This window comes from Macaca nemestrina, chromosome 15, assembly GCF_043159975.1.
Source record: "Macaca nemestrina isolate mMacNem1 chromosome 15, mMacNem.hap1, whole genome shotgun sequence".
NCBI classification, from domain to species: Eukaryota; Metazoa; Chordata; class Mammalia; order Primates; family Cercopithecidae; genus Macaca; species Macaca nemestrina.
The window spans coordinates 64939590-65011678 of record NC_092139.1 but is presented as its reverse complement, the minus strand read 5'-3'; the positions used below and the strand labels follow the sequence as shown (position 1 = coordinate 65011678).

Sequence of the window (72089 nt, the reverse complement as noted above, 5' to 3'; positions counted from 1 at the left end):
GTATATCATCAATGTCTTCTATAAATCCATGATTTTTTTATTTCCTCTTGTTTTTATTTCTATCAGCCACAATATATATTAGTAAGTTAGTCTGTATCTCTAACCTATTATCATATTCTGTTTTCCTTTTCTCCAAATAAATCATTAGTAAGTATATTTTTGCTTACTATTAAAAATGTTGGCCAGGCTCAGTGGCTCATGCCTATAATCCCAGCACTTAGGGAGGCCGAGGAGGACAGATCATGAGGTCAGGAGTTCGAGTCGAGACCAGCCTGACCAACATGGTGAAACACCGTCTCTACTAAAAATACAAAAATTAGCCGGGCATGGTGGCACCTGCCTGTAATCCCAGCTACTCAGGAGGCTGAGGCAGGAGAATCACTTGAACCCAGGAGGTAGTGGTTGCAGTGAGGCGAGATTGTGCCACTGCACTCCAGTCTGGGTGACAGAGCAAGACTTCATCTCAAAAAAATAAACAAACAAACAAAAAAGTAAATAGTTTATCAGTTGTCCATTTTTACAATATTTCCCACTCTATATGTTACCAGTATAAGACATGTTTACAAGGATTTTAGAGAATCTTTTTATTTTAATTGTCAATTTGAGGTATTATTTATTGGCTTTTTTTTCAAGTGGTTATGGATTTTGTATTTGCCCATGTTTAATGAGCCTTACAACACTGGTATCAGAGAACATGAATTATTTAATTTTTCTTTTTATTTTTTACATTGACACCTAAAACATGTTTTTCTCATTTATAACATTATCAATATATATTCTTTTCATTTACTTTATTAATTTTATTACTGATAACTTTACAAATTCTTATTTATACATATTTTATAATATATATACAAACCTTTTCAGTTTTCCCAAAGTAAATATATATTGAATATATATTAACTATTACACCATTTTCTATTATTAAATAAATATTTTGGAAACAACTGAATAGTAAACACATTTTCATTCTAAATTATATATCTCAGTGTTACAAATAAACTAAATCAGGGCATTCTTAGATAGACATAAAGAACAGTACAGTGTTTACTACTATAGCAAACAAGGAGATATTTAAAAACAACAGGCCGGGCACGGTGCTCAAGCCTGTAATCCCAGCACTTTGGGAGGCCGAGACGGGCGGATCACGAGGTCCGGAGATCGAGACCATCCTGGCTGACACGGTGAAACCCCGTCTCTACTAAAAAATACAAAAAACTAGCCAGGCGTGGTGGCGGGCGCCTGTAGTCCCAGCTACTTGGGAGGCTGAGGCAGGAGAATGGCGTGAACCCGGGAGGCGGAGCTTGCAGTGAGCTGAGATCCGGCCACTGCACTCCAGCCTGGGTGGCAGAGCGACACTCCGTCTAAAAAAAAAAAAAAAAAAAAAAAATTTACATTAATTATAATATCAAAATATTTTTTAAAAGTATTTGCTTTAAGCAACAACTGTTGAAGATAAAACACAGTTTGTTACATATGTTATCAGGATGTTGTTGGACCATCTAATAATTGCTGCATTAATTTAAGAGTAGTCATTTTAGTTTTTAACCTTATAAATTGTATTCTTAATTCAAAATTTAGGTAAATATGTTTTCATGGAAATTACCTAGAAATTTTATGACAGATTATTTTCAAAATAGCATGGAATTGTTCTTCATTAAATGTATAAACTTTACATGTGTAATTGAAATTAGACCAGAGTTCAGTAAAAATCAGTGACAAATTATTAAAACATCAAGAATATTATTTTTAAAATTTCACTTTAAGATGAAATTAAACTACTGCCATAATTTTTAGGAATTAGTTTTTTATTTATTGTTTCTATAAGCATAGATTTGTTGGACATCAATTTGTAACATGAATACATTAAATGTTTCTTTCCACCTCTGCAAATTAAAGAGAAAATAATATAGATAAATTATGCCAATAAAGTTAAATTAATATGCTAGTTGAATTTTAAAGAATATAAGAAGGTGATTAAAATGTAAAATGAGATATATTATGTTAACATAAAAAATATAAGTGCAATGCATGAATACTATAGAATATTGATATACCAAAGTAAACACTAAGAAAGAGAGCTAAATTATTGATAACACTATAAAGTTATATTGGGCTCAAATATACAATGGAAAAATAATACTGTAATCAGTTATTGTGGAATTAAATGTCAGTGAAAACCATTAGATTGTAGCTTAATTTTTCTAGGTCATAATTCAAAACACAACCATTTTTCATATTAAGCCTACATAAATAACACTGTAGTTATTGGTCTGAAAATTATACTGTGTTACTAAATAGGTTTGATATTAAATTACCTACATAGAATGACCGCACAAAACTAATCTACCACAAAAACTCAAGTTGCTATGATTCAGAGAAACTGAAAGGAAAAAGGTACTTTTAAAGTCCTTTTTGGCTCATTTTACAAACAAAGGAATAAAAAATCCACAAAAATATTTGATTAACATATATTGTAACTTGTTTGTAAAGATAACCTGATTTCTGCTTTTGTCCCTATTCTGGAAAAAAAAAAAAAAGACAAGATTTACTTATTATGCTGGTGCTCTCCAGTGAGGCCTCTTTTGTAAAAGTTTTACAACTTTTGGTCCTGATTTCCTCCCCTCAAAAAAGAAAGCAATGGGGCTAAACCTCCATTGCATGGAAATCCACACAAGAATGGCTAATCTAGTGAAAGTACCAGCCTGTGGCTCAGTATCTACCCTCTAATAATATTATTTAATTATTACTCCTATGTGAACAAGGCTAGTCCTTAATTTTTCTTCCACAAGAAAGCCTCAATGGAGAACATTAGCATAGGATGCAGCCATTCAGAGAAAGCAGACCATACAGTCTCTACGGATACAGAGAGATTACAAAGGTGTCCTGTTTGTGCTGTTATAACAAAATATCTGAGACCGGATAATTTATAAAAAGCAGAAATTAGTTTTCTTACAGTTCTGGAGGCTGCAAAGGTCAAAGTCAAGGCACTGGCATGTTTGATTGTCTGGTCAGAGCTGCTGTCTGATCCCAAGATGCTTGGTTGGTGCGTTCTTTGTAGGGAAAGGGTACTGTGTCCCCACAAAGCAGAGATAGAAGGACAAGAAAGCTGAGTGCAGAGTGAAGCCTCTTTCATAAGAACCTTCCCATTCACAAGGGTGAAGTGCCAAAGACTGAATTAAAAAATAAGGAGCATATTGAAGTTCAATTTAAAAATTATTTAAAAACATAGTGTTAAGTGTGAGTAAACATGCCTATTCCTGTACCAATAATAGAAAACCTAAGGCTTCATGCTTACAGAAATTCATGAGATGAGGCCATGATCCTAGATAAGAAAGATGAAGCTTAAAAATAAATGCCACCAAAAGGCCAAACGTATGTTTACAACTACCACAGAGAGAGTACAATGGGGTATTTTTTGTTTGTTTCTTTGTTTGTGTGTGTGTGTGTGTGTGTGTGTGTATGTATGTATGTATTTTCTTACTGTCTAGTTCCTTGCTTTAAAAGTTTGGGTAGGGACAAGAGGGGAAAAAAAAGAAAAAAAGAAAGAAACTCAACTAAACGTTTGTGGCAAAACCCTATGTTTAAGCAAACTTAGCAATTTACACTCACATTATATCTTTGATTCAGCAGCTTCAACCTAGAATATGTGTATGAACTGATAATATCTCTGGTTCACCTAGTAGAACTGAAACAAAAATAAACGTAGAATATAGAGACAATGTCTCGTATCATTTCAAAAATTCATTTTTTTTTTTTTTAGGATCCATTGCTAGAGAATTACTGTGTTTCTTTTGAAGATGTCATAACATTTTGCTTTTTCATAGTTCTAGTATTATTACACTGATTTCTTCACACCTGAAGAAGCAGTCACTTCTTATTTTTCAATTTACTTTTATTGGGGCAGGACTTTTTTTTTCAGGCTGTGAATAGGACGTACGTTGATGGAGGTCATTTGGCTTCGCCTCTGGGGTGCTTCAGTGGCGAATATTCAGTGTGGTTTTCTTGATGATAAATAGCCTTAGGGCCACGGCATTCTCAAATGCCAGTTGTAGTAGTCGAGTACTGGGCAGGTGAGTGGGCTCACAGCTTCCTGTGTAGCTGGGATGATGTGGGTGATGATAGTAGCAGGGAGCAGAGGTAGTAAGAAGCTTGTCTTTTTCCCAGGCACTGTGCACTTCTGTCAACAGATGTGATGGACTGTGCAGGCTGACTTCCAGGCCTGTAGGTAGCACTTGCAGGTGACAGCCAACTGCAGCAGTGACAGTGAGTTTATGCTTGACCTTTGTTAACCAGGTGGGGTACTTGGGTGTCCCAGGTGATAGGTTGACCCATGGAATACTCAGTGGTTCAGAGGTCCTATGCTCAGCCTGTGAAGTGTAGGGCAAGGGTGGGAATCAATGAAGCTGGCAGGGCTAAGCCAGACAAGCTTGCACTTGGAACCTGCGATAACAGAAGCAAGTGCCAACCCAGAGGGGTGTGAGGCTCCACAGGCAAGTGAGCAAGAGTTGGACCCATTTGACTCTCACACTCTGGAGCAAGTGAAGCTCCCTTCCACAGCACAACCGCAAAATTCATGTCAAACCTCACTCAGTTAGCACGGATAATAGTGCTCTAAAGATAAATAAATCATCCCAAGTCAGAACACAGGAAAAGCTTATCCTCAGTAAATAAGACTGCCAACACAATCAACAGCCAAATTATTCACAGTAACACATTTCAAATTAAAGTAGTTTAGACAGGTTAAAAAATAAATATATATGCATACATAAAAATCCATTATGGGGGCCACATTATAAACAAAAGCATTGAAACATTTAGAAATAAGAAAAATAGAACTTTAATAACATAATTTTATATCCGTATATATTTATGTTGAGTAGATTAGCCATTGAGATTAAAATGAAATGGCTATATAAAGTAGAAAGTTAGGTTAATCTATAAATAATTAGTAAAAAGAAAGATATGAAGAAGTCATTCATAATAAAGCACCAAGTGATTAAACAGCTGCAATATATAAAACAGAGGTAATTCAAAATAGAATCCAAAATGATACAGGTCAACATATTTCAGATTTCCCAGAAAATGATACTGCTTTGGGAACACAATATTCAAACGAACAACGACCATTTTCTGGAATTGCAAATGGGCAGAAATGCTCAATTCAGGGAGCATAAGAAAGATAATTCACTCAGAGATTTTACAGCACCCCAGCAAATGCAAATTAGTACATCTGTAGATAAAACATAACTAAAATGTAGATTTCTCAGCCTCTGTTTCAGTCATGGGTGTTTATGTGATTAGATTTCAGTTTAATTCGACGTAAGCATATCTGATGTGGTCACTTTTCAGAGTATCTGGAAATTAAAGAAAAGCTGCTTGCTCATGAGTTCTTCTTTGCTCCCTTTCTATGGTCTGCAGTGTGTTTGCAGCAGTGAGTACCTTTCACCTTGAATGCAGAAATTAGAGTAAAAATGAGATCAATGTCCTAGGGGATAACACAGCAACAAGAAAATAGGGACCAAGGTCCCTCCATAACCAAATAGAACCGAGCTTTCCTATTAGCCTGGGCCAGCATGGAAACAGATTACCACACATAAGCCAAAACTGTGAGATCTTTTTGTAATAACATCTTGGTATTTACTATCATGCAGATATTTAGGTACTCATATTGTTTCATCATTTGAGGAGAAAACAATAGCAATAGGGAGAGAAAGAGAGAGAGGGTAATGAGTGGGTAAAGTCATAGGAGAGGGGAGAGACAAAAGTTTAGACTTTGTAAAATTGTCTCATGAAATTGTTTTATTTATAATAAAAAATAAAGTGAGAGAATATCAGCTTAGGGAATCCAAATACATTGCAGCTATGTGAAATTTATAAGTTACTCCCAGAAAACTTAAAGACTAAAAACATTAAAATTAAAGGTTGGAAAAATACACAACCAACAAGCAAAATTACTACTAGCCAAAAAAAAAATTGTGAAAATGATATGAACAAAAATTGGCTGAAACAAGCAAACCTAAATGGCTAGCAAACATAAAAAGTGTCAAATTTGCTAGTAGTTATTGGGAAATAAAATTGACATATATGTATATGTGTGTGTATTATATATATATGCATAAATGTATATATTCATAGATGTGTATATCAACTTTTAATAATTAAACTAGTAGAAATCTTAAGAAGAGAAAGCCTTGGCAAATAAACATTTATAGTACATATTGTTACAAACATTATAGAAAGAAATCTGCCAGTGTCTATTTAAATAAAAGTCTATAAACATACTAACCCAGCAACTCCACTATTAAAGCTCATCTGTGTAGAAATATCCATATAGCAAAATAATAAATGTGTCTTGTTAAAAAACAGGATTCAGATACATAAGTTGCTAGGGCTGCCATAACAAAGTATCACAGACTGAGTGGCTTAAAGAATGGTCTTTTAGCCGATAGCGGTGTCTCATGCGTGTAATCCCAGCACTTTGGGAGGCCAAGGTGGGCAGATCATGAGGTCAGGAGATCAAGACCATGCTGGCCAACATGTTGAAATTCCATCTCTACTAAAAATACAGAAAAATTAGCTGGGCGTGGTGGCGTGTGCCTGTAGTCCTAGCTACTCGGGGAGGCTGAGGCAGAAGAATTTCCTGAACCTGGGAGGCAGGGCTGCAGTGAGCCGAGATCACGCCACTGCACTCCAGCCGAGTGACAGTGCAAGACAACGTCTCAAAATAAAATAATAAATAATTTAAAAATGAATATAAAGTAAAAAAGAATGGCCTTTTATTTTCTCACAGTTTAGGAGGCTACAAGATCAAGATGTCAGCAGAGCTGGTTTCTTTTTGAGACTTCTGTCCTTGGCTGGTAGATGGCTCTCATTTTATGTGGTCTGCCCTGTGTACACAACTGTGTCCTAATCTTTCCTTTGTATCAGGACACCAGTCATTAAATTAGAACTCACTCGAATGACTTCATTTAACTTAATTACTCTTTGAAAAGCTCTTTCTCCAACTACAGTCACATCTTGAGGTAGTGAGGGTAAGAACTCCAACACATAAACTTTGAGGGGACATAATTTAATGCATAACAATATAGCTGGCTATTCTACTGTATTTTTAGTAATAAAAATGCAGAAAAATTCTGAATTACCATTAATAGAGAAATCGTGTAATATTGTAAGTCATCTATAATATAATAATTATACAAATTTAAAATATGATTTTATTAATTTATATTAATGTGTATGGATATTCATAATATGGTATGCTATGGTTTGGTTATTTTTGCCCTCCAAATCTTATGTTGGAATGGAATATCCAGTTTTGGAGGTGGCTTGATGGGAGGTGATTGGATCATGGGGCAGTTTCTCATGGTTTAACACCATCCGCCTTGGTGTTGTCAGGGAGAAAGTGAGTTCTTGTGAGATGTGGTGGTTTGAAATTGTGTGGCACCTCCTCCCTCTCTTCCTTGTTCCGACTCTCACTATGTGACGTGCTGGCTTTCCCATTTCCCTCTCCCATCATTAGAGGACTTTTCCAGAAGTAGATGCTGACACTGTGCTTCCTGTTTAGCCTGCAGAGCTTTGAGCCAATTAAGCCTCTTTTTCTTCTTTTTTAATAAATTGGCCAGTCTCAAGTTTTTCTTTACAGCAATTCAAAATTGGCCTAATGTATCTGGTCAGGAGTAGAATGTAATGATGCTATTTTCCTAGAAGGGGACATTTTTCCATTTTGCTTGCTAGAACTTAATTTGATTATTTCTTTTCTTTTTTTTTTTTTTTTTTTGCTATTGAGTTGAGTTCCTTTTATACTTTGGGTATTACCTCCTTCTTAGATGCATATTTTGCAAATGCTTTTCTAGAAGGGGAATCTGTGGATTGTCTATTATGTCAATTGAACTTTTTGATGTACAGAAGCTTCTCAGTTTGATGCAATCTCCTTTATCCTTTTTTTTTTTAAATTTGGTTGCCTGTGGTTTTGGGGACATAGTGAAAGAAAAAAGTCATTACTTGGTCTAGTGTCATAAAGCTTTTTTCCCTATGTTTTCATCCAGCAGTTTTAGTGTTTCAGGTTCTACATTTAAGTTTTTATTCCTGTTTGACTTAATTTTTGTGTATAGAGTAAGATAAGAGTACACTTTTAATCCTCTGCATGTAGACATTCAGTTTTTCCAACACCATTTATTGAAGAGACTATGTTTTTCCTATTGTGTGCTCTTGCCTTTGTTTGAGGAAAATTAGTTGATCTTAAATGCATGGATTTATTTCTGGGTTGTCTATCCTGTTCTGTTGGCTGATATGTCGGTTTTTATGCCAGTATCATGCTATTTTGATTACTATAGTTTTGTAACATATTTTAAAATCATTTATTGTAATGCCTCTAGCTTTGCTTTTTAAAGAGTTAAAATTATCACAGGATTTAGTTATTGAAGATCAAAGAACTGTGATGAAATTGACAATGGCATATAGTTATACTGTGGTATAAATGTATCAAACTTAAGGCATGAAGAAACAAAGCATAGTGCATGTTGTCTCGGAAATAAGGTCCTGTAGTGGGAGGAAAGAAAATGAAAACAACATCCAAGGCAAGATTGAACTACTCACGGTCAGTATCTTATTGAAAATTCACCAATTAGGTAAATGTTTATATATCAACTATTACATCATGAGTGAGGACAAAGTAGAAGCCAGGATTCTCAGGCAGTGAGATTCTGCCAAAAAGTAAGGTAACATCAGGAATAGAAAAGAGGTAATCACTTTCATCAACATTTACTTATGAAAGATCATGAATCAAGAGTCATTTATGAGATTTATGTACATGTGAACATATCTGCATTATTGAAGAATAGCACATTTTAAAATATAGTAATATCAAATATTTGAATACTCAATTGAATGCATTCTTCTTGATTTTAGATATATATTCTATATTTTGGATCAATATTTTCTGTCACTTTAGGTATAGTTATAGAAAGCCACACTCTTTGGAAATATAGAGCAATCAATATTATTCTATGCTAACAAAACAGTTATGAAAAAGCTTAAGGATGTTTTGAAATGATAATAAACTAAAAAGTAATGCTACAAGAAAATAAAAGCATCGCGTATTGGGCAAAATCATTGATTTTCACTAGTTTTTTTCAGGTTCTTTTATCTACTACAATTCAGGGTAGTATAATTTTAATACTTAATAAATCATCTATATTAATGTCAAGAAAATAAAGTTAAGCAACCATGTTAAATTTTTTCTGCATTTTTTTTTAATTTGTAAGATTTTATTTTTCAATACACCAACCACTTTCTGTTGATTCCAGTAGTGGTAACTTGAGGCAAATTATTATATTAGCAGACTAACAAAATAGTTATATTGAAGTTCCAAGACACATGCTTTTTTTTTTTCTTAATGTGCTACTAGCTAAATCTATGAATTTTGAAAACGTACAGAATATCCTTGTTTAGACGATGTTTGATGAATTATTAATTTATCCTCCTTCTTCTTTTTGTATGTACATATCAATTTGAAAATGCCAATTCTCAATATCTCAGGATTCCTGTAAATTAGAACTCAGCATGTGAGAAGTAAGGAAAGGTCTCTTGGAAACCTTTGAGAACATTATGTTTTCCTTGATAAAAGTGGTTGGCAAAGCTTCTTTCCTGATATTGCCTAGACTTTAAAGACTGAAGTGATGACAGACATCTTGTTACAATGAGAAAAATGCTAAGAATGTTTCAGAGAAAATGGCTTTGCTCTAGTTATTTTATTATGTGACACAAATGAATTTCCTTTAAATTTGCTTTTCGGCCATCTGTTGGGATTTTCCATTACTTATAATCAAAGCCATTTCTGATTTACATATAAAGCTTCATTTTTCATTTGAAGCACATATAGGAAGTACAATAAAAGAGAAGAAAGATTTTTAAGATTTAGCGTAATATAAATTATGGTATATGGGTTTTATTGTCTCAGTTATTCATATTAAACTGATTTTCATAAATTTCTAAAAAAAGTGTTTATAACAAAACAAACCATTGCATATTTCCTACAGCTATTACTGAATAAATGCTCAAGAAAAGATAAATCCTGGAATCTAAATCTTCTAGGCATGGCAACAAAAAATTTTGAAAGATACATAAAGGATACATTTTTTAGCATGTGTCTACAGTTCCTTTAATTTTCTTATTATAGAATAGCATTGTGTGTCCAAAATGTGTTCTTCATCTTGAAGGATCTTTCTTGAAACAAAAACAGAGACTGAACAATACTAAGCCAAGCAAGTTACAACTTATTGATTACTCTTCATCCTCCCTATCAATCAATTAAAAATTTATTTTTCTCTATCATTTCTTTTCTTCTATTTAAAATTTTTGCAATCTAGGAGACAGAATATAGATACATACCCTGATGATGGTTAGAAAATTAGGAATATAGCTACATAGATATTATAAAGTATCACTTAACACTACCAGTTCTTATTATAGTTCAAACAGGGTTTCACACTCATATTTTTTCTATGTTCTTTCTTAATATCAATATATTATTAATATTAAGTTGGTCATTAAAAAATACATATTGGGTAGATACATTTTCTAGCTATTTGAATGACTTAAGATGTAAATATCATGTTAAGAAACATTTATAGGTGTTTAATGTATGTCTTGAGCTGTACAAATCATCATCTTATTTCACAAAACCTCTATGTAAGAACATTTGCTATACTAATTTTTTCAATGAGTAATTGAGGCACAAATAGCATAATAATTTATTTAAGTTCACACAATAATTGACACAGATAAGACTTGAACTCAGACGATCTCACTTCAGAAATTAACTTTATCCTATAAAGTTTTACTTTTTTTTTTTTAAATGTTAAAGTCTAAAGCAAGTACCCTTTTTAATACTGACATTCTTGCTTAGAAATAAAAAATTATTTGAAGTTTTTCTGGTCAACAAAATAAAGTATTTCTATACTTCTGCTTTTATTTTTTGGCAGGGCATTTTTAGAGTTTTCTGTCATTATAACACATGAACAATATGTTGTAAATAAGATGTCATTTTAATATAACACACATTGTTTTACATTTTAATAACAATTATGTTACATGGATCAGTAAAGGAAAACAGACTTTTTTTCCTGAGACAAAGTCTTGCTCTATTGCCTAGACTGGAGTGCAGTGATGTTATTATGGTTGACTGCAGCCTAGACCTTCTGGGCTCGAGCAATCCTCCTCCTTCAGCCTCCTGAGTAGCTGGGACTACAGGCGTGTGCCACCACATCTGGCTAATTTTTTGTTATTTTATTTTAATTTTTCTAAAAACAAAGTCTTCTTATGTTGCCCAAGCTGGTCTTCAACTACTGGGCTCAAGGGATCCTCCCAACTTTGCCGCCGTAAGTGCTGCAATTACAAGCATGAGCCACCATGCCTGGCCCTAAAAAATACTTTTAAAGTTTTTATGAAACTTAATTTCAGGCTACAACTGAAATCTCAAAATTAGTGTGTAAAGTTGATCATATTTTCTGAAAAGTATTTTAGTTTATATTGGGTTTATAAGCAAATATACTAGTTACTTAGTCTAGTATTCTTTATAAAAAATGCACTAATGTAATGAGCTTAAAATATAATAAACATTAAATAATAATAAATTAGTACATAGAAAAGAGTCAAATGACAGTGTATAAAACTTATTTATGCCAAAGAGAAGTTGGAAAAACTGAAATTAATGTCTATTTTAAATTAGAAAATTTTTAAAAAATTTGAAAGTTACCTAATTTTAAAATTACTTTTGGAATGCAAATACATATAATTCATAATCCATATAAATTAATGATTTATTTCAATATTTTAAAAATGGAGCCTTCTATACCAATGGAAAAGAAAAAAACAGGTGTTTTAAGTATATCTTTTCATAATTGTCTCCAACATGATTGATAATTGATTAGCTATAAATTTTCAATGACTAAAATTAAGATTTATCTGTCTGTATGAATGTTCCATTTCCTTTTCATAGCCTGTTGGAACATTAGTGTTCAAATGTTAACATAGTATTTTATACTTTTTATACTCTTAATCATAATGTCAACCAAAGTTTTGTAAACTGAATATCTGTGATTTGAACTGTGGGGACTTTTATATAGTAGAAGGATCTTTAGGAGTAAGTGGTTGATTGTTTTTGGCTGTCCCAGTAACCAACTAAAACCATTATACTTTTGACCACCATTCTCAGTTTTCCTAAGGTGTTCTACCAAAGCAAAAACAAAATCGGAATAAATTTACAATAGAATTACTTCTGAAATAAAATGAGTTGAAAATGTACAGAAAAACAATAGTACAGTAGCCCTCCTTATCCCAGTTTCACTTTTCACAGTTTTCAATTACCAGTCGTCAACTGCAGTTTGAAATTATTCAATGGAAAATTCCAAGAATAAACAGTTTCTAAGTTGTGAATTGCACACAGTTCTGAATAGCACGATGAGATTTTTATCCCATCCCAGGTGGAACTGAATGTGAATCATCCCTTTGTCCCACAAATGCATGCTGTCTGCGCTTCCTGTGGGTGAATCACTAAGGAGCTAGCTGGGTTATCAGATCAACTGTTGGTATCACAGTGCTTGTGTTCAAGTCACCCTTATTGTATTTCATAAGTGCAAGAGCAGTGATGTGCAGCAATTTGGATATGTCAAAGAGAAGTTGTAAAGTGCTTCCTTAAAGTGAAAAGGTCAAAATTCTCAGTAGGGAAAGAAAAAAATAGATATACCCTGAGGTTGCTAAGATCTATAGTACAATAGAAAATGTTAAGAGAGGCTGGGCATGGTGGCTCACACCCACTTACTCCCAGCACTTTGGGAGGCCAAGGAGGGCGGATCATGAGGTCAGGAGATCGAGACCATCCTGGCTAACATGGTGAAACCGCATCTCTACTAAAAGTACAAAAAATTAGCCATGCGTGTTGGCACCCACCTATAGTCCCAGGTACTCAAGAGACTGAGGCAGGAGATTCACCTGAACCCAGGAGGTGAAGGTTGCAGTGAGCCAAGATCGCACCAGTGCACTCCAGCCTGGGTGACAGAGCAAGATTCCATTTCAAAAAAGAAAAAAAAAAAAAAAAAAAGAAAAAGAAATGTTAAGAGAGAGGGACCATATTCACATAACTTTTATTGGAATATATTGTTATAATTGGTAAATTTTATATTAAATAATGTTGTTAATCTCTTTCTGTGGCTAATCTATAAACTTTATCATAGGTATGTATAAGAAAAATCATAGTACAGGTATATATTAGCTTTCAGTACTATCTATGGTTTCAGGCATCCACAGAGGGTCTTGTAACATATTCTCCATGAATAAGTGGAGACTACTACTGTCCTGAAATCTTAGAACATATAATCTATTAATAAAACAAAAACAAAAACTGGTTACTGGTGACATAGGGTATATTTTTGGAAAGCAGATATTTACTATATGATAAAAAGTATGGAAGTTCTTCATATAAAGATACTATATTTCCCTCTTCACATATAGGAGCAGGTTTAGAAACTATAATACATCACATTATATATCATACTTTCTATGTATTTGGAGGGTAAGGAAGGAAGTATCTAAATAGTTGCATCACTTTGGATATATTTGCAATACTTGTCATTTAAAATGCTTAAATTCTTTAATGTTTATAAAACTACAATATGAAACTTTCAGCCAAATCTAATATTGTTAATATAAAGACAGAAAAAATATATACACAGACAGACTGCACAGTCCTTGTAAACTATAAATCTAAATTTGTGTGTTAATGATGGCCTTGAGTGTAACATACTTTTTATGGTTGAAAAATAATGTATTCCTAACATATCCTTGCTACATAAATGATTAATCTAGGAAGAAATAAAGGAATAGAGAGGATTTTTACTAATACAGTTTCTCTTGACCTACCTGTGACAAAGACTTTCCTTTGAGTAAATTTTTAGTAAGGTATTTGAGTCCTTCTTGACTAGTCCTGACCTCAGACTTTTCTCTGTCCTTGTAGAACGCAGTTTGAACAAGAATCTTGCTAAGTCAGTGAAGGAGTTGAAAAGATTCCACCACAAAATATGCTACTCTGGCATATTGACTATTTTCAATGAAAACAAAGCCCCCCCCCAAAAAAAAAAACAAAACCAAAAAAACAAACAAACAAAAAAAACAAGCAAACAAAAAAACTCAAGGCAGGTTCAAGATCACTCTTACTTTAACTCTGTTTTTTTTTTTTTTAAAACAAGAGATGAAATTACCATGTGTAATACATATTCTCTATACCAAAAGTAGTAGCGTTCTTGCCATTAATGATTGGAAGGTAAAGCTGAGGAAAATCTGCACAAATAAATCTTGTTAAACTAACCTTTTTCTTCCTAGTCACTTCTCTAACCAATAAATTACTGTAACCCAAGCCCCTTGGACTCACCACATTTCACAACCACTCATGTTTAATTCAATAAATAACGAGGTGGACTCTTAACCGCCTCTTTGGGTCTTCATTTCCTCATAAAGGCTTTTATGCTGAGTAAGATATATACAGTTGACCCTTGAATAATGCGGATATTAGGGGCATTGACACTCCACACAGTTCAGAATACATGCATAACTTTTGATTCCCCCAAAATTAACTACTAATAGCCTACTGCTGACTGGAAACCTTACTGATAACATAAATAGGCAATTAACACATACACACATACTTCATACATTGTATGCATTATATACTGTGTATATAATCAAGTGGCCAGTGGTAAAGAAAGTTGGTCAAACTAACGAACGACATTTTAGATTAAAAATGACTTTTATGTAACCCAATTATTCTTACCCTATGCTCACAAAGTTGAGTTTAAGGTAGTTCGATGCAGATGGTCACTCCATTCCAAAGCCTGGGTCCAAATACCCTGTTTCCAGGAGGAGCCAGCGTTCTTCAGAAGGTGGCAAGAGCATTGCAAATACTGAGGAAAACTTTTTTTGCAGTGTCTTTTTTCATCATTCCATATTTTGCTCTTTATAATTGCAACTTCTCTCCTTATACATGTCTCTTTTGAGACTTCTCACTTCTCTAAGGTGCTATTTTCCCTCCTCATCTATTTTTTTATATGTAGCATATCCCTCCTTATTGTGCTGAAAAGGCTTCAGACTTGCTGTTCTTGCCAGGAAACATTTCTGCAGTGCGTATGGGAGTGGAACGACTTACAGAGTGTCAGGGCAAGTCCTTACATTTGTTTTATGCTTAGGACACAACACAGAAGATAATTTTCTAAGTTAAAGATTGTATGATTTTGTCTTGACTTCAGAAACTGGTCATACTTTTTACTTTAGTTTCTAAGAACCTCAGAGCTGAGCTTGAAACAACTTGAATAATTCCAATGAGACATTTGTTATTTAACCTTTTTAAAAAATACTTCTCTAATTTAAATCATATTATTATTGCTCTAAATTTGCCAGGTTCATTTTAGAGTTTTATAAACTGTTTTAAAACTAGTTTATGGCCAGGAGCGGTGGCTCACGCCTGTAATCCCAGCACTTCGGGAGGCCGAGGTGGGAGGATCACGAGATCAGATCAAGACCATCCTGGCTAACACGGTGAAACCCTGTCTCTACTAAAAATTACAAACAATTAGCAGGGCGTGGTGGCAGGCGCCTGTGGTCCCAGCAACTCAGGAGGCTGAGGCAGGAGAATGGTGTGAACACCAGAGGCAGAGCCTGCAGTGAGCCGAGATGCGCCACTGCACTCCAGCCTGGGCAAGATCCAGACTCCATCTCAATAAATAAATAAATAAATAAACAAACTAGTTTACATTAAGTTGGAATAAAGTTAACCAAATTAATACAAACATGTTTTATTGCACTTCTCTTTATTCACAGATATGGCCTTTTTTTCTTTTATTTACTAATGAAATGTTTGTGACAATCCAGGTGAAACAAGTCTATTGGTACCATTTAATAAACAGCCTGTGCTCACTTTGTGTCTTGGTTTCACATTTTGGTAATCCTCACAATTTTTTAAATATTTCATTATTATTATATTTGTTATGGTGATCTTTGATCAGTGATCATTAATGTTATGGGAGGCGGAGTTTGCAGTGAGCAGAGATCACTCCATTGCACTCCAACCTGGGCAACAGAGTGAGACTCCATCTCAAAAAAAAAAAAAAAAGTTTTTATATGTAGGGTACAAAATAATATCTGACCTTAAGGTGTGTGCAAAGTTTTCTGAATTAATTAAGACTTAAATATTAACACGAGTGATTGTTTTTGTTACAATCACCAGGTTCGATACTTTCCCCAGAAGAAAGCATATACAAAATTTTCACATAATTTAAAAACATCCACAGATATGTAGCTATGGATTCAGTTTATGAATCAATAATTCAGCTCTTCAGAAGTAAAAGATGACATGAGAAAATATCTGATATTGAGGTGGCAAGGAATAATAATGTTGAATTGTACCTTGTTAAAAACTGCAGACAGTTGTGGCTGTCTAAGTAAGACATTGTGTGTTACTGAGATGCATCCATGTGCCGAGTGAGAAGACTTGTAAGAATCCGTTTGGGAATAATGAGAACATGAGCATTCCCTTCCCTACATCCACTACTCCCCTCCTGCCATTTGAATGTTGTGAATTTACCAAACATGGTGATTTAGGTCACTTTTATTATTTCAGAAATTCCAGATACTTTACTACTCATATTAAATAGGCCTCGAAGGGACGTTTGCCATTAATTAATGTCTAATACGAAGAAAAGACAAATGTATGTGATCTGTAGTAAATAGTAATAATACAATCTGAATAATACATTTAAAATTTTACTCCACTTTCCAAGTAATAAAGCATTGATTCTAAATATATTCTCTATTTGTCAAAACAAATAGAAATTATTTAGTGTTTCATTTAGAAAAGAAATTAATTAATGATGTCTCTAAGTTAATTTTTTACTTCTTTCCCCCATATCATTTTTGTATTATATAAGAGAGCTTATTTTTCTACTGTATCTTGGAATTAATTAGCAAAACATAAAGTATGATATTTAACCCATGGCTACCACATTTTATTCAGTGTATTTAGTAGGTTCTTATATATCTGGAAAAGAAAACTTAAGATATAAACATAACCAAACTAGAATAACATCTTTTTTTCTTCTATTTACTTTACTTCTTGAATCCAATGATATAATATGGCTTCCTCTACCTCTGAGAATACACTTAAAACTACAGAAGCAAATTAACATTCTCCCGATTCACAGGTAGTGCAATATTGAAGATTTCATCTCGTTGAACACATGTTGGATCAAATTTACAATACTAAAGCGCTCTTCTAAATACTGCAGTGTGTAGATGGAAGACAAGCTAGTCAGGTGGCAGAGTGAACATCATGCTGGTAGGCCTTTTCAAGCTGTCACTTGCAAGATGTTTGACTGCTGAGAATGTTAGCCATAATTAATCACAGAGATAGGAGGCTGCAAATGGGCGAGGTAATATCCAACCCCTGGAATGAACACTAGTCATGGTAAAAGATAATAGATGTGGCCACATTGCTTTGAGAAAATTTAGAGAATATTTTGGGTCACACGGATACATTTCTGCCTTATTTGTGAAACGTATTCAATGAAGTTACATCACACATGTAGACTTCCAGATCCTCTGTCTAACGTACTTTCCTTGGCTTTGTGGGAGAACACATATTCTAATGAAGCTCATTTTAAGGCAAATACTTTTTGAAAATACAAAACTGATAGATATATGTATGCAGGATTCCTTCTTATATGTTTTTTATAAACAGTGAGGTTGTATTTCTCCTTCAGTGTTTAATGTGTTTCATCACATAATGTCCTAGAAGTTTTATCAAATTTTTCTCTCCAGCTTTTGAAGGTGTGTGAGAGCGAAAAAAATGCAGTCTGCTGCTTCACTAATAAAACTAGGACAAAGGCCATTCCGACTGAAATATGTGAAACACTCACTTTTATTCATTTCAAGCATTTTAAACCTCTAAATTTGGACTTGAATAAAGACATTTCATAGAAAAACAATTATTTTTTATTTATTTTTTAATCTTGATAACTTTTAATAGTTTACAGCCACAGTGGCAGCTTTTATATGTGTACATGCATTTAAATACAGTTTCATACCATAAATAGCCATGTGGAAAAATATCTGCCTCTAGGCAAAAAACAAAAAAAAATTCTTTGCCACTACATAAATACCTTTAAGTAATACTGAAAATAGACGTGAGGTAATTTTTTTATCTAAAGTGACCGTAGCCTATATTAAGACATATTCACTGTAACAATTCAAGTTTTAAAATCCTTGTTTTATAACTCGAAAATGTGTCTTTTTTGAAAAACATCTTTACATTTATCACTATTGTACATTTATTTGGTAGGAAACAGGGGTGTTTAATGGCTTGCAACAGGGATGTTTGATGTCTTGCAACGATAAAATGATCATATTCAATAGAAAATTATCTCACATTCTGCATAACTTCTGAACATTCTATAAGACAATTACAGAAGTGAAAAACCAATTTGTAGATAACTGAATGAGTACTACCATTTAATATATGTGAATAAAGGCATTTCAGAACATTTTAATGTACACTACACTTTCCGATAGTAAGATTTTAGGTTGAAATAAGATTATACTTTAAAAAGTTGACCATTTTGAAAAAATCATATCACTGTTGGCAATGCCATTTTCATACTTGAGATGCTAGTCCAACATATTGCTTATCCATTTGATTCTGTTTGATTTTATTGTTATTACATTCATGATAATGCTAAAATACACACACACACAATTACTTGGGGGGGGTTTTGTTTTGTTTTGTTTTTAATAAAAAGCCCAAAGAAAAATGCTGACAACGTTCAGTTGAAATTTTGAAACTGGGTTTTATAATTCTGCCCACACAGCAAAAGCTGAAATGGTCTATGAAGATGTAGTTTTTGAACTAATGAAGCAAGTAGTAAAACTGACAAAACCAAGTGAAAATTATACAAGGAAACACAATAATAAGTTAACAAATGAATTATATATAATACAGTTTTTCTTCATGTTGACAAGACGTCATTTAATCCTTTCTAATATTTTCCCTTCTCTTATAAATAAATAAGCTTATTTGTTAATACTTTGTCTAACTCTAACTTTTATTCTGTTACCAATGTCAGTAATACTTTATTTTTCATTATTTCTCTTATAAAGTGACTTCTGAACTTGCTAGTTTGTTTAAACTATCACAAGGTCAGAAAACCAAACACTGCATGTTCTCACTCACAGGTGGGAATTAAACAATGAGAACACTTGGACACAGGGCGGGGAACATCACACACAGGGGCCTGTCATGGGGTTGGGGGCGTGAGGAGGGATAGCATTAGGAGAAATACCTAATGTAAATGAGGAGTTAATGGGTGCAGCAAACTAACAGGGCACATGTATACATATGTAACAAACCTGCACGTTGTACACATGTACCCTAGAACTTAAAGTATACTAAAAATAAATACGTAAATAAAATAAAAAAATAAATACAAACATATTAATCATAAGTAAATGAAATATCTGATTATCTCATTATGTCTGGTAGTAATGTCATCTAAATATTTAAATATTCATCGATATATTCCTTTGCTAAATTTTCTTTTATTTCTCTTTTATATTAAACTTTTTTTAGAGAGCACAACTCCAAATCATCTTTTATTAATGTAGAAAGGTCATATTTAGCAAAAGACACAAGGCAGGGAAGTGTCAGGCCTGAGGCCTGAGACGTGCTGAGGGAGAAGGAGGCTGGGGGCACGTGGGAGAAGTGCTGGGAAGGGCTGAGTGGTGGGGCCCACAGAAAGTTCCAGTGGGCAACACTGTGGGTAGGTCATGGGTGGGACTCAGGGGACCTCGCTGCTAACTCTTGTTGCTTTGGCGGAGTGGGGTGGGGGGAAGGGAGGATCGTTAGTGCTGCCACCTGCAGTGAGAGCCACCCCTTGGTTCCTGAGGGCACCATCAAGGGACACAGGACCCAGGAAGCCCAGGATGGTTAGTGCAACTAGGGATGAGGGCCAGGGAGAAGCAGGTGCTCTGGAGTGGCCGGGAAAAGTCCAGACACAGAGGCTTAGGAGCTTCCTGTTAAGTGTGTGGGTTCCGCTCTGTCTCCGCCAGGCACTCTGACTAGGGATGGATGATCCCTCTCTTCAGGCGCTCCGTGGTGCTCTTGCTGCCAGCGAAGGTGGTCCGGATCCCTTTGCCCATCTCCCCTGTGACCGACAGCAGTTCCGTGTGGGTGCTCTGGCAGCCCTGGGCGCCAGGTGGTTTCATGGCCTGCACGCAGCCCATGGAAGGCGGTCCAAAGTCGTTAAACAGCGGTCTGAAAGGGACAGCGGCTCCTGGCACTGAACCCGACGGCGACAGGACGCTTCCTGTAGGGACCGGGGTGCCCGGCCCAGGGGTGCTGGAGCCGGGGGTGCTGCTGGGGGCAGGCATGATGGATCTGTAGAACATCCTCAACTTCTGGGCACTGCGGAGCCAGCAGGCCGCTCCTCGGGGGTTGGCTGCCTGGCCGCTCAGCCGAGATCTGATTTGCAAGCTGGCTGCACACCCCGTACTAAATCTATGTTAAATTTTTTAACTGCCGTTTTTATTAATCTAAATACAGTTCAGATATTCTCGATGAAAATTTCACATTTGAGTTGAGACGTACTAAAATGTAAAATACACAATGGATTTCAAAGATTTCATAAGAAAAAAGAATGCAAACTATCTCTAGTAATTTTTACATTGATTACATGTTGCCACAGTATTTTGGATTTATTGAGTTAAAATATGCATTTTTTTTTAAGAAATCTATGCTACACTTTTGTTAAAAAAATTTAAATAAACTATGAAATTACTTCTTGGGATAGAAAAGGGGACATTATTAAATATTTACCTAAATTTTTTTCAAAAATGTATCTTTAACAAAAACATTATCAAACAAAACAAAAGTATTTTAATTTTGAATAGGTAAAATAAACTTATTCCTGCTGAAATTCAATCCTGGTATGATTTCTTTTTTACGCATTTGAGGACTCTGTTTATAAACCAGATAAAACATAAAGCTTATGAAACTCCTCTGAGAATGTCGAACACAAATTACCTGTATAGATATCAGGGTGCAGATGATGCTGAGGCCGGGCTGGCTGAAGAAGAGCAGGATGAAGATGCTGTACTGGCACAGGGGCTGGCCCCAGGTCACCCGCCCTTCATGTACATGGCGATGGTCACCTGGCTCACCAGCAAAGTGAACAACAGGTCGTTGGTGGCCAGCCGCATACCAGTGTGTAGAAGGCGGTCTCCTTCTGCTCCTCGCGCGACTTGCACAGCAGCACGATGGCCACCAGGTTGCCCACCACCCCGAAAATGGATGGTCCAAGGCTGTCCAGCAGATTGGGCTCCAGGTGAGGGACACATTGACCTGGGAAGGGGTTAACATGACGGTGGCTGGTGGTGTGCAGCCCTGGAGTGTGAAGCTGAGTCTGGGGTGATGGAAGAGAGACAAAGCCTCCATGAGTGAAATGACCACCTGCAGGATGTCAGAGCCGCGCCCAGGAAACGGGATGCTAACATGACAAGAGAGGATCTCAGTCCCACTCTCTGGATTGCAACCACTTACCAACTGCAGCCACCCAAATCTCCAGGCTCGCTCTGCTCCTGCCAGCGGCACACCATTGCTGATCTTAATATGTGTAAACTGAGCCTCACATTCCTCTTCCTCCCCCCTACCCCCCCCCCCACACCTATCTCACTACTCTGACAAGAGCCATCTTCAGGGAAAGGTAACTCCCTAGTATTATTCCTGACAGATTCTGAGTTAATAAAATGCTCATGGAAACCCTGGAAGACAATTTGGAGAGTGTTCTCTTTCCTCCCTGGCTCCGCTGGCAGTGCCCCATCTCCACGCCTTCTACCCAATGGCCCAAATCCCATGTCACGTGTAGCGGCCCCAGTGGTGGCCTCTGCATGACCCCCTATGGTCAGCCCTCAGCTGTCTTGGACCAGCCTCCAGTCTGCCTTCACCTCCTCCTGCTCAGCCTGGAAAGTGCCAGGGCTTTGGCTTCTGAGAGCCAGGTCTCAGTGGCTGCGATTTAGGGATCTGAGGTCAGAGTAGCCAGTTTTCAAAAACGTGGGAAACAAGAGGGCCAGCGGGATGGATCTGGAAAGAACAGTGCTGGGTTACGCGTTCGATTTTTTTCCTTCCTTCAAACATGAGTCCCAGCTTTGCTGTGCCCCCCGGTGTAGGCTGTGGGAGGACAGCTTCCAGGTGTGCGCCGCACGCACAGGTGGCAGGAAGCCTGGGTTCCGGCTCTGGCCGCTGTCCGCCCCAGTCGCTAGCAGTGTCAGCAGCTACTGATGTTGGCGGCTGCCACTCACTGGCATTTATAAAGTACTCCACCCTTGGCTGGGTGCGGAGGCTCAGGCCTGTAATCCCACCACTTTGGGAGGCCAAGGCGGGTGCATCACCTGAGGTCAGGAGTTGGAGACCAGCCTGGCCAATATGGCAAAACCCTGCCTCTACTAAAAATACTAGAATTAGCCGGGTGTGGTGGCGGGTGCTTGTAATCCCAGCTACTGGGGAGGTTTAGGCAGGAGAATCGCTTGAACCCGGGAGGCGAAGGTTACAGTGAGCCGAGATCAGGCCATTGCATTCCACCCTGGGCAAAATGAGCGACACTCTGCCTCAAAAAAACAAAACAAAACGAAACAACAAAAACCCCTGCTCCTCCACCCCCTAGCATCAGAATACAGCAGAACATTTAGGTACCCACAGAACATAAACCAAGATGGTCTGTGTCCTGCATTTTAACAAACATTAGAGTTTTAAAAGAACTGAAATCATGTAGAATGTATCCTCCAGCCAAAATGGCATCCAATTCAAAATAAAAAAGTAAGATAACAGCAAAATCTTAAATACTTGAAAGATAAACAGCACACATTTTCGTTTTGTTGGTTTTTTTCTTTTTTACATTTTTATTTATTTTATTTTAAGTTCTGGGGTACATGTGCAGGATGTGCAGGTTTGTTACACAGGTAAATTTGTGCCATGGTGGTTTGCTATACATATCAACCCATTGCCTTGGCATTAAACCCTGCACGCATTAACTATTTTTCCTGATTCTCTCCCTCTCCCGCCCCCATCCAGGGGCCCCATTGTGTGTTGTTTCCTTCCCTGTGTCCATGTGCTCTCATTGTTCAGGTCCTACTATAAGGGAGAACATTAGGTGTTTCGCTTTCTGTTTCTGCATTAGTTTCCTGAGGATAATGGCTTCCTGTTCCATCCATGTCCCTGCAAAGGACATCATCTCATTCTTGTTTTATGGCTGCATAGTATTCCATGTTGTATGTGTACCACATTTTCTTCATCCAGTCTATCATTGATGGACATTTGGATTGATTCCATGTCTTTGCTATTGTGAATAGCGCTAAACAGCAAGCACACTCCTAAGGGAAACGTCTCAAGGGAAACTATTAAATATATTAAACTGAATAAAAATACGACATATCACACTTGATTCAACACAGGTAAAGCCAGTGCTGGCAGGAAAATGTGTTTCACTAAATGTGTATGACGGAAAAGTAGAAATTTCTCAAATAAAATTTCAGCTATCACATCAAGAAAGTAGAAAATAGTAGCAAAATAAAACCAAAACAAATATAAGAAAGAAGCCCGAGCTCTGAGCGGCAGCCGTGGCCACCGGCAACAGCACCGCCACGAGTGTCTTGCGGGCTTTCCTCAGAGGAGCCTGTCAGCATCCTCCAGTTCCAGGCGCTCTAGCCCCTGTCCTGCTTCAAGAGGCTTTTTCCAACCAGAGGCTTCTCCTCCATAGCCTGAAGGCTCCGCCAATTCCCACGAAGTTTGCCGGGAACGCAAGGCTGTCACTGATATTCGTGGCACCAAGACTTGTGCGCAGGTTGCACACATTGGCCACTGTCTGTGCCACGTGCAATGACGCCGCCTGAGGCGCGCACACCGCACGCGCACCCGCGTAACGGCTTGGCTAGCCTGTAACGGCTAGGCCTGGCTCTGCGTTCCTGGCTTGGCTTGGCGTTCCTCGCTTGGCTCGGCGTTAATCGCTTTGCCCGGTGTTTCGGTGTTTCTCGCTTGGATTGACGTTTCCTCCATCGCGTTCTTTTGCTGGGCTTGACCTTTTCGCTGCTGGGCTTGGCATTCCCTTGGCTGGGTTGGGTGTTTCCTTTGGGCGGGGCGCGGCGGGGGTTGGCCCTTCCTGGGGGGGGGGGCGTGGGATCACCCTGGGTGGGCGTGGGCTTTCCCCGGCTGGGTGTGGGTTTTCCCGGGTGGGGTGGGCTGGGCTCGCCTGCTGGGGTTGGCAGGTTTTGGCTGGGATTGACCTTTCTCTTCAAACAGATCGGAAACCCAGAATTTCCTGCTAGTTGGTGAAACTGGTTGGTAGACGCGATGTGCTCGCGACTACCGGCCTCCCCTGGCTGTTCAAAGCAGATGGTGGCTGAGGTTTCTTCAATACCCGCTGCCTCCGCTGTGAAGAAGCCATTTGGTCTCAGGAGCAAGATGGGCAAGTGGTGCCACCACTGCTTCCCCTGCTGCAGGGCGAGCGGCAAGAGCAACGTGGGTGCTTCTGGAGACCAGGACGACTCCGCTATGAAGACACTTAAAAGCAAGATGGCCAAGTGGTGCTGCCACTGCTTCCCCTGCTGCAGGAGGAGCGGCAAGAGCAACGTGGGCACTTCTGGGGACCACCATGCCTCTGCTATGAAGACACTTAGGAGCAAGATGGCCAAGTGGTGCTGCCACTGCTTCCCCCGCTGCAAGGGGCGCGGGGAGAGCAACGTGGAAGCTTGGGAAGACTACGACGACAGCGCCTTCATGGAGCCCAGGTACCACGTCCCCAGCTGCAAGGGGCGCGGGGAGAGCAACGTGGAAGCTTGGGAAGACTATGAGGACAGCGCCTTCATGGAGCCCAGGTACCACGTCTCCAGCTGCAAGGGGCGTGGGGAGAGCAACGTGGAAGCTTGGGAAGACTACGACGACAGCGCCTTCATGGAGCCCAGGTACCACGTCCCCCGCTGCAAGGGGCGCGGGGAGAGCAACGTGGAAGCTTGGGAAGACTACCACGACAGTGCCTTCATGGAGCCCAGGTACCACGTCCCCAGCTGCAAGGGGCGCGGGGAGAGCAACGTGGAAGCTTGGGAAGACGACGATGACAGCGCCTTCATGGAGCCCAGGTACCACGTCCCCAGCTGCAAGGGGCGCGGGGAGAGCAACGTGGAAGCTTGGGAAGACTACGACGACAGCGCCTTCATGGAGCCCAGGTACCACGTCAGTGGAGAAGATCTGGACAAGCTCCACAGAGCTGCCTGGTGGGGTAAAGTCCCCAGAAAGGATCTCATCGTCATGCTCAGGGACACTGACGTGAACAAGACGGACAAACAAAAGAGGTAACCGGGCCTGGGCTGGGAGGAGGCGGGACGTGGGGGGATGATGGGGGCATACCCTCCTGGAGGGATCGGGGTCCTGGCTTTCTGTTCCTCCGCAGGCCCCACACCACCCTGGGTGTGGAAACCTCAGAGAGGTCAGGGCACAGGCCCTTTATGAACAACAACACAGAAACAAAACTTTAGCTGATTTCCTATCCGATTATAATTTCCCTTATAGAACACTAATAGACTGTATGAAAGTGACTTAACTCGCAAAATCAAGTCGATGCAGCAGATTATTTTTAATGTACACATTTTAAAACAATGTTCTATACATTATAGAAAGGTGTATATTGAGAACTAAGTCCCATAATATATCAACTTCTGGGCTAAATATTTTTCAAATAAAATCCAATATGGATTTTATATCAATGTACCCTATGTAAATATGTCCTTTACTGAGGAACCTTACAAGGAAACTGAAATGAGAAGATGGTTTGTGTCCTTGAATAGGAAGATTCGTTTTTCTTAAGATGTGAGCTTTTTCTGTGTTTATCACTTTTACGTAAGCCAAATAAAAATAGCAAAGTTTTAGCATTTTTACACTGCACATCCTGTATTTTATTGCTGTAATAAGTTAATTTTTTGTAACAGAATGGAAAAAGACTTGCTTTTCCAGATATCAAAATGTGAATGTGTTATTTCCACAAATTGTTTACTAACAACTGAAAAAATATCAATGAATAGAACAGAATAGGAAATCCAGAAATACCCAAATATATGTAAGAATTTAGCACTTGATAATGGTGATGTTTCATATTGATAAAGCAAGATTAATCATTAATAAATGAAATGCATGCTGTTTGGAGAAAACTAGCTAGATTTTTATGTCACAAAAGTAAGTTCCTGGAGTATAGATTAAAATTTTTAAATATACAAAAGGAGAAAAATACCAGAAGAAAACACAAAAGCCTATTTATATATGCAACTATTTATTTATTTATTTATTTTTCTGGGACAGAATCTCACTCTGTTGCCCAGGCTGGAGTTCAGTGGCGCAATATCAGCTCACTACAACCTCCGCCTCCCGGGTTCGAGCAATTCTCTGCCTCAGCCTATTGAGTAGCTAGGATTACAGGTGCCCGCCACCACACCCGGCTAATTTTTTGTATTTTCAATAGAGGCAGAATTTCACCATCTTGGCCAGGTTGGTCTTGAACTCCTATCCTTGTGATCTACCCGCCTCAGCCTCCCAAAGTGCTGAGATTACAAGCCTGAGCCACTGAACCAAGCATATATATGCAGATATAATAAAATAAGCTCAATTTAAGATTGGGCAAGGTACTTTTTTGCATATCTACCAGTGACCTGTGCACATAGGAAAACGTAGTGTTCCTGGTAAGAGAAGGAACTTAAGTTAGAAGAGGAATGAAATACTGTTTTCTATTGAAGTTAGAAGAGAAATGAAAGGCCGGCCGCGGTGGCTCACGCCTGTAATCCCAGCACTTTGGAAGGCCAAGGCAGGTGGATAACGAGGTCAAGAATTTGAGACTAGCCTGGCCAGCATGGTGAAACCCCGTCTCTACTAAAAAATACAAAAAATTAGCCAGGCATGGTGGCATGCACCTGCAATCCCAGCTACTCAGGAGGCTGAGGCAGGAGAATTGCTTGAACCAGGGAGGTGGAGGTTGCAGTGAACTGAGATTGCACCACTACACTCCCGCCTGGATCATGGAATGAGACTTCATCTCAAAAATAAATAAATTAATTAATAATAAAAATAAATAAATAAAGGAATGAAATACTGTCTTCTATCCACCAAGTTTGTGAGGGTGAAGAACAGTGGTATTTATGTAGTTGCTGAAAGTTTAAGCTGCTGCAACTTTTCTAACACACTTCGATGATAAGAACCACATGTTAAAAATGTGTATGCCTTTTACCTATCAACTCTATTATACTGAAATATCTATATGAAATAGACACATATGTTTTTCTTAGTATTGCTTAAAATAGCAGTGTATTGAGAAGAGCTCACATAAAGATTTTATGAAAAAATTTCAGTGCATCCATAGGATGGAATAACATGTAACCATTGAAGGTGTCAGTAGATACAGAGATATGTTGTGCAAAGATGTGCTTTGCTATATCAAGTGAGGAAAAAATCAGTTTGTTATACACCTACACAAACAGAATCTGCTCTTGTGTTACCTGAAAACGTGTAGAAAACATAATCAAACTTATTTCTGGGGATTTGTAAGTGAAGTTCTTCCCTTTCTCTTATCTGTGATTTCTGCAATGAATATCTGAAAAGTTTTAGTTAAATTTCACTAGTAATGAAATAATCCTTGGAAAGAGAAGAAATATGCTACTTGCATAGATACAAATAATTTCTCACATTTTATTATTTATTTTTATTCCTGTGGATAGCTATCTTCTGTGAACTTTTACCCTGTTGAGAAGTAGAGGGTTTCTGTTTACCTGTTCCTGTAGATTTTATTGTATATACATTTTATTATAAAATTATCTTTTCATTATATATATAAACATGTGTAAAAGGTATGAATTAATTATTTTATTTTAGTTATATATTTATGAAAACTAAAATAGCAAATATAAATGACCATTACTATTGTAAATGTATTGCTCTACTCAACAGGAGCATTCTTTAAAAATATTGAGCTCCCAAGCTGTGTTTATGCATTCTTTCAATCCGTTTAGTCATCAAACATAAGCCAGACACCTATTATGTGGAAGGCATATTCTACCATCTCTCAGGATCCTCCCGTCTTTGAAAACTTCATATTTACCTGCTGGGCCTGAGCAAGTTGAGAGATTTAAAATTGGGGCATTAGGAGGTAATCTCAATTGAAACTTTTCTTCCCTCCTTTCAAACAAAAGCATTTCTGAAGGTAGACAATAGTAAAAGATAACCCTCAACTACCCTTCTGAAAATGTATAAGTCTTGGGTAAAGACTGTTTTAGTACTTTTAAGAACTAAAATGTGGCACACAAACAGCATGGAATACTATGCAGTCATAAAAGAAAGAACGAGAGCATGTCCTTTGCAGGGACATGGATGGTGTTGAAGGCCATTATCCTTAGCAAACTAATACAGGAACAGAAAACCAAGTACCGCATGGTCTCACTTATAGGTGGGAGCTAAATGATGAGAACGCACGGACATCTAGAGGAAAGCGACACACACTGGGGCCTATCAGAGGGTGAATGGTGGGAGGAGGGAAAGAAGCAGGAAATAGAACTAATGGGTACTGGGCTTAACACCTGGGTAGTGAAATAATTTGTACAACCAACCCCCTTGACACGTTTTTACCTATGTAACAAACCTGCACATCCTGCACCTGTACCCCTGAAAGTAAACGTTGAAAAAAAGCTCCACAAATAGTTTCATAAATTCATTTTAAAAGGATAAGAATTATAACAGTCTTAAATCCTAATATGAATGATTGGAAATATCTAATGTACATACATTGTATAAATCTAAGTATTGATAAAAATGAGCCCATGCCATTCATTTGAATTTCAAGCTTTCTTTGGCTTAAAGTTTTTGAAAACCAAAGTAAGAAATAGATTATTTTAGAAATTTGTTTGTGTTTTCACCTCAGCCCTCTTATTCCATACTTCTTTTAAGAACTAAAATTTATCTAAATGCTAGTCATCTGACTGGAACCGCCCCAGACGTGTTATATTGTAACATATTCTACTTAATGTAAGGCACCAGGGATTGTATGATGCCCCATTATTGTATGTCTCAATAAGAGAATTATTTAAATGCTGCCAATTATAGTTATAGTAAATCATGAATTATAAGTGGTATTTCAGTGTGAGAAATGGTGAAACATAGAGACAATGATCATCTTAGAATCACTAAAATACATCGTTACCTGTAATCTTTAAAACATACCTGAAAGTGTAGGTATAATTGTATCATCTCATTGAATTCAAATGTTGTCTTTAGTGGTATTAGTAAAAATTATAATATCTTACAATTACTGAGCTGTTGTTATTTGTGTTAGGAACTATTCTATATCTTTCGTGTAGAGTCTTATTTAAGCATTACTGTGGTTTCCTCTGAGAAATCGACTCTTTTCATTCCCATTTTATTGATGAGGAAATTGAGAACCAAAATAGGTAAGCAACAGCTGGGAAGCATCAGAGCTTCAAGTAGGATTCCAGCCCACGTTGAATGCCATTCAAGGGCTCTGGTCTTCCTATTCAAATAGGCTGCTCTTTCATTCATACAGTGAGTCATGAGGTAATAAGTAGTGTGCTTTCTTCAAAGGGAAATTAAGTTTGTTTTGAAGGCAGAGTAATAGCAGGCTTTCTGTGTTTGCTATTGCATGAATCATTGATGTAGCTGTAGATAGTGCACTACAATTTCCTAAAAAGTCTTCTCACTCTCATAGGACTGCTCTACATCTGGCCTCTGCCAATGGGAATTCAGAAATAGTAAAACTCCTGCTGGACAGACGATGTCAACTTGATGTCCTTGACAACAAAAAGAGGACAGCTCTGATCAAGGTATGCAGTAGTCAACTATATCAGCATGAGATGGCTTTGATTTCAATACATAGCATAAAAATGAGTTTTCTCATTTAAATGGAACTAGTTGGTGAAAGCTGTGGAATGTTACTTTTAATTCTCAGGACTTATAATTTATTTTTGGTCTAATACTGACAGGCTGTACAATGCCAAGAAGATGAATGTGCATTAATGTTGCTGGAACATGGCACTGATCCAAATATTCCAGATGAGTATGGAAATACTGCTCTACACTATGCTATCTACAATGAAGATAAATTAATGGCGAAAGCACTGCTCTTATACGGTGCTGATATTGAATCAAAAAACAAGGTATGGGTCTACCAATTTCATCTTCAAAATACTGAAATGCATTCATTTTAACGTTGACCTGGGTAAGGCCAGTTTTCCATATTTGGAAGCTCAAGCATAACCTGAATGAAAATAGTTTGAAATGAGTTTATTATCTAAGACTTTATTTTAAATATTGTTACTTTTAAAGAAGCATTCGAGGGTACAGTTTTTTTTTTTTTAATGCTCTTGTGGTTTATGTTTTTTTAAAAAACACTGAATTTGTATAAGGTAATACTTTGTTTTTTTTTCATGCCAGGTTTTTTTTCCCCTAATAAATGTAAAATGACAAAATTTGCCCTGGAAATAGGTTTTACATTAAAACTCCAAGAAAACTCAAACAGAGTTCAGTGAATAGTAATCCTGCCCCTTTGGCAAGTTCCAAAAAAAAACAAAAAAACAAAAAAACAAACAAACAAAAAAGTAATAGATATGAGGTGATGGATTTCTCAGTGACAAGTCTTTTTCTCAGTGACAAGTCTTAAGATATTTCTGATTGCACATGAGGCAGAAGCAGAAAGGGAAAAAGACAGCAATCAGAAATATCAAGGCCAATTTGGAAATTGGGTAACGGAGGGAAAGACCATGAAGAGGTTTTCTGTGTGTGTGTGTGTGTTGCTGTTGATCATTCATTTGTTTCCTTTGTATGGTGAGACAAGGTTCTTTTCAATTTTAGAGAATGACAGTTTTCAGTTTGGGAGAGGGAGTTAGTGGGTTGTAAACTGCTTAGAGATCAATTTCAGGAAGCCTCTGAGGATCCAGATAGGCAGTGAATAGGTGGTAATGTAGTGGGAAACACTTGAGCAGAGGGAACGACAAGTAATTAACTGACTTAGTGTCCTATTCTGGTAAAAATGGCCAATTGGAGTCTCAACTCTGCTTTCAACTCTAGAATATCTTGATGGGAAGGTGGGTGATAAGGGGCTTATAAGGAGCAAGATCAGGTTGGATTTTGAGTTTACTAGACCGTGTTCTACTCTTACCGGGGAAAATTATGTGATGTTTTCAGCAAATGAGTCTCTCTCCTACTCTTTCCTCTTTTTGGCCAAATCCTCAAATGATAAAGGGAATTGGTTATGTGGATGAGCGCTGAGACTGAAGTAATCATCTATTGTACTAGATTCCAGCTAGAGTTGTGCATTCCAGTTACCTCAGGAAAATTTTTAAATAATCCACAAGTCCAGGCTTTCCCCTGAAGGTTTTGATAGAGTAAGTCTAATATGTACATTTAAAAATGTTTCCTTGAAGCCAGGCGTGGTGTTGCAGGGCTGTAGTCCCAGCTGCTGGGGAGTCTGAGGTGGGAGGATTGCTTGAGCTCAGGAGTTCGAGTCTAGCCCGGTCAACATAATGAGACCCTGTCTCTAACAACAACAACAACAACAACAAATTTCTCAAAATCTGGATACACTTCTGCTTAAGAACCATGAATACATAAGTGTAATATGTAAATTCTTATGTCTCAGAAACTTAAGATATTTCCAGAAGAGTTGGAGTTGGATATGTGCTAATTCCTTTCAATCTTTCCTTTCCAATAACATTAATCTAACTTTTTTTTTGGTTTGTTTTTGAGATGGGGTCTCAATCTGTTCCCCAGGCTGTAGTACAGTGGTGTGATCACAGCTTACCACAGCCTTGACCTCCCCAAGCTCAGGTGGTTCTCCAATCTCAGTGTTTTGTTTTTGTTTTTGTTTTTTGTTTTTTTTTTGTTTTTTAGTAGAGATGAGGTTAATGCCATGTTTTTCAGGCTGACCTTGAACTCCTGGGCTCAAGTGAATCACCCACCTCAGCCTCCCAAAATGCTAGGATTACAGGTGTGAGCCACCATTCCTGGCCAAGTCTGACTTTTATATGTGGATGAGACATTAAAATGAATATTATTGGCGCTATCAGCTTACGGAATAATGCCTTTTCCTTTATACCTTCAGTTCTTCCCTGCCATTCATAAGGTCTTTAGAAATTTGCAGTGAGTAGTCTTTCATTAAGTAGAGAATGGCCCTCTCAGGATTTTGTGTCTCTTTGTTCAGTTATTCAAGTGCTTAGGTCAGTAAGTCATTGTTAAGAGCAGAGTTTTCTCAATTAGAATTGTAGCAAATTCTAAACCTTTTTTTTAATCAATTGAAGCTGTATTGTGGACTATCCATTATGTCTCTTATGTTTGCAGAGCTTTGACATAATCAAGATGGCAGGTTTAAACACTAAAAACCATGGAGTTATTAAGAATACAGACGGGAATTCTGTTAGTTTCAGTAATCCTATGAACTGATGATTTAGTTAACAATCTGGAAAAAGTAAATACAAATAGATTTTAAATGAATGAATGGAAAAATTCTTCAAATGGGCAGTAGGAGTATTAATAGCAATTTTTATTGCACATTGGAGCTTGAACTTTTGGTAAAACATGTGAAACTAAAGAAATATTTTACATTCAAATTCTTGCTTTATACACAAGAATTTTGTCTTAGGGTTGGATAATATAGAGATAAAAGATACATCCCCTGCCCTCAAGAAGCTCTTTGTTTAAATGGAAAAAAAATCGTCATCCAAAAGTGCCATGCCAAATGCTGGGTTAGAAGCAAAGAGTCTTAGAAGCAGTAAATGTTGAAAGTGAGTTTTTGAGATGATCAGAATTGATGTGGTCAGGCAGCGAAGGGGTGTTTCCAAGGGAAGCAGCAACATGTGGGAAAGCACAGAAGAGTAAGATGGAAGCAGCTACATTTGATTTACTTTCTATGAGTGTAAGTCCACGGGATCTTATATAAAGTTTCCAGTTCAGCTGAGAAATAGGTAATTTTTTGAATTACATATTGTTTTTGTTTTATATTGTTTTACAGCATGGCCTCACACCACTTTTGCTTGGTGTACATGGACAAAAACAGCAAGTGGTGAAATTTTTAATCAAGAAAAAAGCTAATTTAAGTGCACGTGACAGATGTGGAAGGTATAGTTATTTCTTTTAATCTGTGTGTTGTTCGAGATTGATAGCAGTCACTCAAGTCATAAATAATAAATTAGTAAGATTAAATTATACTTATTGGGACATAGTGATGAGTATCAACACAAATCAGTTAAGTAGAAAAACAATTATTTCGAATGGGCAACATGAAGAACAGTTTTAGTAGGATTCATCTTCTCTTATTGTATTGACTGATGTTATTTGTTGTATGATGTTTTTGGTTAGATGAGATTATGTTAGTTAAAGGGATTTCATGTTAATTTTATGAAATGTGAACTTTAGCTTTTAGTTTACTTTATGACCCAGTATTGAACTTCTTAACCTTTTCTAGTAGTTTTTAACCTCTGTGTCTTATATGCTTTTCTGCTAAATATGCTGCATGAAACATAAATAGGAGTTGAAAATCCTTTTTTCTATTCAATGAGTCTGCTTTAAGTTGCCTTGTTTGAAGAATATTAATGTTAGCTTATCCCTACTTGACAATTAATTGCTATTCCCACATACTGTGGGTCCAACAGCTTTTCCTTTTTTATTTCCAGTGTATTTTGATGGTTTTATTTTTAATTGGTATGGAGAGAGGGAGTGAAGATAGTTTTAAGTGGATACACTTTTCCTTTAATGAAGGCAAGCCGTAGGTGGGTGATAAAGAGAAAAGAGCTAGGCTTTGAATTCACACAAGACTGGGTTTAATCCCTAGCTTTCTTACTTGGTAAGTGTGTGACCTTGGGAATCTTATTTACCACCAAATGTGTTGTCATATATGAAAAGTAGGAGAATATATCCTTCAAATTGATTGTGCATAAGTAAGGAAGATATATATGGCATTTAATTCAGTGCCTAGCACATGCTTATTGGCATCATTAACTGAAACTCCTATGACTATTCTTACCAGTATTATTAATATTACTGCTTTCAGCAAGCAGAGAGGTCTTACTTATCTTACCCTCTAGCTGATTTTCTATTACAGCATATCAATCTAGGGAAGCTGTAAGGAAATTTTCACTTATAACTTTGTCCACTTCAGATAAGTGGCCCTAGCATTGTTTTTTGCCCATTGAAAGACTTTAAATTAATGTCTTCTACTTTCCAATACCTCACCGAGATAAGAGGTTTCCTTGTTGTCCCTTCTTTTAAACCTTGTTGGTATTTTACAAAGATGAACACTTAAGCACCCAAGTGCTTGTGTGTTTTAGTGCATGTAAATCTTTAATTCTGTATGGACAGGTAAGATGTTAAGTTGATAAAGTATATCAAATTAGCTTTTAAAATAAGTTTATTACAGTTCCTAAGGGAGAAATTATCTCTGTCATTTTAGAAATGCTCTCATACTTGCTGTATGTTGTGGATCAGCAAGTATAGTCAGCCTTCTACTCGAGCAAAATATTGATGTCTCTTCTAAAGATCTATCTGGACAGACGGCCAGAGACTATGCTGTTTCTAGTCATCATAATGTGTAAGTGTTTACATTAAAAGGCGAGTTAATGCTAAATTGAGGTTTAAAATAATTATAACAATAGCATCTTACATATCAGGTGAGATGTCATAGTGCGGTTCAGCTAGTTTTAGAGTGGCAGTCAGTTAGTCCCCTGCATCAGCAAGAAATCAAAAAAAAAGCAAGACGATTTAGAAGTACCAATGGATACAGGATTCTTTATCTCAGGACTTTTAAGACCTTGATACTTAGAGATCCCAACATTGTTCATTTCATCCAAGTATAACACCTATGGATGGGATTAAAAAACAGTGTCATATCTTTCATTTTTCTGTTTAGTTATTTGAGTCTTGAAATGTCCAGCTTAACAGAAAACCTTGTACTGTCTTCTGGTGACTATTTCCTACATACTCCTTGAATTTTTCAATAACTGAAGGGATTCACTAAATCCAAGGAAGACAGTCCCTTTTATCAAGTCAGAAGGAGGAGAATAAAAAGGACATTCCAGTCATTCTGATGTTTCCCTTGTTTCTGTTGCTGCGTTGTTGCCACTCAAACTGGTCCTGTTGCCTGGTAATGGTTGACCTTTGACACCAAGATGCCCTTACTGATTCAGATCCCTCAAGTCTTTAAGTTCCCATATCTATGCTTCTATGCTCAGCCATTGTTCCCAAAGCACCAGCACCCTGCTCTGGCAGCTGGGCATCCTGACTTGATCTGCAGACAAAGTGAGCAAAATGACACTTGCCCCCGTATTCAGAACCTAATGTGGAAACCACATCTTAGCCAAGAATTAGCTGAGACCTTCATGGTACAAAATCCTTTGAGGCCGTTGTTGGTCTTTTCTCTGGCAGATATTAATTGGGCTTGTTCTAAAGGGTCAGAGGGGTTCAAATAATGTGACAGAAAGAGATCAGTGTTTGTTTCTTCTTCTTTGCTATCAGATCTGTACTGTGAGGCACCTTTATATTCTCTATAGAACCTTAGGCAGTAGAAAGTCCATTTATGAACCTTCTCCAAGCAGTGGCTCCCAGTTGTGGTCGGCCCTTGAGTGATCTGTTTTACATGATAATGAAAATCGTCCAAGCTACTTTCATCTGTAACTCAAGATTTTAAAATATCTTCAAATTCTACCTCACAGGGAGCCATTGAAGAGAATTCTCAGAATCTCAAGTAGGTTAGTTGGACTTAACAGAACCAAGCCCTGTGCATGACTCATCACTAATCATGTGTAAAAATAGGGCTTTGTGCTTGCTTCCGCAGCACATATCCTAAAATGGGAACAATACAGAGAAAATTAGCATGGCTTCTGCATAAGGAAGCAGCACAAATTCTTGAAGCATTCCATAGTTTGGTCAGTCACTGGAAGGTCATTTGACTATTTGCTGACTAGCTCTAAGGAAACAGTGTGAATCAAAGCAAAAAATGGGTGCCACCAAAATATTGAAATTGTGATTTGTACTAAAAAAATAGTCATGTAAGATGGTCTATGAGGTGATTCAGAGCTGAATAATGTGTTTGGTGCAAAATATGTTGTTAGTGTGTATGTCAAAAATTAGAGAATGTCAACTTACAACTTCTTCATGGAAACTAAAAAACATATAGGTAGAGTTTTGGTCTCCATGTCAGGTGGAATTGAACATCAATATAAACCATTATCCTAAGAAACATCTGCTGGCTCAGAGTTGGAGTCGGTACAGAAGGATCACTGGTCCAAGCCAGGTCTTAACATCCATTGGTTTTTCTGCCGTTGGTGTGATTGGTCAACTCCGTAATAGTGGACACTCACATTATCTACTTTAATGAGATATTTATGAGTAAATTTAGTTACAAACTAAGACGTAGTTGAGATGCCCAGAATTATAAGCCCTAAGGAGCAGGAAAACTAAGAAGCAAAATTAAGACTTAATAACATTTGCTGAAAACTATAACATTTGCATATTAGAACCTATGAACAAAATATGCATTGGGTTTTATTTGGGATTCCAAGATAATTTTAGTTACAATGTTTAGGAACAGATTATTACTTTGCTTTACTATTTCTCTGAGCATTTAAAAAATGTTATCTTGTTAAATCTTTGTAACAACCTAGTGAAAGAAGGTAGCAAAGTCCTCACTTTGTTGAAGAAGATAAGCAAGCCATCCAAGAACAAATAGCAGCTGTTCATTATGGAGCTAGGACTTAAGCAGAGTTGGAACGCTTTCTATTATGTCATGCTAATGCAAGCTAATTTACTGGGTCACACTGCTCTCGATTTATGAGCATTTCACCCTACATTTTTGTCTTCTTTACTTAGAAGCTTCAAGAGAAGTTTGTAGAATGTACTCATAAGTGGATGGGATAATACTGTTAAGTTCTGATATTATGATATTGTTTGAAATACTCTAAGAATTTTACATTTGGTAAGTGTTTTACGTCAGTATTAAAATAGTAATTTGGTTTATTACATTTTTATACATAGAATTTGCCAATTACTTTCTGACTACGAAGAAAAACAGATGCTAAAAATCTCTTCTGAAAACAGCAATCCAGGTAACCCTTGTGATAGTGAATTACTTTAGGTCAGTTGTCCCTGATCTTTTTGGTACCAGGGACCAGTTTTGTGGAAGACAGTCTTTCTATGGGCTGGGGGAAGGTGGGGATAGTTTCAGGATTATTCAGTCATGTTACATTTATTGTGCTACTTTATTTATATTATTATTACATTGTAATATATAATGAAATAATTATACAACTTACCATCATGTAGAATCTGTGGAAGATCTGAGGTTGTTTTTCTGCAACTAGATGGTCTCATCTGGCGGCAACATGAGACAGTGACAGATCATCAGGCATTAGATTCTCATAGGAAGCACACAACCTAGATCCCTCGGGTGGGCAGTTCACAACAGGGTTCATGCTCCAATGAGTAGCTAGTGCTGTCACTGATCTAGGAAGGGGCAGAGTTCAGGCAATAATATGAGCCATTATTATTGGTTGGCTGTAAGTACAGGTGAAGCTTCCCTGGTTTGCTTACTGCTCACCTCTTCCTGTGTGGTGTGGTTCATAATAATCCATGGGTTCATAATAATCCATGGACTGCTACCGGTCTGTAGCATGGGAGTTGAGGACCCCTGCTCTGGGTGGTCCTACCATAGATAAAAAAGTAAAAGTAAGGAACTTTTGATCTCAAAAGAATGCTGAAGCAAAGTTATGTTACATATGCTTGTCCCAACAAGGTCTCACTATTACTGACTTCATTCTTCCTCATTTGAAGTTGGAAAGAGACACATTTACTTTGTTGGAGGAAGATGTGCTCTTCTACCTGCTGGTTAGTTGTCATGATAACAGCAATTTTGTTAGAACAAATGCTCTGCTACCATTTGCCAAAAGATTGTCATAATAAATATACAAATTTCTCAACTCTAGGCTCAGGAGATTATAATAAAATTAGAAAAATGTTTCACAATAACAAAAATGCTAGTATGCTACCTGGTTGTGGACACCTAATACATTGTATAACCCAAACGATATGAGAACACCTTTAATTTAGCCATCAATTTATCAAAGAACTTTTATAAGTTTGGTTTTATAAGTTGCAGGAGATAAAGATGGAGCAGATGTAGTTTTGATCCTTAAGGTGCTCATAATAGAGCTGTCTCTATTTCATTTCTGTGCTTTTTCAATAGAATTTACAAAGAAAATATTTCCATTTATGTTTTCACTTCACTTAACAAATAACTATTGAATGTCTTTTAGATACTAAGCATTTTTCTAATGCAATAGAACACAATTAAAAATACAGACAGGAGTTTGTTATTATCATTGTCATTATTTTTTTATTTTACTACTTTATTCAGTTCTTACTGTGTGCTAGATGCCCACTGGAAGCTTATAATTTATTATATATTGATTATGTGCCAGACATAAGTGAGGAGGAAGGAAAGTTTTGGTAAAAAAAAAAAAAAAGTAGGTATGATTCAAGGGAAGCATGCAGAGTGAGAAGAATTTTTCTAGGTAAAGAAGCAGAAGAATAATGTTTGACAGAAGAAACATGCAACAGGATTGTGTGTTGGCCAGAAGGAACATCTAAGGAGATTGCCTGTTTGGCAGGAAGGGCAGCAAGTGCAAAAGACAAGATGCTTGAGTGAACTTTGCAGGGTTTCTGAGCAGTTCAGTTCTGCCAGCACCAAAAGTGTGAGATACCAGAGGTTGGGAATGAGGTGAATACTTAGGTAAGGCAAGTTTATGACAGACTTTTTAATACTACAGAAATGAGTAGATTTTATCCTGTGGGCCATGGGAAGTTTACCAGGTAGAATGCTTTGGACTGCAAATACTGATGAACAGTGGTGAAAACAGTAGGAACCAGAGTTGTTTTGTTTGTTCAGTGATATCCTAGGGATCCCTCTTGTCCCTCTTTCTGTGCTGTCGACAGTGTTTTACTCATGTCTCCTTTCATGGTTGGGTAATCTGCAACAGCTCCAAACATCTTGTTCTCACAACACAACATCTCAAGGGCTTCTTTTCTTCACCTGTGTTTTCTAAACAGGGAGAAAACTTAGAAGTACACAAGGGGCTTCCTGTAACATTTCATTGGCTGTGTTACACTACCTGCTCATTCCCAAACCAGGCACTGGGAATGCAAATACGTGATTAGCTTAGAATTAACGTTTCCCTTTCTAAGGCTGAGGAGGGAGATTGGGATAATAAACATCCCAATAGACTTGTGTTTCTTCTGCAAGAAAGAATAAGGAATGGCTATTGGTAGGGAGTCGACAATGTTTGCTGCAGGGGCTCATTGGAGACATGGGAGCAGGGGAGTCACAAGATTAAATGTGAGTATTAAGGCATTCTGGTTATGGTGTAAAATGGGTTAGCAAGCTTTTCCTGTAAAGGACCAGGTGGGAAATATTTTAGACTATGTGGTCTCTGTCATAACTACTTACCCCTGCTGTTGTCTGCTGTTGTAGAGTGAAAGCCACCATGATTCTATGTAAGCAAACAGGCATGACTGAGCTCCTTTAAAACTTTATTTACAAACCATAAGGCAGATTTAGTTTGGACTGTGGCCTATAGTTTCCTGGGGTTGGTGGAAGGTTACCATGGAAAGAAACCAGGAGACAGAGGAAGCTTTTGCAATAGTCAGCTATAGTTTTCGTCACACGTCCTTGGACTAGTATCAATGTATTATAAGGTTTTCACCTATCCATGGTGGAATAAAGTTAGGAATCTCAGTTACTCATTTTAATATGTTGATCTTTGTTTTTATGGTGTTATGCCTTTTTATTTGTTTTGCTTAATTTTTTCATGTAAGAACTAACATTAGTAGTTGACGGTTTTCTTTTAAATAGAAGCCATTTTGTAAAGTTTATGTTCCCAGTGGCAGTGGGAATATAAAGCAGAGGCAGAAGAGAGGTATAGTCCATATGATTTAGTGATAATTGAATGAGAAAGGCTTGGGGGACCGAGAGAAATGTCAGATGATTTACAGGTTTCCAGGTCGTACACTAGTATTTAACCTGGACATGAGGAAGGAGTAGGAAATTTTCTGGTGAATACAGAAGAGCAAAGAGCTGCAGGTCAGCAGGAATGACCATTTTTTTCCTATGCATGTTTAATGGAATATTCATGTAGTATATTTTGAGTAGGTAATTGGATAACCAGCATTTATAACTCACATCCTACTACTTTGACTCTCAGTAACAAGACTTATCAAAGATCAAAGAATCTGAAAGTTGATGAAACTGTCCATGTGTATCACCATCAGTGACCGAAAGTTGGCATCCACAGAACACAGAATTGGGATAGGTGAACTTAATAGATAAAGATGAATATCAGAATTGTGTTCCTCTTAGGGAATGATAGTCTCCATGACCTGTGTGAGTCACGGCTGCCAGAAAAGAAAGAGAGCAAGGAGTGTATTAAAGAAGCACAGCAAATTCAGTCCTAGAGTGCCCTGCTTGACTTCATGTCATAGTTCTGATTTCTGAAATACTATTTTCTGCAAAATATGCTTTCTGTTTTTCCCCTCTTGTAGCCTGCAACCAAATAGAATCCCTTCAGTGGGGCATTTTTGTGTTCTTCCTTTAATAACAGCAACATATAAATAACAAAAAGAAGTAAGAGAAAGAGTGTTTTTTTATAGGCTAGTATTTAACATAAACTTGAGAGTGAGTACCAAGATTATACTTAGAATTTACAGACCGGGTAGGAAGACGAGAGAGAAATCTGAAGATTACTGACTCAAACACAGTGTAGTTTCATTGCTTTATTGTCACATCTCTGAATTCACAACTATGAATTATATTCGTATGCACTATAACTTTAGAAAGCACCTTCCCAAACCAAATATTAAGTGATTGATTATAATTTCTTTGAATTATTATAGAATTCACTTTCCAAGTGCTCATGAGAATTATTGAGAATTTGCTACATAGTAACATCTCAGCTGTGTCCACAAGAGCTATCTGTCACCTTGTCTTAATGACTATTGGCTCACTAGGAATATTGGTTTTGGCATTAAAATGATATTTTTCTAAATGCAGATAGGACCAGGGATCACTCTTGAACATTAATGTCCAAGCATCTTAAAATTACACATCAGGTTTCATAATCTGACTTCTGCCCCACTCTCCATCTTTAGCCCTTTTCCCTGTGCGCCCTTTCTCTGGCATTACTGAGTTGCTGGTAATGTCCTACTCACTCGTTCACTCTTTCAGGCCTCACTCCTGCTCTTGCTGCTGTGTGGAATGCTGTTACCCTTTCCTTCCCTCTACCACTTTTAATCTGGCTAGCCTCAATATTTCAGTCTGTGCTTGGGCATGTGTTCTAGAAAAGCCATCCCTGATATGCTTTATTTTCATTGTTTTTAAACCCTAATGCCTAGCATGTATGTAGCAGGACTCAATAAGAAATTTCTGAGTAAAATAAAGACTGTTTTTACAAAGATGATGTGCAAGACTGTTCTCTGCAGTCTTGGAGCAGAGGGGACAGATATGTGGGGGAATAACGTAGAGTTCAGGTGGTAAAGATGCAGTAGAAAAATCAGTGAAGTCAGAAGGCAGCCTCAAGAAGGAGGTACCTTTTTATCTGGGGAAAGACATGCAGAATCAAGGAAGACTTCACATATCATTGTTTTAAAAGATGAAAATAAGGCCAGTTGTTGTGTCTCACAACTGTAATCCCAGCATTTTGGGGGGCTGGAGGAGGTGGATCACAAGGTCAAAAGATCAGGAACATCCTGGCCAATCATGAAACGTCATCTCTACTACAAATATGAAAAATAACTGGGCATGATGGTGCATGCCTGTAATCCCAGCTTCTTGGGAGACTGAGACAAGAGAATCGCTTGAACCAGGGAGTCAGAGGTTGCAGTGAGCTGAGATTGTGCCACTGCACTCCAGCCTGGTGACAGAGAAAGACCCTGGCTCAAAAAAAAAAAAAAAAAAAAAGAAGAAGAAGAAGAAAAAAAAAAAGAAAAGAAAATAAATTTGTCAGAATAGTAGAGGGAAACATTTTAGATATTAGGAAGACACTGTGCACTAATAAAGGTGTCAGTAGTAGTTTTGGAAATCATTTATAAGGTACTATTGTTGCAGAAAACAGGAGGCAGGAGAGACCCAGTGGGTGAAACAGGAGGATTTTATTTAGGTGCACACCGGTTCAGTGGATTTGCATCCAAATGCTGAGTCCTGAACAAAGACAGAGCCTGGCTTATAAAGGCAAGCTTACAGAAGCAGAACAAAGGCAGTTAATCATATAGTGACAGTTTTGCAACCTCAGCATAGCTTGTGACTTTGCAACTACATTGAAGGAAAAGAAGAACTTGCAAAATATATACATTTGTACAAATAGCTATGAGTAAATGCTGAGGGGAAGGGGAGACGGTAAAGGAATTTGTTTTCTTAACCTTGCTCTGGGATGTCTGGACCCATACCTGTGGGCTCTGGCTTCTTGGACAGGGTCAACACAACCTTACCTGGGCCCTGCCTGTTACTATCCTTAGAGTCAGAGTAGTTAAGTGCAGGAAAACTTGTTTCTCTTTAAAACTAAATTTCCTTTCATTACATTTACTGCTTCATGATTAGGAAGTGGAGAACAACATTCTGTGTTACCTTATATGTTTCTACTGTATTTTAAAATTGTGTTTCTGGTGGTTTTGTTCATTTATGTTGGGTGGATGAATTTGTGAGTGAATCTCATCAGGCGTCTCCCTAAGTGGTTTGTTGAAGTCTTAGAGAGTGATTTCCTAAGTAACTATTTCATGAAACACTAAACACTCAATTTATGAGATAAAATAAAATGTTGTCTTAAATCTATTTTTATAAAGGCAATAGTTTTTAACTGTTCTAAGTGGTTCATTTTAACTGAATATATGGATTTCTCAACAGAACAAGACTTAAAGCTGACATCAGAGGAAGAATCACAAAGGCTTAAAGGCAGTGAAAATAGCCAGCCAGAGGCATGGAAAATTTTACATTTAAATGTTTGATTTAATGTTGTTTTCTTTGCTTTAATAATATTAGGTAGTCCAAATGAAATTATCTTTCAGACTAGGTTTTGAGGATGAATAGATTCTTTTTTCTAAGAACTTTTTAATAGATTCATAAAATTTAATAAATTCAGCAACCTCATTAACAGAAGAATCAATAGATTCTAAGTTAGCATTTGAAACTTAACTTAAAAAACATAACCACTATAAACTTTAAAATACTCTTACTTTACAATATTCTTATTTAAAATATTCTTATCTACCTTTTTGATTAGCTTATAGGTAATCTTTCCTTTTGGAATAGAGGCAAAAGAAATTCCAGAACTTTGTTCTTTTATTCTTACAACACCCTGACATGATAAAGAAAGTAACATCAATTATTGGATTATATTATTAAGCAATAGAATTATGAACAATGTAACACTGATGGTCCCTGAGCTGGATTCGTGGTTGAAGAGTAATCATGGCCAGTGATTGAAAATCTGCAGTTTTATATTGCAGTCACTGATAGCAAAGTGAAAGATATATTCTGCCTTGTGATCTCTCATTGACCTCAGCGTTTCTCTTCAGGGAGGGAACCAGGTCATAAAAGCAACCCAAATGCCTATTACAAGAATTGTATCTTGCAGAATGGGACCTTTGGTGTTAGTGCAGAAACACAATAACATTTGAACTTACTGCAGTTGCAGAAAATGAGTACAGATTATTAAAATTTTTATCCACTGTCATTAGTACACATTAGAATATATTAGAACTGGACTTAAGCAGATAAACTAGATACACAACACTATCATATTACGACATATAATTTCAATTAAAATTTAAGAATTTGCATTTCTTTCTGTTTGGTGTTGATTTCAGCTCCTAATAACTGAAAGCATGCCTACAATTCAGTTAGTAATCTGTAGAGGCTCACTGGTTAGGGTTTGGTGAGGTAAACTCTTTTCAAGTGAGGAAGACTTTGCAACACTACAAATCATCCGCTGATGCATTTTTGGCAGATTTAACACGTAATAAATTAAGTGGAGTCCAAACAAATGGTGACAAAGTTAAGTTTGCTGGTTCATGTTTATCTTCTCCCGTTGGCTAAGGTGAATTATTTTTCTCATGTTAGTCAGAAGCCAGTGATGTGGCAGTAGCTGAACGTAGATTAAAAAGTTAATTTTTAATTTTAATTAATTATTTATTTTAACAGTTAAATTTTAATTTTAATTATTTTCTAATTTTTCATTGTCTATACTTGATTACTTAAAATAAAATTATTTTTAAAACATGCATTCCAAAAGAGGAAACATCACAGAAATACAACAAGCAAATTAACCTTCTATTTTTGCATTTGCAGGAAATGTCTCAAGAACCAGAAATAAACAAGGATTGTGATAGAGAGGTATACCATTATATTCAAATGTTTCTGTTGAATTAGATTTTTACATTATGTTGTTTAATAAAGTGTTGTAAGTATAGGCACACATGATCCTATCATGTAAGTAGCATAAATCATCAGTGAAAAATTTAATATTTAACTCAGAAAGAATTCTGTAGATTGAGTTTTAAAGAGATACAAACCCCAGAGATATTCTTTCATTATTATGGAATAATCCTGAATGGTGCCGTAAAGTGCTAGGTCATGCGACTTTAGAAGCTTTGGATCAATCATTTTATCTTTCTTGGTTTTAGTCTGATTATCAATAGTTAATGTGGCTAAAGAAGATAATTTCTTATTCTGTGTATCTTCCAGCTAGAAAATTGTACGGCTATCGAATGTGAAATTTGGGGAACATCTTATTTTCTGGGCATCCACGCTTGTACCTCAGCAGTTTCACTCTGTTCCTTGTGTTGTGGCGAACTTTGGTTCCCATGTTTCAGTGAGAACCATCATGTTTTTGATATCCCAGGGACCAAATGAAAAAAAATGATCAAAGGCAGTGGGGGAGAAGAATATCTCAGTGCAGAAAAGGGCAATCTTCCTTTCTATTCCTGAAGCCCCACAGTGTCTCATCCTCTAAATCTGACTGCTTAATGTGAGATCTAGGTGGTAAAGACAGAAGAAGACACATTTTGCATCTTTGTATTTTTATTTGTGTGTTTCCATGAGTCAAATGGGATAAATACATATATAAGATTCTGAAGAGTCATTGGGAATAAAAGCACAAAATGAAGGAGGGCCCTTTTTGAATTTTAAAAAATTCTGTTTTATTCAGTCAAGCAGAAATGAAGCAAACTTTACAATGATATGATAATTACATCTTAAAATTAGAGGGTAATTGTTCTGTATATATGATCAAACTTAAGTGTGAAATATTTTTAATGACTACAATAATGACAAACTGAGTCAATTGATAAAATCAATCAAAAAGGTTCTTTTTATTCAATAAAGTGAATATCCTTAATATCAAACTTCCACTCAAGGCTGAAGAAGACATGAAGAAGCACGGAAGTAATAATATGGGATTACCAGAAAACCTGACTAATGATGCCGCTGCTGGCAATGGTGATGATGGATTAATTCCACAAAGCAAGAGCAGAACACCTGAAAGTCAGCAATTTCCTGACACTGAGAATGAAGAGTATCACAGGTAAGCCTATGACAACATTTAATAGGAGACAGCCATATGCTGTCAAACTAATCCTAATTTGGGCTAATATTCATGATTAAAAATTTTATATTTTTCCTAGGATATTCAGCCTTGCCTGGTAATCAGAAAAATGAAAATCAGCAAAAAATGAGTTACCATTTTTTCCAGTCATTAATTTATTTGAAAAATAACGAGTATTGGCAAATGTGAGGGGAAAGGAATTTCTTTACATTTTAGTGAACTTTTATTTTAGCTTCAGAGGTACATGTGCAGTTTGTTATATAGGTAAACTGTATCATGGAAGTTTGGGCTACAGATTATTTCATCAGCCACATAATAAGCAAAATACCCAAAAGGTAGTTTTTTGGTCGTCTCCCTCCAGCCATGCTCCACCCTCAAGTAGACCCTTTTGCCTGTTATTCTCCTCTTTGTGTCCATGAGTTCTCATTGTTTAGTTTCCACTAAATGAGTAAGAATATGTGGCATTTGATTTCTGCATTAGTTTGCTTAGAATAGTGGCCGCCAGCTCCATCTGTGTTGCTGCAAAGGAAATGGTCTCATTGAAAAAGACATGTCGTACACTGTTGGTAAATGCATTTCGAACATTAATTGAGTAGCATATTCACACACACATATATAACATAGTAAGGATATATATGTATATTAAGGATACTTGTATAGATTTGTTACGTATATACTTACATATAAGAACATTTATTACAGCATCATTATATCAAAAGATGGATCCTTATCAGTAGGAATTTATCATTATTAAAAGCAAATCCTTACCAATAGGAAATAGCTCAATTTTCATTCCCAGAAAATAATGTAGTATGGAACCATTTTTTACAAATGAGGTTAGATCTAGAGTATACGGATTATTTCACAATTAAAATGTATTTAAAACCTTTGCTTTGATAACACATCTTAAGATAATTTTTTTAGAATTCTTGTAATATCTGCTGTGTTGCAAATGGAAGCTGCATGCTCCATTGACACTGTACCTTGATTGCTAGTTATTAAATTTTTGTTGTCAGTGCCTGAGTGCTGAAATATTGGATCTTCAATCTGAATATTGCCAAGGGATTGTATGGGGATCTATATTTAATATAAACATTTCAGTATATTGGGTAAAACTTTTATTAAAATGTATCAAAGGATCTTTCATCTACTAAACCAGAATTTGGTCAGATTTTTCTGCAAAGAGTCAGTTAGTAAATATTTTAGGCTTTGCAGACTGTATATATATTTTTGAGACAGGGTCTTTGTTGCCCAGGCTGGAGTGCGGTTTTGTGATCATGGCTCACTGCAGCCTCCACTTTCTGGGCTCTAGTGATCCTCCCACCTCAGCCTCTCTGCTAGCTGGGACCACAGGTGTGCAACATCACACCCAGCTAATTGACTCTGTGAACTGTAGAGTGAATAAGCGTGGCTGGGTTCCAAGATACTTGACTTACAAAAACAGGCAGTGGGATTTGGCCCACAGGTGCTAATGTGCTGACCTTGTGCTAAAAGGAAGGTGCTACTAATGCAGTAACTCTTATTCATAAAAGTGTCCGGCATGTGTGACATTATCCTTCCTTTTAGAAAAGGATATATTTCAGTATTCACCACACCACATTTTTCCACAGTGACTTCATATAATTTTTTAAATTTCATTTATAACATAAGACTATTTTCTGCATTTCTGCCACTTTATTCCTGTTAATAGAACTCAGTAGTTTACTGTGATCAATTACTTTGTATATTTGATGAGTATCAACTGTTCTAGAATTGGCTGATTTTTATCAAGCCAGAAATACTCTCCTTGAAACGTTTAGTGTTTCTTGGTCTTTATGTATAAGCATGAACAAAGTGATATTCAGCTTATGGAATCTAGAATTGTTTAAGGTGACTTTTAGTTCTATAGTTTTAAGAATTTAACACCTCAGTCTGGCATTTTTAATGCCACATGTGTATAATTTTATAACTTTTAAAATATATAATTGTTATGTAAAATTTGAAGACTACACCTGTTATATAAAATTAGAAATTAATTGTCTATTATTTTCCATGACTGTGGAAGAAAATAACAACATTCTCAGCCATGACTTCTAAGTATGATGTCCTTAAAAGAACATGTCTACACTCATGAACTCAATTTTCTTTTCATTCACTCTTGATCTCACACCAGTAAGTCTTCAGTTTCAGTACTCCTCCAACGTTGTTTTTCCTCAAGATTATCACTAATTTTTTTCTGTAATAAATCTAGACATTTTTCGTACACTTCATTTTATTTAATCTGTTAGCAGAATTTGAGCCAATGGAGGACATCTCTCTAACAGCGTCTTCAACTTGGCTTTCAGGACCTCAGTCCCTCAGGCTTTTCCTCCTGCCTTTCTAATCCATTCATCATGGCCTCTTTTGCTTGCTCCTCCTCATCTTTCTCCATTTGGACATTGTTTTTTCCGAGGGCTCAGTCCTCAATCTTCTCTCTCATGACTTTTTCTTTTTTTGAGACAGAGTTTCACTCTGTCACCCAGGCTGGAGTTCAGTGGTGTGATCTCGGCTCACTGCAACCTCCACCTCCTGGGTTCAAGTGATTCTCCTGCCTCAGCCTCCTGAGTAGCTGGCATTACAGGTTCGTGCCACCATGCTCGGCTAATTTTTGTATTTTTAGTAGACACAGCATTTCCCTATGTTGGCCAGCCTGGTCTCAAACTCCTGACCTCAGGTGATCTCTCTGCCTTGGCCTCACAAAGTGTTGGGGTTGCAGGTATGAGCCACTGCACCCAGCCCCTCGTGACTTTTTCTACCGTGTATATGCTAGTGATTTCCAAATGTATGTCTCTGGCTCAGATCTCTCTCCCTAATTCCAGATTTCCATATGAGCCTGCCTACTTGATATCTCTATTTGGTTAGCTATTGGGTATCACACACTTGTCAGACCCAAAATTGGGCTACTAATGGCCTTCCTGAAATCTACCCCTCATGTATTCTTTCCTACTTTGGTTAAGGGCAACTCTTCCAGTTGCTCTGCCAAAAATCTCGTTGTCATTCTTGACTCATCTCTCTCTCCGTCTCTGACACCTTACATCTATTCTCTCAGTAAATCTTGTCAGGTCTACCTGAAGAATATGTCCAGAAGCCAGTCATATCTTCTACATCTGAGCCACCCTCATCTGCAGTCTACATGAGTGTCATAGACTGGTAATTGATAGTCCTGGCTTTTAAAAACTTCCCTTTTCATCAATTCTTAACTCAGTGGATGTACTTAAAATATAAGTCAAATTGTGTCAGTCCTGTGCCCCACCCCTTCTGATTGCCTCCCATTTCACTCTGAGTATGTGTCAAATTTCCTCCTAATTATCTCCCTTGCTCTGCTTTAGCCACACTGAACTTCTTGCCATCCCTTATCTACCCCTAGTGCTTAAAGACTCCAAGCACACCTCTGTACTTGGAAGTTCCCTGTGTCTGGAATGCTTTTTCCCCAGATATCCTCCTAGCTTACTCTTTCCATTCCTTCAGTTCTTTATTTAAAACCTCCTTTCTGCTAAGAAGTAGAAAAAGGGTAAAAAGAAACACATTATGGAACAACCACTTTCTGAGGAAGAACCATGTACTACCCAGATGCATCATGCTTAAGATTCAACTGGGAGTGTACCAGGGAGGCTCTCTAATGTAACCAAGGGAAGGTTCAATGAAACAAAGTGATTTATCATCTCTAACTTCAAATCCATTTGTATCTTGACATCAACACTCTTAACCTTATATCATCATTTCTTAGAGTCTTTGATATACAAATAAAAGGTTTTTTGTATTAGAAAGAAAGAAATCCCCTTTCTCAGCAGAGACTTTTCTGACCATCCCAACTTTCCCACCACCCTCCCCATCAAACACATAAACATTTCATTTTCCTGCTTTAGTTTTTTCTCCTCTAACGTACTGTATATTTTGTCTTCTCTGTCTGTTGTTATTGTGTGTTTATCTCACTCTCATGAATAAGGATTTTATTTTTCACTACTATATCCTCACTGCCTAGAAAAAGGCCTAGCGTATTGGATGTAGCTACCTAATAAATCCTTATTAAACGAGTGAATGGAGTTTATCCTGGGTATGTTGTTTGATTGAGTCTCACTTTAAAATTTTGACATGGGTCATTCTATTAGTTTTGTCTGGTAATTATATGCATTTTAATAATTGTTTTGGCTTTTTATAATAAGCTACATTCTTTATATTAATTTTTTTATTTAGGGAGAAAAGCCCAATATTGTGGTTATTCATTATTTATTCTTTTATTTGTAATCATAATTGTAATTATGGTAAACTGAGTCAGAGGAATTGCAAACTTTACTAGTATTTGATTTGATTTGATTTTTGAGATAGAGTCTCACTCTATCGCCCATGCTGGAGTGCAGTGGTGGGGTCTCAGTTCACTGCACCCTCCGCCTCCTGGGTTCATGTATTTCTCCTGCCTTAGTCTCCTGAGGAGCTGGGATTACAGCGGCATGCCACCACACCTGGCTAATTTCTGTATTTTTAGTAGAGACTACTAATTTCACTTTGTTGGGCAGGCTGGTCTCGAACTCTTTACCTCAGGTGATCCACCCACTTTGGCCCTTCAAAGTGCTAGGATTACAGGCATGAGCCACTGCACCTGGCCACCTGCTTTAAAAAAAAAAAATGGGGTGGCATATTTAATGGACTTACAAATTCTTTTCAAGGGATTATGAACCTTTGGTATTTGAAATAAAAAGACAGAGTTGGAAATTTTTTGCTTCCTATAGTAAGAGGAATACTGGTCCGGCACTGGCTATTCTGATGGAGCAGGTGCTGCTGCTTGGCTGTATTTCAGAAGCAAGCTGCTCACATCTGTATTGGTTGGTGAGCAAGACCAGTGGTCATTGATTGGTTGATTAGATTTCAAACTGGCTCTGGGTGGCTTCTTGTTACCATTGGTACAGGTCATTTCTTTCCTAAGTTACACTCAACTTTAACTGAACATTTTCTGTTTAAAAGTTGCCTTCAATTAACTATGTTCAAAATGAAACTATTTTATATTCCAGAATTTTAGACCTCATTTTAAAATTGTGGTCACGATGAATTGGTTAATAATAGCTCTCAGGAAGATCTATTTATATTTTTTAAAATACATATTTCTTTGCATAATTTATTCCTTAAAATTAATTGCCTTGTTTCTGTTATTGGTATTTCTATAAGCTTTTATTCAAGTCCTAACATAAACTCCAGTAGGAGGTTTTAGTCTTTTTGTCAGTTAATATATGTATATGGTAGTGATATTCTCTTTTTAAATTCCTTTTCTTGTTCACTGTCTTCTCTGTACAATAACAGTAATATTCTTATGCATTTTTACCTCATTAAAAATAATTACAGTTTTCAGGTCATGTGATGCCAACATGTTTGTTCCTTTTGCTTGGTGTGTGTGCTGCCATTCAGGCTCTGTTGTGGTTCTACATGAATGGCAGCTTTTTAAAATAACTCTGTGAAGAATGACATTGGTACTTGGATAGAAATTGTATTGGATCTGTAGACTTCTTTGGGCACTATGATCATTTTCACAATATCAATGCTTTCAGTCCAGGAACATAGGATGTATGTTCATTTATTTGTGTCATCTCTGATTTTCTTCAGTGGTGTTTTCCAGTTATCCTTTTATAGTTGACTCACCTCCTTCGTTACGTATTTTCCTAGGTATTTTACTCTTTTGCAGCCATTGTCAAAGGGACTGGGTTCTTGACGTGACTCGCAACTTGGTTGTAGGTAGTGTATAGTGGTACTACTCATTGGTATTTGTACATTTTGTAGCCTCTGAGACTTTACTGAATTCATTTATCAAGTCTAGGAGTGTTTTGTAGGAGTCTTTAGGGTATTCTAGGGATAAGATCATATCATTGGTGAAGAGATAATTTGACTTTCTTTTTTCCAATTTGGATGTCCTTTATTTTTCTTGCCCAATTGCTCTGCCTAGGACTTCCCAGTTTTATTCTTAACATGCATGAAATAAAAGTAAAATCAAAAGTGATTAATGATTACTTTATTTCACATCTCTGTCACAGATGTATGTACACAGATAAAATTAATTCAAAGCTGTATGTTAAAAACACAATATTAGACCCTGTCTTGTTCCAAAAGGAATTTCTAAGTTGTCTATAAAATACAGAGGAATCAAGAATATAAGTGGAAAGTGTTTCCCAAAAATAAATATAAAAAGTATGGGTTAACACAGGGCTTCCCAATCCCCAGGCCATGGACCAGTACCAGTCCCTGGACTGTTAGGACCTGGACCACAGAGCAGGAGGCTAGTGGCAGGTGAGCAAGCAAAGTTACATCTGTTTAAAGCCACTCTCTGTCACTCACATTACTGCCTGAGCTCCTCTTCCTGTCAGATCAGTGGTGGCATTGGATTGTCATAGTAGTGTGACTCAAACCCTGTTGTAAGCTGCTTACACAGGGTATCTAGGTTGTTCACTCCTTATGAGAATCTAATGCTTTATGATCTGTCACCATCTACTGTCACCCCCAGAAGGGACCATCTAGTTGCAGGAAAACAAGCTGAGGCTCCCACTGATTCTACATTATGGTGAGCTATGTAATTATTTCATCATATATAAGTAATAATAGAAATAATATGCACAATGAATGTTATGTGCTTGAATCATCCTGCAACCATCCCCCAACTCAGGTCTACAGAAAAATTACCTTCCACAAAACCAGTCCCTGGTTCCATCATGGTTGGGGAGAGCTGGGTTAAGAGATGTGAGACCCCTTTGCCTTGTCTTGGATTAATGTGCAGATATGCATTGTGTGAATGACATCTGATGGCACCATGTTGCCTTGTAGATCATTTTAGGGACACCTTCAGTATTTCATGAAAATCAAAATTTCTTCTAGTGATGAACAAAATGATACCCAGAAGCAAGTTTCGGAAGAACAGAATGCTGGAATATCACAAGAGATTCTGACTGGTAAACAAGAGCAGATGGAAGTGGCTGAAAAGAAAATGAATTCTGAGGTATTTTCTTTAGTCATTTTCAAATGTTTTAATATGTGTATTTATTTAAAAGACAACTTTATGTATTTTGGAAAGCACACAGGATTTTTAAAACAGAAGTGCAATGTTTAGATGCCTACATGTACATTGTGGAAGGGTACAATGCTTAAACAGTTACGAATAAATGCAATTCTTATAACTGACTGTAAAAATATTAGAAAAGTAGTATATTGATAAAACTTTCTTCAGAAAAAGGAACTTAAAGAACTTTAAGAAATTGCTTCTGTCCAAATATATGCATAGCTAAGGTTCTTACAATGGTGTGGTTGATAGATTAGATATCAGAGAATAAACCCAATTTAAAAAATATACTCAAGCTTATTAATCTTATATTTTATGCATTTGTGTTTTTTATAATTCAGAGAAAGGCTTTTCCAATTCTGAAATTCTAAAAATCCTCTAGTGACTTATTTTTCATGGTCTTTAAATAAGTATTTCAACTTTTTGGAATTTACACATTTTTAGATTTGAAGTTTTGTCCAACTTTTTTCCAGTTAAATATCCACTATGGGAATTCTTTCCTTATACAAATATAAATGTCATACTTTAATTTCAGAAGAAATCATGATATGTCATTCTCTTGAGTGCTAATTAAAAGTTCCCTTTGTTTACTTAGGTTTCTCTTACCAATAAGAAAGAAAAAGATCTCTTGCATGAAAATCACATGTTGCAGGAAGAAATTGCCATGCTGAGACTGAAAGTAGACAAAATAAAAGAGCAGAGCCAGCTAAGGGAAAAGAAACTTTTGGAGGAAATTGAAAGTGTGAAAGCAAAGAATGATAAACTTCTAAAGGCTGTAAAATTAAGGGAGGATCATTAACAAAAGTCAGCATTTAAGTACAGTGGACAGCTTAGCATTTTGACAACTGAGAATAATGATAAACTTCTTAAGGCTGTAAAATTGAATGAGGAAGCATGAGTAAAAATCAGTATTTCAGTAGAGTGGACAGCTTAGCATTTTGACCGCTGAGAATGCTCAGTTCTGAACTGCAGAATGTAAGACACAGCTAGGAAACACTGGAAATGGAAATCCTATCATGTCGTTTTAGACTGACTACTGCCCTACATGACTGTGATCAATGTCAAATAGATGAAAGAGACTTCTTTACAGAGAACAAACATGAACAGGTTTATTTACAGGAAAAAATGAATTCTCATATATCTAACCTAAAAGATAACAGTGAGATTCTTTCTGAACAACTCTAATGTTGACAGCAAAATTAACAGCCTAAACATTAAGCTGCATCACACAGGATAAATTCTGAGAGACAAGATGGGGCAGGCCCCCATCTTTCCTGTTCAGACAACTTAGTCATTCTAGTGTGTGGGCTTTGGAGACTACAAACCCATCAAGGGCAGAAGAGATCCTGTGGCACGGCACAGCTGCTTTACCAAATCATGGCCAGACTGCTTCTGTAAGCAGGCCCTGATCCTGTTCCTCATCACTGGATAGGACCTCCCACCTGAGGCCTCTAGCTACCCCCACTAGTGTTTCCTGGCCAACGGAGATTTAAAACCTTCCTGGGACAGAGTTCCCAGAGAGAGGGGAGGGCCACCACCTTTGCTGTTTGGGTACCTAGCCGTTCTGGCCCATGGGCTTTGGAGAGCCCAAGCTGACCAGGGGTGGAAGTGGTGTCTCAGTGCAGCACAGCCACCCTCCAAAAATGTGGCCAGACTTGTGTTTAAGTCAGTCTCCGACCACATTTGTAAACACTGGGTGCAGGCTTTCAACCAGGGTCTCCAGCCACCTTCACTGCTGTTCTCTGGCTGACAGAGGTTTCAGACCTCCCTGAGTCAGAGCTCCAGGGGAAGGACCAGACTGTCATCTTTGCCGTTTGGACAACTTAGCCATTTCAGTCTTCAAGTTTCAGAGTGTCTGAGGCAACCAGGGGCTGAAGTGAACCCCCAGCACAGCATAGCCACTCTACAAAAATGTGACCAGACTTCTTTTTTAAGCAAGTCCCTGTTCCTGTTCCTCCTGACTGTTCAGGGCTTCTCAACTTGCCTCCAGCCACATCCTACAGGTGTGTACAGATTGGCAACTGGTTCATACCTCCGAGGTGCAGAGCTCCCAGAGGAAGGGGCAGGCTATCATCTTTGCCTTTTTGCAGACTTCACTGCTGATACCTTCAGGCACTGGAAAAATAGGAGGCCATTGGGGACTGGAGTGGACCCCCAGCATACCACAGCAGCCCCACAGAAAAGTGGCCAGACTGTTATGTGGGTGCCCATTTCCATATCTCCTCAATGGGTAGGCCCTCCTGGCAGGGTCTCCAGCCAGCCCCCCACTGGAACTATCAAGCCTGTAGCAACTTGGCAATTCCCTGGACTGAGCTTCCAGGAGCAACTGAAACCCTCTCTGCCGCTGCCTCTGCAATGGAACTGCCCTTGCTTCCCTCAGAATATCAAGGGAGCAAAGACCCTAAGTGCCATATCGACACCTCCAACAAGCTGCAGTTGACCCAAGGAACACACCAGTCCATTTCCCACAGGTACAACACACCCTGCACTGTTCATCACCAGACAGGGAACCCTGACTTGGGCTCACAGCACAGACCCTCCATCCTGGGGTGATTACATTAAGTAACTGCTAACTTACGTCTCTCTCGGGTGGAGCCTCCAGGAGACAAAGTTGTAGAGCAACAAGTCAGATGATATGCAGCCCAGAGGGCAGGGACAGCTATCTCTCTAGCTCTGCTTGCTCTTATGAGACACTTTATCCCAGCACTTAAGGAGTGCTGCGGTCAGACCAGCCCTGTCTCATGTGCAAGATTGCCCAGCACAGATCAGGTCTAAGAGTTACCTTCTTTAAAAAGGGGAGTTGCTTAAAAAAGAAGTCTGGCCATGTTTGTGTAGAGCAGTTGTGCTGTGCTGGGGTTCACTTTTGAGAGAGTTCTCTGAGACCTGATCTCTGCTAGGCAGTTTTGCACATCAGGTGAGGCTGGTCTGACCTCAGCACCCCTTAGTCAGCTTGCCTCTCCCAGGACCCCAGCCAGGCCACACCTGCTTACAGGACACTCTCGGGTGCACACACCATAGCTTCTGTACCAGTGGACCGTGCCTGATTAGTGGAGAGCTGCAGCAAGGTGGCCCCTACAGCCATGCACCAGCCTGCACATCACCTCTCCATACTGCAGCCCTTTATATGGAAACTTCTCACATCCCTTTGCTGTGTGTGTTTACAAAGGTGGGTTTTTCTGTACTTGCCCTGATAGCACATGGGAGTGCAGCACACACCCCAACCCACACCAACTGCCACTGAAGACGAAGCTGTGGTTGGAACAGAGCCAAAAACCCCATCCCTGTCAACATCAGGATATGGGTAGGAATAAAGTTCACTGAGTGAAAGAAGTACGTTGTCATCCAATACAAGGAAGCTAAAAATCATTGTACAACACTGCAGGAGATGACAGACAAAATAGGCAGTACAGAGAAAAACATAACTGACCTGATAGAGCTGTAAATCACACTACAAGAATTTTCATAATGCAGTCACATGGTGATTGTGTGTGATGGCATTATGAAAATTATTGTAGTGTGTGTGGGCACCCGAGAGTGCCCTGTAAGCAGGTGTGCCCAAGCTTTAGCCCTGGGAGAGGCAAACAGAGTAAGGACGGCAGAGGTCTCACCAGCTCCATCTCATGTGCAAAACCACCCAGCAGAACAGATGAAGCAGAGGAAAGAATCTCAGATCTTGAAAACTGGCTTTCTGAAATAAAACAGGCAGACAAGAATGGGGAAAAAAAAAGAATGAAAAGCAATGAACAAAATATCCGAGAAATATGGGATGATATAAATGACCAAATCTGTGACAAATTAATATACCTGAAAGGGATGAGGAGAATGGAACCAACTTGGAAAACATACTTCAGAATATCATTCATGAGAATATCCCCAACCTAACCAGACAGCCAACAATCAAATTCAGGAAATCCAGAGAACCTCAGTAAGATATGTCATGAGAAGATCATCCCCAAGACACACAGTCATCAGATTTTCCAAGGTCAAAATGAAAAAAAAGTATGTTAAAGGCAGCTGGGGAGAAAGGCAAGGTCACCTACAAAGGGAATTCCATCACACTTAACAGACCTCTCAGCTGAAACCCGACAAACCAGAAAAGATATTCAACTTCTTAAAGAAAAGAAATTTCAACCCAGAATTTCATGTCCAGCAAAATGAAGCATCATAAGTGAAGGAGAATTGAGATCCTTTTCAGACAAACAAATGCTAAGGGAATTCATTATCACCAGATCTATCTTACAAGAGCTCCTGAAGGAAGCACTAAATATGGAAAGAAAAAACCATCACCATCCAGTACAAAAACGCACTGAAGTACACAGTCCAGTGATGCCAAAAACCAACCACATACACAAGTCTGCAAAATAACCAGCTGACAGCATGACGACAGGATCAAATCCACACATACCATGATTAACCTTAAATGGAAATGGGCTAAATGCTCCAATTGAAAGACATGGGGGCAAGCTGGATAAAGAACCAAGACCCATTTGAGTATGCTGTCTTCAAGAAACTCATCTTGCATACAGTGCCATACATAAGCTCAAAATAAAAGAATGGAGAAAAATATTTCAATCAAATGGAAAACAGAAAAAAGCAAGTATTGCACTCCTAGTTCCTGACCAAACGAACTATAGCAATAAAGATAAAAAAAGAAAGAGGGCCGGGCGCGGTGGCTCACGCCTGTAATCCCAGCACTTTGGGAGGCCGAGGTGGGCAGATCTCGAGGTCAGGAGATCAAGACCATCCTGGCTAAGACGATGAAAACCCGTCTCTACTAAAAATACAAAAAACTAGCCGGGCACGGTGGCGGGTGCCTGTAGTCCCAGCTACTCGGGAGGCTGAGGCAGGAGAATGGCCTGAGCCTGGGAGTTGGAGCTTGCAGTGAGCTGGGATCGTGCCACTGCACTCCATCCTGGGTGACTGAGTGAGACTCCATCTCAAAGAAAAGAAAAAAAAGAAGGAGATTACAAAGGTGGTCCTGACCTTGGATAAATCTCATTATTGATTGATACCAACCTGGGCTATCTTTATTGCCCAAACCAATAGGATAATTTGCTGAGGTTGGGGAGCTTCTCCCCTGCAGAGAGTTCCTGATCTCCCAAAATTTGGTTGAGATCTAAAGTTGATTTTGCTGTACAAGTCCTTTTCTGAAGTTTTACTCATTTCCAACAACGAAGGCAAATTTTCCTGCTTCCATGGCGATGGAGAGCAGGCACCTCCTTTCCTGAGTTTCGGCTTGCTTCTGACAGGAAAGGTGAGTGTCAGTTTTTTCCAGCTTCTAAGACGGCAGAGAACGATCACCAGCCTGAGCCTTATTTCCAGGTAAGTAACTGAATTAGACTTTTGTCTTAAAATTTTTTCTAATGACTAAAATTTAAGATTATCCACCAGCTACTTTTAATTTCTCCTTACCATGAGAACACTCAGTAATCATATAAATGGTGCATTTGTTTGTTTTGCTTTGTGTGTGTTTGTGTTTGGGGTTTTATTGTTGTTGTTTCACTTTTCTCCCATCTCTTCCTGACTTGGTCAAATCCAAGGGAATGTTCCAAATTGTGGGGAGCAAGGCATCTGAATTGGCTAAAAGCCCTGTGGCTGCAAAAATGAAAAAAAAAAATTCCAGTTATCAGAAAATATTTTTTATTTTATTTTTTTTTGTTTGTACATAAGTGGGCTCACCTACATAACAAGGCCATCTTTTGCTAGCCAAGGCCAGACTGAAGGAGTAGTCTTGGTGACCCAGTGTTAAGATTCTGCCTGTTAACTACAGAAACCTGAGTTTGGTTCCTAAGTCTAGTTCTTTCTGTTTGATGTTTGTGTTACTTTTAAAATATCAGCAGTTTGTCCAAGCTATGATGTGGTAGTAAAAGATTCAAAAGGATTTTTTTTTTAAAGTTCTATGATTAAAAGTTTACTTAAAAGCAAATTTCCTTTTTTTAAAATTATACTTTAAGTTCTGTGGTGTATGTGCAGAACATGCTGGCTTGCTGCATCCATCAGTCCGTGATCTACATTATGAATTTCTGGTAATGCTATCCCTCTCCTAGCTCCCCACCCTGACAGGCCCTGGTGTGTGGTGTTCCCCTTCCTGTGTCCATGTGTTCCCATTGTTCAACTCCCACTTATGAGTGAGAAGGCGTGATGTTTGGTTTTCTGTTTTTGTGTTAGTTTGCTGAGAATGATGGTTTCCAGCTTCATCCATGTCCCTGCAAAGGATATGAACTCATCCATTATTGTGGCTGCATAGTACACCATGGTGCATATATGCCACATTTTCTTTATCAAGTCTATCCTTGATGGGCATTTGGGTTGGTTCCAGTCTGTGCTGTTGTCAACAGTGCCTCAATAAACATATGTGTGCATGTGTCTTTATATTAGAATGATTTATATTTTGGGGGGTATATACCCAGTAATGGGATTGCTGGGTCAAATGCTATTTCTAGTTATAGATCCTTGAGGAATCATCACACTGTCTTCCACAATTGTTGAACTAATTTATACTCCCACCAACAGTGTAAAAGCGTTCCTCTTTCTCCACATCCTCTCCAACATCTATTGTTTCCCGATTTTTAAATGATGGCCATTCCAACTGGCATGAGATTGTATCTCATTGTGATTTTGCTTTCCATTTCTCTAACGACCAGTGGTGATGTGCTTTGCTTCACATGTTTGTTGGTTGCATAAATGTCTTCTTTGGGAAGTGTCTGTTGATATCTTTGCCCACTTTTTGATGGGGTACTTTGTTTTTCTCTTGTAAATTTGTTTAAGTTCTTTGTAGATTATGTATATTAGCCCTTGGTCAGATGGAGAGATTGCAATAAATTTCTCTCATCCTGTGGGTTGCCTGTTCACTCTGATGATTGTTTCTTTTGCTCTGCAGACACTGTAGTTTAATTAGATCCCATTTGTCAATTTTGGCTTTGGTTGCCATTGCTTTTGGTGTTCTAGTGATGAAGACTTTGTCCATGCCTATGTCCTGAATGGTATTGCCCTACTCAAGGACATTTCTGTGCCTGAGTGCCATACCACCTAAAGTAATTTATAGATTCAGTGCTATTCCCATCACACTACCACTGACTTTCTTCAAAGAATTAGAAAAACTGCTTTAAATTTCATATGGAACCAGAAAAGAGCCCACACAGCCAAGAGAATCCTAAGCAAAAAGCACAAAGTTGGAGGCATCACAGTACCTGACTTCAAACTATTCTACAAGGCTGCAGTAACCAAAAGAGCGTAGTACTCATATCAATCCAGATATATGGACCAATGGAACAGAACAGAGACCGCAGAAATGACACCATGCAACTAAAACTGTCTGATCTTTAACAAACCTGACAAAAACAAGCAATGGGGAAAGGATTCCCTATCAATAAATGGTGTTGGGAAAACTGGCTAGCTCTATGCAGAAAACTGAAACTGGGCCATTCCCTTACACTTAATACAAAAATTATATTAAGATGGATTAAAGAGTTAAATGCAAAACCTAAAACCATAAAAAACCTATAGAAGAAAACCTAGGTCACCAACTGCAGAGAAAGGTACTTGCAGTGAAATGCATGGTACAAACACTCATTCCCGGCTTCCCTGAGTGGTCAGGTTGACGAGTGGTCCACTTGCTCCTGGCGGATCACTGCAGACATGGCTGGTTGCTCTTTGAGCCAGCTTAGCCTTGCCTGGCATGCACAAGCTGTAGTGCAACAACTGTGCTTCAAATGGAGCCACACAGAGAAAAGCAGCAGCAGGATCAGGTGCAGGGTGTGCGCTGCCTTCAGAGTTCCAGTCCATTCCTCAGGGCTCAGATGGCACTGTGGGCTTCTTCGTTGCAAAGAGGGAGACCACAGGCCATCTTGAGGAGGACTTTATGTTCAAGTGCAGAAAGCAGCCAGGAGTTCCACCCAGTGGACTCGGCCTTCTGTGCCCCTGGCCAGATTTAGAATTTCACCCGAGGCAGGACAAGCTCACTCAGAGTAGCATGGTGGTAGCTGGGGTCTATGCATGCCAGGCAAGGACAAGCTAGCTCCAGGAGCAAGCAGCCACATCTGCAAAGGTGTGGCTGGAACAGGTGGAACAGCCACTGACCTCACCCACTCAAGGAAGCAGAGATGGTTTCAACAGCCAGACTGGCTGCCACCTGATGGCTGATGGAGCTGAGGCCTGAGGAGAAGCAGATGGCACTGGGGCCCTACCTCTAGGGTAGAACTGATGTACCATGAGTGGCAGAGAGTGAGGTTGGTGGCTGGTCCACCAGCTCCTGGCACACCCTTGCAGAGGTGGTTGGTTTCTTTTTGAGCCAGCTTGGCCTTGCCTGGCATGCACAAGCCTCAGTGCAACAACTGTCTTACACATGGAGCCACATAGAGGAAAGGAGCAGCAGGCTCAGGAGCAGGGTGTGCGCTGCCTTTAGGGATCCAGTCAATTCCTCAGGGCTAATATGGCACTGTGGGCTTCTTTGTTGCCAAGAGAGAGACCACAGGCTGTCTTGAGGAGGACTTTCTTCTCAAGTTCAGAAAGCAGCCAGGATTTCCACCCAGGGGCCTAGGCCTTCTGTTACCCTGGCCAGACGTAGAATTTGGCCCTAAGCAGGACAAGCTCACTCGGAGCAGTACTTTGGTACTGTGGTCTGTGCATGCAAGACAAGGCCAAGCTGGCTCAAAGAGCAACCAGCCACCTCTGCAAGGGTGCCCCTGGAGCAGGTGTAGCAGCCACCAACCTCACCCACTCAAAGAAGCAGGGACGGCCAGTTTCCAACAGACTGAGTGACTGCCACCTGATGTCCGGTGGAACAGAGGCATGAGGAAAAGCAGATGGCACTGGGGCCCTACCTCTAGGGTAGAACTGATGTACCATGAGCGGCATCGAGTAAGGTTGGTGGCTGGTCCACCGGCTCCTGGCACAGCGTTGCAGTGGTGGCTGGTTGCTTTTTCAGCAAGTTTGGCCTTGCCTGGCATGCACAAGCCTCAGTGCAACAATTGTCTTACACATGGAGCCATATAGAGGAAATGAGCAGCAGGCTCAGGAACAGGGTGTGCACTGCCTTTAGGGTTCCAGTCCATTCCTCATGGCACAGATGTCACTGAGGGCTTCTTGGTTGCAAATAGGGAGACCACAGGCCATCTTGAGGAGGACTTTATGTTCAAGTGCAGAAAGCAGCCAGGATTTGAACCCAAGGGACTCGGTCTTCTGTGGCCCTAGCCAGACTTAGAATTTGGCCCAAGGCAGGACAAGCTCACTTGGAACAGAATGTCCGTAGCTGGGGTCTGTGCATTGCCAAGCGAGGCCAAGCTGACTCAAAGAGCAACCAGCCACCTCTGCAAGGGTGCGCCTGTAGCAGTTGGACCAGCCTTCAACGTCACCCATTTAAGGAAGGAGGGATGGCCAGACTTAGAAATTGGCCCCACGCAGGACAAGCTCACATGCAGCAGTGTCTGTTTCTGGGGCTTGTGCATGCCAGGCAAGGCCAAGCTGGCTCAAAGAGCAGCCAGCCACCTCTGCAAGGGTGCGCTCAGAGCAGGTGGAGCAGCCACCAATCTCACCCACTCAAGGAAGCACGGATGGCCAGATTCCAACATACTGAGTGGCTGCCACCTGATGACTGATGGAGCAGAGGCCTGAGCAAACGTAGATGGCACTGGGGCCCTACCTCTAGGGTAGAACTGATGTACCATGAGCGATAGCGAGTGAAGTTGGTGGCTGCTCCAACTGCTCCAGAGGCACTCTTGCAGAGGTGGCTGGTTGCTCTTTGAGCCAGCTTGGCCTTGCCTGGCATGCACAAGCCTCAGTGCTACTATTGTCTTACAAATGGCGTCATATTGAGGAAAAGAGCAGCAGGCTCAGGAGCCACGTGTAGGCTGCCTTTAGGCTCCAGTCAATTCCTCAGGGCTCAGATGGCACTGCGGGTTTCTTCATTGCCAAGAGGCAGACCAGAGGCTGTCTTGAGGAGGACTTTATGTTCAAGTGCAGAAAGCAGCCAGGATTTGCGCCCAGGGGCCTAGGCCTTCTGTGGCCCTGGCCAGGCTCAGAATTTGGCCTCAGGCAGGACAAACTCACTCAGAGCAGCACTTTGGTACCTGAGGTCTGTGCATGCCAGGCAAGGCCAAGTTGGCTCAAAGAGCAACCAGCCACCTCTGCAAGGGTGCCCCTGGAGCAGGTGGAGCAGCCACCAACCTCACTCACTCAAGGAAGCAGGGAAGGCCAGATTCCAACAGACTGTGTGGCTGCCACCTGATGGCTGATGGAGCAGAGGCCTGAGGAAAAGCAGATGGCACTGGGGCCCTACCTCTAGGGTAGAACTGATGTATCATGAGCAGCAGTGAATGAGGTTGGTTGCTCATCCACTGTCTCCTGGCACAGCCTTGCAGAGGTGGCTGGTTACTCTTTGACCCAGCTTGGCCTTGCCTGGTATGCACAAACCTCAGTGCAACAATTGGCTTACAAATGGAGCCATATAGAGCAAACGAGTAGCAAGCTCAGGAGCAGGATGTGGGCTGCCTTTAGGGCTCCAGTCAATTCCTCAGGGCTCAGATGGCACTGCAGGCTTCTTGATTGCAAATAGGGAGACCGCAGGCCCTCTTGAGGAGGACTTTATGTTGAAGTGAAGAAAGCTGCCAGGATTTCCACTCAGGGGACTCGGCTTTCTCTGGCCCTGGCCAGACTTACAATTTGGCCCCATGCAGGACTAGCTCACTCAGAGCAGAATGTCAGTAGCTGGGGTCTGTGCATGCCAGGCAAGGCCAAGCTGGCTCAATGGGCAAACAACCACCACTGCAATGGTGCGCCTGTAGCAGTTGGACCAGCCGACAACGTCATCCACTGAAGGAAACAGGGATGGCCAGGTTCCTGCAGCCTGAATGGCTGCCTCCTGATGGCTGATGTAGCATAGGCCTGAGGAAAAGCGGATGGCACTGAGGCCTTATCTCTAGTGTAGAAGATATATGTACCCTGACCAGCAGTGAGTGAGATTGGTGGCTCGTCCACCGGCTCCTGGCACACACTTGCAGAGGTGGGTGGTTGCCCTTTGAGCCAGCTTGGCCTTGCCTGGCATGCACAAGCCTCAGTGCAACAACTGTCTTACACATGGAGCCACATAGAGGAAATGAGCAGCAGGCTCAGGAGCGGGGTTTGCACTGCCTTTAGGGTTCCAGTCAATTCCTCAGGGCTGAGATGGCACTTCTTTGTTGCCAAGAGGCAGACTACAGGCCGTCTTAAGGAGGACTTTATGTTCTAGTGCAGAAAGCAGCCAGGATTTATACCCAAGAGACTCGGCCTTCTGTGGCCCTGGCCAGACTTAGAATTTGGCCCAAGGCAGGTCAACCTCACTCGGAGCAACATGTCGGTACCTCGAATCTGTGCATGCCAGGCAAGGCCAAGCTGGCTCAAAGGGCAACCTGCCACCTCTGCAATGGAGCTCCTGTAGCAGTTGGACCAGCCTTCAACCTCACCCACTGAAGGAAGCAGGGATGGCCAGACTTAGAATTTGGCCCCATGCAGGACAAGCTCACATGGATCAGTGTTGGATTCTTGTGCCTGTGCCTGCCAGGGAAGTCCAAGCTGGCTCAAAGAGCAACCAGCCACCTCTGCAAGGGAGCGCCTGGAGCAGGTGGAGCAGCCACCAACCGCACCCACTCAAGAAAGCAGGGAAGGCCAGATTTCAACAGACTGAGTGGCTGCCACCTGATGGCTGATGGAGCAGAGGCCTGAGGCTCCTGGCACACCCTTGTAGAGTTGGCTGGTTACTTTTGAGCCAGATTGTCCTTGCCAGACATAGACAAGCGTCAGTGCAACAACTGTCTTACAAATGGAGCCATTTAGAGGAAATGAGCAGCAAGCTGTAGAGTGGGGTGTGTGCTGCCTTTAAGACTCCAGTGAATTCCTCAGGGCTCAGATGGCACTGTGGGCTTCTTTGTTGCCAAGAGGCAGTCCACAGGCCATTTTGAGGAGGACTTTATGTTCAAGTGCAGAAAGCAGCCAGGATAGCAATCCAGGGGACTAGGAATTCTGTGGCCTTGACCAGACTGTGAATATGGCCACAGGCAGGACAAGCTGACTCAGAGCAGCACGTTGGTACCTATGGTCTGTGCATGCCAGGCAAGGCCAAGCTGGCTCGAAGAGCATCCACCCACCTCTGCAACGGTGTGCCCGGAGCAGGTGCTGATGGAGCAGAGGCTTGAGGACTCTGCCTTCTGTGGCCCTGGGCAGATTTAAAATTTGGCCCCAGGCAGGACAAGATCACTTGCAGCAGCTGGGGCATGTGCATGCAATGCAAGGCCATGCTGGCTCAAAGAGCAACCAGCCACCTCTGCAAGGGTGCGCCTGGAGTAGTTGCACCAGCCACCAACCTCACCCACTCAAGGAAGTAGGGATGGCCGGATCCCAACAGCCTGAGTGACTGCCACCTGATGACTGATTTAGCAGAGGCTTGAGGAAAAACAGATGGCACTGAGGCTTTACCTCTAGGGTAGAAGAAATGAGGTACAGGAGTGGCAGTGAGTGAGGTTGGTGACTGGTCTACCTGCTCCTGGCACACTCTTGCAGAGGTGGCTGGTTGCTCTTTGAGCCAGCTTGGCCTTGCCTGGCATGCACAAGCCTCAGTGCAACAACTGTCTTACAAATGGAGTCATATAGAGGAAATGAGCAGCAGGCTCAGGAGCAGGGTGTGCGCTGCCTTTAGGGCTCCAGTCAGTTCCTCAGGGCTCAGATGGCACTGCGGGCTTTTTCATTGTGAAGAGGTAGACCACAGGCCGTCTTGAGGAGGACTTTATATTCAAGTGCAGAAAGCAGCCAGGATTTCCACCCAGGGGCCTAGGCCTTCTGTGGCCCTGGCCAGAATTAGAATTTGGCCTCAGGAAGGACAAGCTCACTCAGAGCAGCACTTTGGTACCTACATTCTATGCATGCCAGGCAAGGCCAAGCTGTCTCAAAGAGCAACTAGCCACCTCTGCAAGGGTGCCCCTGGAGCAGGTGGAGCAGCCACCAACCTCACCCACTCAAGGAAGCAGGGATGGCCAGATTCCAACAGCCTGAGTGGCTGCCACCTGATGTCAGATGGAACAGAGGCCCGAGCAAAAGCAGATGACACTGAGGCCTTGCCACTAGGGTAGAAGAAATTAAGTACCTTGACCGGCAGCAAGTGAGGTTGGTGGCTGATCCACCGGCTCCTGGCACACCCTTGCAGAGTTGGCTGGTTGCTCTTTGAGCCAGCTTGGCCTTGCCTGGCATGCACAAGCCTCAGTGAAACAATTGTCTTACAAATGGAGCCACACAGAGAAAAGGAGCAGGAGGCTCAGGAGTAGGGTGTGGGCTGCCTTTAGGGCTCCAGTCAATTCCTCAGGGCTCAGATGGCACTGCGGGCTTCTTCATTGCCAAGAGGCAGATCACAGGCCGTCTTGAGGAGGACTTTATGTTCAAGTGCAGAAAGCAGCCAGGATTTTCACCCAAGTTCCTAGGATTTCTATTGCCCTGGCCAGGCGTAAAATTTGGACCCAGGCAGGACAAGTTCACTCAGAGCAGAATGTCCATACCTGGAGTCTGTGCATGCCAGGCATGGCCACGCTGCCTCAAAGAGCAACCAGCCACCTCTGCAAGGGTGCGCCCAGAGCAGGTGGAGCAGCCACCAACCTCACCCACTCAAGGAAGCAGAGATGGCCAGATTCCAACAGACTGAGTGACTGCCACCTGATGACTGGTGGAGCAGAGGCCTGAGGAAAAGTAGATGGCACTGGGGCCCTACCTCTAGGGTAGAACTGATGTACCATGAGTGGCAGTAAGTGAGGTTGGTGGCTGGTCCACTGGCTCCTGGCACACATTTGAAGAGGTGGCTGGTTGCTCTTTGAGCCAGGTTGGCCTTGCCTGGCATGAACAAGCCTCAGTGCAACAATTGTCTTACAAATGGAGCCATATTGAGGAAAAGAGCAGCAGGCTCAGGAGCCGCGTGTGGGCTGCTTTTGGGCTCCAGTCAATTCCTCAGGGCTCAGATGGCACTGCGGGCTTCTTCATTGCCAAGAGGCAGACCAGAGGCCATCCTGAGGAGGACTTTATGTTCAAGGGCAGAAAGCAGAAAGGATTTCCACCCAGGGGCCTAGGCCTTCTGTGGCCCTGGGCAGACTTAGGATTTGGCCTCAGGCAGGACAAGCTCACTGAGAGCAGCACTTTGGTACCTGCGTTCTCTGCATACCAGGCAAGGCCAAGCTGGCTCAAAGAGCAGCCAGCCACCTCTGCAAGGGTGCGCCCAGAGCAGCAGGAACAGCCACCAACCTCACCCACTCAAGGAAGCAGGGATGGCCAGATTCCAACAGACTGCGTGACTGCCACCTGATGGCTGAAGGAGCAGAGGCCTGAGGAAAAGCAGATGGCACTGGGGCTCTATCTCTAGGGTAGAACCGATGTACCATGAGGGGCAGCGAGTGAAGTTGGTGGCTGCTCCACCGGCTCCTGGCACACCCTTGTACAGGTGGCTGGTTGCTCTTTGAGCCAGCTTGGCCTTGCCTGGCATACACAAGCCTCAGTGCAACAATTGTCTTACACATGGAGCCATATAGAGGAAAGGAGTAGCAGGCTCAGGAGCAGGGTGTGTACTCCCTTTAGGGCTCCAGTCAATTCCTCAGGGCTCAGATGGCACTGCGGGCTTCTTGTTGCAAATGAGGAGACCACAGGCCATCTTGAGGAGGACTTTATGTTCAAGCGCAGAAAGCGCTTGGATTTAAACCCAAGGGACTCAGCCTTCTGTGGCCCTGGTCAGAGTTAGAATTTGGGCCTAGGAAGGACAAGATCACTTGGAGCAGCTGGGACCCGTGCATGCAAGGCAAGGCCATCCTGGCTCAAAGACCAACCAGCCACCTCTGCAAGGTTGCACCTGGAGCAGTTGCACCAGCCACCAACCTCACCCACTCAAGGAAGTAGGGATAGCCAGGTCCCAACAGTCGGACTGGCTGCCACCTGATGGCTGACAGAGCAGAGGCTTGAGGAAAAGTAGGTAGCACTGAGGCCTTACCTCTAGGGTAGAAGAAATGAGGTACACTGACCATCAGTGAGTGAGGTTGGTGGCTGGTCCACCGGCTCCTGGCACACCCTTGCAGAGTTGGCTGGTTGCAAGCCAGCTTGGCCTTGCCTGGCATGCACAAGCCTCAGTGCAACAACTCTCTTACAACTGGAGTCCTATAGAGGAAATGAGCAGCAGGCTCAGGAGCAGGGTGTGTGCTGGCTTTAGGGCTCCAGTCAGTTCCTCAGGGCTCAGATGGCACTGCGGGCTTCTTCATTGTGAAGAGGTAGACCACAGGCCGTCTTGAGGAGGACTTTATATTCAAGTGCAGAAAGCAGCCAGGATTTCCACCCAGGGGCCTAGGCCTTCTGTGGCCCTGGCCAGACTTAGAATTTAGCCCCAGGCAGGACAAGCTTACACAGAGCAGTGTCAGTTTCTGGGGTCTGTGCATGCCAGGTATGTCCAGGCTGGCGCAAAGAGCAACCAGTCACTTCTGCAAGGGTGCGCCTGGAGCAGGTGGTTCAGCCACCAACTTCGCCCTCTCAAGAAAGCAGGGATGGCCAGGTTCCGACAGCCTGAGTGACTGCCGCCTGATGGCTGATGGAGCAGAGCGCTCAGGAAAAGCAGTTGGCACTGTCGCCCTACGTTTAGGATAGAAGAAAGGATTTACCATGTCTGGCAGCGAGTGAGGATGGTGGCTGGTCCACCTTCTCCTGGCACACTCTTGCAGAGGGTTGGTTGCTATTTGAGTCAGCTTGGCCTTGCCTGGCATGCACAAGCCTCAGTGCAACAATTGTCTTACAAAGGGAGCCATATAGAGGAAAGGAGCAGCAAGCTCTGGAGCAGGGTGTGTGCTGTATTTAAGACTCCAGTCAATTCCTCAGGGCTCAGACGGCACTGCGGGCTTCTTCGTTGCCAAGAGTCAGACCACAGGGCATCTTCAGTAGGACTTTATGTTCAAGTGCAAAAAGCAGCCAGGATTGCAATCCAGGGGACTAGGCATTCCGTGGCCCTGGCCAGACTTAGAATTTGACCCCAGGCAAGACAAGCTGACTCAGAGCAGCACATCGGTGTCTGTGGTCTGTGCATGCCAGGCAAGGCCAAGCTGGCTCAAAAAGCAACCAGCCAACTCTGCAAGGGTGCGCCTGGAGCAGGTGCTGATGGAGTAGAGGCCTGAGGTCTCTGCCTTCTGTGGCCCTGGGCAGATTTAAAAGTTGGCCCCAGGCAGCACAAGATCACTCGGAGCAGCTGGGGCATGTGCATGAAAGGCAAGGCCATCCTGGCTCAAAGAGCAACCAGCCACCTCTGCAAGGGTGTGCCAGGAGCAGTTGCACCAGCCGCCAACCCCACCCACTCAAGGAAGTAGGGATGGCCAGGTCCCAAAAGCCAGACTGGCTGCCACTTGATGGCTGTCGGAGTAAAGGCCTGAGGAAAAGCAGATGGCACTGAGGCCTTACCTCTAGGGTAGAAGAAATGAGGTACACGAGCAGCAGTGGGTGAAGTTGGTGGCTGGTCCACCTGCTCCTGGCACACCCTTGCAGAGGTGGCTGGTTGCTCTTTGAGCCAGCTTGGCCTTGCCTGGCATGCACAAGCCTCAGTGCAACAATTGTCTTACAAATGGAGCCATATTGAGGAAAAGAGCAGCAGGCTCAGGAGCAGGGTATGAGTTGCCTTTAGGGCTCCAGTCAATGCCTCAGTGCTCAGATGGCACTGCGGGCTTCTTCTTTGCCAAGAGGCAGACCACAGGCCATCTTGAGGAGGACTTTATTATATTCAAGTGCAGAAAGCAGAAAGAATTTCCACCCAGGGGCCTAGGTCTTCTGTGGCCCTGACCAGACTTAGAGTTTGGCCTCAGGCAGGACAAGCTCACCTGGAGCAGGTGGAGCAGCTGCCAACCTCACCCACTCAAGGAAGCAGGGATGGCCAGTTTCCAACAGCCTGAGTGGCTGCCACCTGATGGCTGATGGAGCAGAAGCCTGAGGAAAAGCAGATGGCACTGGGGCCCTACCTCTATGGTAGAACTGATGTACCATGAGCGGCAGTGAGTGAGGTTTGTGGCTGGTCCACTGTCTCCTGGCACACCCTTGCAGAGGTGGCTGGTTGCTCTTTGAGCCAGCTTGGCCTTGTGTGGCATGCACAAGCCTCAGTGCAACAATTGTCTTACAAATGGAGCCGTATAATGGAGAGGAGTAGCAGGCTCAGGAGCAGGGTGTGCACTGCTTTTAGGGCTCCAGTCAATTCCTCAGGGCTCAGATGGCACTGCGGGCTTCTTGGTTGCAAATAGGGAGACCACATGACGTCTTGAGGAGGACTTTATGTTCAAGTGCAGAAAGCAGCCAGGATTTCCACCCAAGGAACTCGGCCTTCTGTGGCCCTGGCCAGACTTAGAATTTGGCCCCAGGCAGGACAAGCTCTCTCAGAGCAGCACTTTGGTACCTGCAGTCTGTGCATGCCAGGCAAGGCCAAGCTGGCTCAAAGGGCCACCAGCCATCTCTGCAAGGGTGCACCCGGAACAGGTGGAGCAGCCATCAACCTCACCCACTCAAGGAAGCAGGGATGGCCGGATTCCAACAGCCTGAGTGACTGCCACCTGACGGCTGATGGAGCAGAGACCTGAGGAAAAGCAGATGGCACTGAGGCCTTACCCCTGGGGTAGAAGAAATGATGTACCCTGACTGCCAGTGAGATTGGTGGCTGGTCCATGGGCTCCTGGCACACCCTTGCAGAGGTGGTTGGTTGCTCCGTGAGCCAGCTTGGCCTTGTCCTGCATGCACAAGCCTCATTGTGACAATTGTCTTATAAATGGAACCATATAGAGGAAATGAGCAGCAGGCTCAGGAGCACGGTGTGCCCTGCCTTTAGGGCTCCACTCAATTCCTCAGGGCTCAGATGGCATTCTGGGCTTCTTTCCTGCCAAGGCTCAGATGACAGGCCATCTTGAGGAAGACTTTATGTTCAAGTGCAGAAAGCAGCCAGGATTTCCACCCAGGGGCCTAGGTCTTCTGTGGCCCTGGCAAGACTTAGAATTTGGCCCCAGGCAGGACCAGCTCACTCAGAGCAGCATGTTGGTGCCTGGGGTCTGTGCATTCCAGGGAAAACCAAGCTGGCTCAAAGAGCAACCAGTCACTTCTGCAAGGGTGCACCTGGATCAGTTGCAGTAGCCACCTACCTCACCCACTCAAGGAAGTAAGGATGGCCAGGTTCCAACAGCCGGACTGTCTGCCACCTGATGGCTGATGGAGCTGAGGCCTGAGGAAAATCGGAAGACACTGGGGCCCTACCTCTAGGGTAGAGGAACTGATGTACCCGACCGGCAGTCAGTGGGGTTGGTGGCTGGTTCACCAGCTCCTGGCACACCCTTGGAGAAGTGGCTGGTTTCTCTTAGAGTCAGCTTGGCCTTGCCCCGCATGCACAAGCCTCAGTGCAATAACTGTGCTACAAATGGAGCCATATAGAGGAAATGAGCAGCAGGCTTAGGAGCAGGGTGTGCAGTGCCTTTGGGGCTCCAGTCCATGCCTCAGGGCTCGTATGGCACTGCAGGCTTCTGGTTTTAAAGAGGCAGACCACAGGCCTTCTTGAGAAGGACTTCATGTTCCAAAACAGAAAGCAGCCAGGATTACCACCCAGGGGACTCGGCCTTCAGTGGCCTTGACCAGACTTAGAATTTGGCCCAAGGCAGGACAAGCTCACTCAGAGGAGCATTTCAGTAGCTGGGGCCTCTGCATGCCAGGTGAGGCCAAGCTGGCTCAAAGAACAACCAGCCACCACTGCAATGGTGCACCTGGAACCGGTGGACCAGCCAGCAACCTCACCTACTGAAGGAAGCAGGGATGGCCAGATTCCAACAGACTGAGTGGCTGCCACCCGATGGCTGATGGAGCAGAGGCCCGAGGAAAAGCAGATGACACTGAGGCCTTGCCACTAGGGTAGAAGAAATTATGTACCTTGACCGGCAGCGAGTGAGGTTGGTGGCTGGTCCACGGGCTCCTGGCACACCCTTGCAGAGTTGGCTGGTTGCTCTTTGAGCCAGCTCGGTCTTGCCTGGCATGCACATACCTCAGTGCAACAATTGTGTTACAAATGGGGCCATATAGAGGAAAGGAGCAGCAGGCTCAGGAGCAGGGTGTGCGCTGCCTTTAGGGCTCCAGTCAATTCCCCAGGGCTCAGATGGCACTGCGGGCTTCTTTGTTGTCAAGAAGCAGACCACAGGCCGTCTGAAGGAGAACTTTATATTCAAGTGAAGAAAGCAGCCAGGATTGCAATCCAGGGGTCTAGGCTTTCTGTGGCCCTTTCCAGACTTAG

The 72089-nt window shown here is 40.5% G+C and overlaps 1 protein-coding gene, 1 non-coding gene and 1 pseudogene across 2 annotated transcripts; 2 read left to right on the top strand and 1 right to left on the bottom strand.

The window, feature by feature from the left end:
- Nucleotides 1-19740: 19740 nt before the first annotated feature.
- On the bottom strand, nt 19741-20792 carry LOC139358891 (cyclin-dependent kinase 2-associated protein 2 pseudogene; annotated as a pseudogene).
- A 3559-nt stretch (nt 20793-24351) lies between these two features.
- LOC139358613 (POTE ankyrin domain family member G-like) lies at nt 24352-54235 on the top strand. Its single transcript, XM_071079840.1, has 12 exons — nt 24352-24876; nt 25312-25437; nt 29841-29955; nt 30115-30288; nt 33138-33244; nt 34575-34712; nt 37154-37224; nt 43065-43135; nt 44508-44552; nt 45575-45741; nt 52633-52753; nt 53409-54235. Exons 1-12 carry the CDS (start codon nt 24440-24442, stop codon nt 53610-53612), a joined length of 1776 nt encoding a protein of 591 aa, XP_070935941.1. The 5' UTR covers nt 24352-24439; the 3' UTR covers nt 53613-54235.
- Nucleotides 35939-36045, top strand: LOC139358978 (U6 spliceosomal RNA). Its single transcript, XR_011614478.1, has one exon. It is a non-coding gene; the product is annotated as a U6 spliceosomal RNA (small nuclear RNA).
- Nucleotides 54236-72089: the final 17854 nt, after the last annotated feature.

Coding starts and splice junctions, on each gene's coding strand:
- LOC139358613 (XM_071079840.1), top strand. CDS start 24,440: ATGTGCTCGCGACTACCGGCCTCCCCTGGCTGTTCAAAGCAGATGGTG. Junction 34,713..37,153: donor GTTTCTAGTCATCATAATGT/GTAAGTGTTTAC, acceptor TTTTATACATAG/AATTTGCCAATTACTTTCTG. Junction 45,742..52,632: donor GAGAATGAAGAGTATCACAG/GTAAGCCTATGA, acceptor AATTTCTTCTAG/TGATGAACAAAATGATACCC.